Source organism: Sphaeramia orbicularis, chromosome 5 (genome assembly GCF_902148855.1).
Source record: "Sphaeramia orbicularis chromosome 5, fSphaOr1.1, whole genome shotgun sequence".
Taxonomy (NCBI): Eukaryota; Metazoa; Chordata; class Actinopteri; order Kurtiformes; family Apogonidae; genus Sphaeramia; species Sphaeramia orbicularis.
The window spans coordinates 51,897,068-51,969,156 of NC_043961.1; the positions used below are offsets into that span (position 1 = coordinate 51,897,068).

The following is a 72,089-nucleotide window of genomic DNA, read 5'->3' on the forward strand; positions in this document are numbered from 1 at the left end:
AACATGTAATGGCACTCTGGGGGCTATTCATAAAGTTCACTCTTCTGGATCAAGTCTCTGTGTGCAGGGCTTTCAGTGAGACAAAGGAAAGGCCAGAAAACATGTCAGAGGAAGCATACATCCCTTTCCCCAGAGGGCGGACATACTCAAAAGCTTACTGTGAAACCTTATAGGCAGTTGGACCATATGCTTCCAAGACACGTCCCAGATGTAAAACTGCAGAAAAAGGAGGAAAACTATTTCCTGTAAAAATAATAGTCCATATTTTTTTTACTTTTCTTAACGACTAATTCATCTTTAACTAATGCAGCTGACTGCGGGGAAATGAAAAGTGCTTTGTCATCTTGCTGTAACTTTACCTGAAATATCCCAGAGGCATCAGAGATGCTGTAGGCGTGATGTCACCACCCAGCCTCCTCCCACTGCTGGCTCAACTGCCCCTAGAGATGGTCTCCGTAGCAACTGACTGAGTCTGAGCAAAAGATATTCCCATCTACTGTGACAATGCTGACTTTTGATAATTCATCGTGTTGCTCTGGTTCTTCCAGGCAACAGTGTGTTTGTCTTAAATTCGGGGCAGGGTTAAAATTATTGGTACAAAACGCCTGAGTGTGTGGGTTTAGGTCAGAAGGCCGTGATGACCCTGGAAACTGTTCAACCCTGTTTCATCCCTCAGGTGTCCTGTTAGTCAGAGTAGTTGTCGGGTCCAGCAGCAACAGCAGCAGCAGCAGCAGCAGTGTTGTTGAATGCAGATAAGACTACTGCACAAGGCTGAGGCAAATATTTTGGTTCCTTGAGTCACTCACAAGCAAAAACCCGAGGATTGCATCACCACAGTGACACAGTAGCTGTCACTGTAAATCCCACAAGTCCCATAATGTGCATCTGTGCTGCAGCAAACAAACACTGCGGCTTATTTTTGCTCAAATGTTATAAAACGGACTTTAATATGCACGGCGTTCATCCTTTTATACTCGTTTGCAGATTATTTCAAACACTTTCTACCATGCCGAAGTGCTGCTTGGATACTTAACGGTGGAGCATTGTGTTGCATTGTTATCCTGCTGCGTGCAGAGTGTTCCACTGTCTGAGCCTTACCATGCATTTAAACAGCCAGTCAGCCTGTTGTATTTTTGTTTTCCCCGTGCTTGTACAAAAGGTTTCTCATTTCTACGATGACCTTAGTCATATGTAACCTGGTGTTCATAAAGACACTTACCTTGACTTCAGTTTCACTTACTCATACAGACACATTGTATAATGCAGCATAAGGGTATCCCTGCAACAGTGACACTGACTCACTCACTCACTGACTCATAGTCCTTCCCTTCAGCATCAGGATAGCTCGCTGAATTGAATGTAGTCGTGATTTTTTTTTTTTTTTTTTTTTTGTTCACTGTCATTTTGCTGCTGTCTGTACAAATGACAAGTGAAGGGGCTGTACTGAAGTAAATATACTGAAATATTGCAGTTTTGGGATGCAAAATAGCATCATATGAAGAACAGCTCAGAGGTTGTGAGTGGTGTTTTGTCTTTGTATTCTATGTTGGGTGTGTGTAGATCTTAGCAAGGTAATCAGGGGAAGTGAGATGCAGTTGGCAGTATACCGCAGTGGGCCGGTGTCCTTGTGTCTCTCCTGGTGTCTGGCTCCTTTCCAACGTCTGCGCCCATCCTGCCGAGCCCCAATCTGACGTGCACGACTCTCCCATCCCTCCCTTTTTCATCTCTTCACACAAAGCTGCCTTTCTACAGTATTTCCCTCTGTCTTCACTCTTCATTTCATTCTCTCTTGGTTTCTTCCTCTGATGTACACTGCATACAATGAGGTCTGGGGGTTGGACATAGAGAAGGGCATACGGAAGCTGCATTGCTGATATCTGTGCACCAAAGCTGCTCTTTTTAATTTTTTATCTACCACTATCTGAGACCGGTCCCATAGTTGTATGTACTGTATAACCTGGCCTCTTTTTCAGGCCACCTCAGTTTTCTCTTTCCAGAGTAGTGATGCTGGAATGACTCATTTCCCAGAGGGTTAAATAAATTGAGTCCCAGTGAAGATGCACTGGGGAAAAAAATGTGTTTAGGAGAATGGTTGTGGGATTTGTAGATACCTTGATCAGTGAAAAAAATATGGTGTACAATTTTTTTTTTTTTTTTTTGATATGTAACATAAGACTTTCGTTCCATATTGCCATGATTTTGCATGCGAGAATAGTCTAATGCGGAATTATACACAAGAGAGTATTGCGTCATCATGTCTAGAAGCAGACAATCTGGTTTTATATGGCAGTGAATTGAACAATAATGATCACCTTTGAAGTTCATCTGCTCCATTTTATTGTATAATATTTCCCACTGAGCTAATAATAAAATGTCCCTGGAACTTGAAGTTGAATTATGGTGGAATTTAGACCTTTGTTTCCACCATTTTCAGACAACGTATGTGTGTGTGTTTGAAACCTGTAGCTGCTGCAATGCAGTGTCAGAGAGCAAGGAACTCCAACAGACCTCCAGTGTCCATTAAAACACATTTACACTCCAGAGACAAGGAAAAAACAGTAGCAGCAACAACTGGCAACTTTTAGACTTGGTAAAAACCACATGTACAAGTAATTTTGTTAAGATGCTCACAGACAAAAAAAAAATTGCACAAAGCCAAAACTAAAACAGGTTGCATTGTATATGTTCATGTATTTAAATTGGTGGTCTATTTAGATTAGACTAGACAAGAGTAGATTCAACTTTATTGCCGTTACACATGTACAAATGCAAGGTAACAAAATGCATTTTAGCATTTAACCAGAAGTGCAATCATATGTACATAAAAACAGGGATAGATTTCTGGGGTGCTATAAATATACTGTATGGATTATTATATACAATATATGATATTAATGTCCAATGAATATGGTAATAGACATAATAATGGATATTTAGTGGATATTTAGTACTGGTGTCTCATTGTAACATCAAAATTATTCAGTGGTTTTAATGGACCTGTGATAAAGGTGCAAGGTTAATAAATTAAATAATACTAAGCTTAACAGCAGCAAATAGTATTAACATCAGTATCAATATCAGTGGTTTTTGTGAAAAGATTTGAAATTTAAGACAGATTTTTGCATTCAGCCTGGTTTCATATCCTTTAAAACACATTTTTCATTTTCAGAATTTATGTATTTCACTTTACAGCGTTCTCACCTGGTTACTTCAGGGAGCAGGTAACTGCATGTTTTTAATTGAATTAATGTAACCCAAGTCATTCAGAAAAGTGTTTTGGTATTAGTACTATCAGTATGGATGTTAAATATAATTAAATACATATTAATCTCTGTTGTATTCCCCTGAAACTAGAGAGTTGACAAACCAAGTAAACTCAAAACATGTCAGCCTCTTTATTTCATTGGATTGGATGAAAATGTGAGTAATATTTATCTTGAAAGAATTCACATTTAACATGTCGAATCAGCAAAATATGCAGAAACTCCCGCCCATCAATTGTTAATAGTCCTTAATAATGAATATTCAGGTTCTAAGTCCTTCGGTTCACTTGCTTTTTGTCCTTGTTCTTTTGCCAAAAACCACTTCAGATGGAGACGAGACAAGTCATGTAATCAATACCTCTTGGAAACGAATTCATGGTTGACACCCAGCATCTGCCAATGTACACAATCGTCCATTTCACATCCACTAATGACTGGAACATGCACAGCCTTGACAATTCATGGACCCTTTGCTTTTAATTAAAACAAACCAACTAATGCAAAGTGAATTGAGCTTTAGAGCTTGCATTAACAGTCTTTGTAATGGGCCCCTGGTTCATAAATAATGGCTGTGCTGTCATGAGGAACCTGGGAAAGCCATTAAGAGATAGTGAGAGGTATCTGTATGTGTGACAGCAGGCTGGCAGGCAGGCGTGCAGACAGACAGAAGGGACCAGGCTGGGAGTCTTGCCGGTCTCTAGTTTGCCAGGAGTAACCTTGGCAAACACATCATCTGCGCTCCCATCCCCCCCTTTTCACCTCCTTTCCTCCCCAACCGGGGGATTCCCACTGACCTTTGGCTTCTCTGGAGGTCACTTCTGGCCACGGCGCCTCCATTCCCAGCTCCAGTATTGATAACAAGCAAAGGTTTTTTTATTGATCAGTCTGTTCTTTGTTCTCAATATAGCCTGGTACAATGAAGAAGGTTGTGCTCTATTTTTGTCACATTCCTATCTATTATTAATGAAGCTTGTTGCCAGGAAAGATTAAAATATATCTACTGTGACCAGAAACCAGTAACCAAAAACTGAGTGTGTATTTCTTTTGCTTTTGTACATCCTCAAAAATCCTGCAAACCAACAATATACCTACAAAGAAGATAAAAAAACAAAACAAAAACAAAACACCGGAATGGGGAGTCAAACTCAAGATTGTGTTACTGAAGGAACATGCTGAAATGAAACCATAGGCAATAGTCTGATCTACTGTCACTGTAATACATCCCCTACTTATCTGTTAACCCTTTCATGCATAGTGGTCACTACAGTGGACAGCTATTCTACAGCTGTTATCTGATATATTCATGGGGTTTGTTGTTTTAGTTCCATATCAGCCAACACAGTGGACACGTATGCACCATCCCATTCATTGCAATTCACACTATTACAATAACTTTGCTGTTCTTGATAAACCTAATCTGCAGTAACATGTTCAAGGTTCAAGGTTACTTTATTTTTACCCATAGGTAGATTTGTTTTGCAGTCTAGGTGATTGCTTTGATATTACAATAAGACACACATTGAACATGTAAGACAGGTACTTGATTGAGTTTACAGACAGAACAAAAAGACAGGATGTTTGAGTGTAAATCAATTGCTTGTCATTATTATTAAACAGTTTGTTTTTTTGTTTTTTTTACATAAAGGTTTTTTTTTGTTTTTTTTGCATATTATCTCCATGACGTGAGTAATGACTAGTATTAGAGTACGTTAAAATGTGAGGAAAACATCAGATTAGCTGCATTAAAAGTGTTTTTATTTCATAGTTTTCACATGATCTATCAGTAAATACATGCTTCTTTGCTTCAAAAATTAAATGCATGGTGTCAAACTGAGTGGACATTTTTTGAACTCCATGAAAAATAGATTCATAACAAAATTTTCAATCGCATTGTTTTTTTTCATGCCTAAAGAGGAATAAAACAAGAAAATAAATTTTGGTTAAGGTTCTCATAATTAACCCTTTCATGCACGAATTATGAGAACCTTTTTTCCTAAGTGTTTTTATTCCTCTTTAGGCATGAAAAAAAGAATGCAATTGAAAATTTTCTTCTGAAAAATAAATTTAAAAATAAATAAATTAATTAATAAAAATAATTAAAAAAAAAAAAAAAAAAAAAAAAAAAACATTAAAAAAAAAGAAAAAAAAATCTTATTAACCTATTTTTCATGAAGTTGCAAAAATGTCCACACAGCTGGACACCACACATTTAATTTTTGACACACAGAAACATGTATTTACTGATAAATTGTGTGAAAACTATGGGGAAGGCTTGTGATTCTGGGGGTTTATGCTCAGGAGAGATCTACATAATGTTACCAATTCATGTCAGAAAAGATATGTAGTGTCTTAAAACTTTAATAAAGATATGTGTAACAAAAAAAAAACGAAAAAAAACGAAAAGAACAACAAAATCCATCCATCCAAGAGAACAGCTGTAGAATAGCTGTCCACTGTAGTGACCAGTATGCATGAAAGGGTTAAATACCTCTCAATCATAGCAGTCAGCCTCAGGTTAATGCAATCTCACAAAAGTACAAGAAAACGCATGAACTGTATTGCAACGAATGATTTTTTTTGCCCTTTGATTTCACATTTGGGTTACCTGCTGATCAGCAGCAGTCAGTGTTGTGTGCCTTCCTGGAGATGTGTTCCCCTTTAAATTGCTCCCACTGCAGATAAGGTAAGGAGTGGTAGCTCCAGTGCAGATGGAGGGCGCGTTTTTCGCCCTTGCCTTCTCCAGCACCAGCACGTCTCTTGGTATGCATAGCAATGCCCGACTGCAGGTTTGACTAAGCTTTATATACCAGCCCACTGCTGACTGCACAAGTATTTCATCCAGAAATCTGTCCTTCACCAAACAAACAAAAAAAAAAGGCAGAGTCCCCCCCTCTCTCTCTCTCTCACCGAGATGAAACCATGCAGGTCCAATAAGGGCCGCTTATATGTGTAGATGTGTGCTTGGGGCTGTGGCTCTGTGAAATTGCATAATCTTCTAGCCCACTACGTAGGGCGGCGATTCTTTCATGCATGTCGTTTCAAGTCAGTGTCTGAAGACGCTGTTGTGCTCACCATGTAGGCTATTAGGAGACTCCAGGACTCTGAAGTGTCTCTGAATGTGGGGCTGTGCCTGGCTTTATCTGCATCTCAGACATCCTTCCACAGTTTTCTGTATGTGTTGACTGTCTAAATAAGACTTAAAAATGGAAATTGGCTGGATGACGCGCACACACATGAGATGTTCTGAGCGGCTGATTTGTTCTCATATTGAAATGAAAAAGCTGCTCTAGTTGCTGCTTATTACTGATGCAAATATCCGTAATTATTAAATCTAAATAACAAGATGATCTTTTAAGGGGAGTGTGCATGGTCCCTCCTCCCTGTCTTGCTGCAGATGTTGCCTCTCTGAACACCTTATTGGGACTATTTACCTTTGCGGCTGTCTGTCTGTCTGCAGCCGGAGCTCGTCACAGTCACGCTGGTGTGGAGGGGAACAGAGGAGGCAGATCATTCTGCTGATCCCAGCACCTTTGGTTATTAAGAGAAGCACCAGCACCTCCTTGATCGGTTCCCTCCTCCCTTTTTTTTTGCCAATCGCCATCCCACGACAGCCTACCCGGAGGAAAGGATACGGGGAGGGGAAAGCGAGGACACACCCGCACATACTGTACCCGGTGTACACGGAGAAGATGCTGCAGACAACATGAGGTGAATAGCATCGACTGTCCCAAATTGGAAATTGTTTTTTCTCCTTGACTGAAGACTGAAGACCTGATTGTCGCAGCGGGTTATTCACCTTCGTGGTACCAGTGTCCAATCGGATCATCAACCCACATCCAGATATGAATAATATGTCTGCAGGTATGTATGAAATACAGATATAGCAGCATGCGTTTATCTACCACTGGCGATTCTGGTGAGATGTTATCTCAGTCCTCGCTTCATGTAGGAAATGCACTGATTTGTACAGAAACGTGACAATTAGCACTAGAACTGCAGGTAGAAATTTGTTGTACAATTTATAAGGATTTTATTCTGTAAAACTGGGCTCCCACTCTGTGTGTAGAGATGATGCAGACAAGAGATACAGTTTTTCTCTTGGAACCTATTTCCTTCTATGGATAAATTATTTATAGATGTTTTTGAATATTTTAGAGTCAGGCACCATTTCAAGACTAAAATGCTCCAACAAAACTAAACTGAAGTCAGTCACTATGAGGCATTATTGTGTTTGTCTGGTACAGCAGCAAATCTTAAAGCATCTCGTACATTTGTTTTTAGACTGCAGTGGTTTTCTATGATATTCTAGACAGGATGCTGTCTGTATGAATTTGGTGCCTGCTGCATTGCCATATTCATGCATGGCTTCACTGCGAAAGGTAGTCCCATTCATCTCTGTGGATACTGTCCATTGCAGCAGATCAGTGTCCTAATTTAGGATCTTCGGAACATGTTAACGTTACTTAGCCCCTGAGTTTACCTGCATTGAAGTGATTTATATGCAAGGTGGATTGCTCATTTGCATATTAATTTGTCAGGAGTACTAGTGTCAGCCTCAAGTTTTCATGAGCTGATTCATTTTGGTGTCTTCTGCCTTCTCACGACAGTATAACTTTACGTAACACATATCAAATCTTCTGACATTGTGTTCAAGGGTGGCTACAGTTTCATCTATTTTGAGTTTTGTGCTCTTCAAGTTGAAGCTAATTCCTGCAATATCTGACTAAATGACAGATTAAATGTTGAAATGTGTCTCAGGTGTACCTGACCTTGCTGTGTCTGTCTTTGCTTTATCTGTCCTACATGCAGCCAGATCCTAGGTTTCATCCTGTGGCCGTCAGGTCTTTACGGTGTTGAGCCCCCTCCCTTTCCTGGCCCCTGCCTGCAGTTCTCCAAGCTGCAGGACCCAGACTCACTGAAAGGTGCAGGCCTCCTCTCCCTGCAGAATGACTGTTGCCACAGGCGACCCCTCTGACGAGGCTGCTGCACACCCAGGGCACCCCCAGGACTACGACCCGGAGGCTGACCATGAGTGTTGTGAGAGGGTGGTCATCAACATCTCAGGGCTGCGCTTTGAGACACAACTTAAAACCCTCTCCCAGTTCCCAGAGACTCTGCTGGGGGACCCCAAAAAGAGGATGCGTTACTTTGACCCGCTGAGGAACGAGTACTTTTTTGACAGGAACCGACCCAGCTTTGATGCCATATTGTATTATTACCAGTCAGGAGGTCGGCTAAGAAGGCCGGTCAATGTCACCCTCGACATTTTCTCAGAGGAGATTCGGTTCTATGAGCTGGGTGAGGAGGCCATCGAAATGTTCAGAGAAGATGAGGGCTTCATCAAAGAAGAGGAGCGGCCTCTTCCCGATAATGAGTTTCAAAGACAGGTGTGGCTGCTGTTCGAATACCCAGAGAGCTCAGGTCCTGCTAGGATTATTGCCATAATCTCCGTCATGGTCATTCTGATATCTATAGTCAGTTTCTGTTTGGAGACCCTTCCCATTTTCCGCAATGATGAGGAGGAAATGCACAAGTCTCACGCTGAAGTCTTTTCACCTGAGACCAACACCACAATCATCAGCTACACATCTACCTACTTCACTGACCCCTTCTTCATCCTGGAAACTCTTTGCATTATATGGTTCTCCTTTGAATTTCTAGTACGTTTCTTTGCCTGCCCCAGCAAAGCAGGGTTTTTTGGTAATATAATGAACATTATTGATATAGTTGCTATCATCCCTTATTTCATCACTCTTGGCACAGAGCTGGCAGACAGGCCCGAGGATGGTCAAGCGGGTCAGCAAGCCATGTCTTTAGCCATTCTCAGGGTCATCCGGTTAGTACGAGTCTTCAGAATTTTTAAGCTCTCACGTCACTCTAAGGGGCTTCAGATCCTGGGCCAGACCCTGAAAGCCAGTATGAGAGAGCTCGGCCTCCTCATTTTCTTCCTCTTTATTGGGGTCATCCTGTTCTCCAGTGCAGTATACTTTGCTGAAGCAGATGAGCCTGAATCACAGTTCGAAAGCATCCCTGATGCATTTTGGTGGGCTGTAGTGTCCATGACAACAGTTGGCTATGGTGACATGGTCCCGACTACAATTGGTGGCAAGATTGTGGGCTCCCTCTGTGCCATTGCAGGTGTGCTGACCATTGCCTTGCCTGTGCCTGTCATAGTATCCAACTTCAACTACTTCTACCACCGCGAGACCGAGGGTGAAGAACAAGCCCAGTATCTGCAGGTCAACGTGCCCAAAGCGGACTCAGCCGAGGAGCTAAAGAAGAGCCGGAGTGGCTCCACCATCAGTAAATCAGACTACATGGAGATCCAAGAGGCTGTCAACAACAGCAATGAGGACTTTCAGGAGGAGAATCTTAAGACAGCTAACTGTACACTGGCCAACACAAACTATGTAAACATCACCAAAATGCTCACAGACGTGTAGTCATTGGCTACTTTTCCCCCCGTCACAGCGGGAAATGCGGAGCTAAGCAACTGGATGGGACAGGTGTAGAGCCTCCTGCCTCATGTGTGCTGGAAAAATCAAGGCAATAGAATTCAGGATGATGATGGTGATGAAGATGATGGTGATAGACAGTGAAAAAATATTACAAAGACTATTTGCTCACTTTGCGCTCATCCTGTCTTCACTCCTCACAACCTGTCCTTAAACACTTCAGACAATATGACTGTCAAACAGAGTGGATTTTCAAATTTTGCATTTCTGCATGGAGTTGGCTTTGTCTGTGTGGTTGCTTAAAAATTATACCTTAAAATGTCCCGCTCACAACAGTAGCCAACAGTAGTGCACAAAAGAAAAGATAAAGGGAGAAAAACAGCAAGGAAAAAAATTATCGCTTTCCAAAAAGAAAAACAATACAACACAAGCCCTGCTTTAGTCCTCTGTCCCTTGGTCCCTCATTTCCCAAGGCACACTGCTCTGCCATGCGCTTTTTGAAGAGCCCTATTCGCACGCTACATATGCTGCTTCCTGGAGCCAATGAAACTGTCTTATGCTACACCATTTACAGATAAAAGGATGTGTGAGCATAAAGCCAGCCCACTCCAGCGCTGCTATGGCCTGTGGGTGACTTGTGACGAGGTTGGTGGTTAAGTACACCATGTTATTTCAAGGATGAATGACAGCCATCAGCACTAAGCTTATGGTTCGACACCTTTTTTTCCCAGTAGACATCAGTATCTGATGAATGACTGAGAATGGCCTTGACTTTTCACTGCTTTGGTCTAACATGTACTGTATGTATTGCAATGCAAGCTTCCCCCCTTCCATTCACCGAAACTGGTCTTACTGCAGAGCTTTGAGGACAGCTTGAATGTTTCTTCTTGTTTTGTTTGTTTTTCACAGTTTCACACGTAACAGTACTTATTCATATAGATAGGTAGATAACTGTGACTTAACTGATAGCCGGTAGGTAGATAGGTACTGTCAGTAGTAAACTTAGTCAGTAGAAATATTGCATGACATTTTTATCTGAATGAGAATTTCCACTTGTTTCTCAACTGCCACTTGCTTCATCATCACTGTATATTTGTCTGTACACTGCCTTCTATACAAATACACACTTTTTAAAGGATACCTGCAGGTAGCTGTTACAAGAACCTAAAGCTGTTACAGGATTTCTTAAGGTATAATTATACGGCCAAATCCAATCAGGATGCGGTGTCCTTGTTAATATCAACATTCCATGTAGAAGTCATTGCTGTTAACTTTTGCCAGGTTGCTGTTAAAGTTTTGCAGCTTAGCTGCAATGTGAAGCAAATGTGTAAACTCACACTCTAGTTTTCGACATTAATTCCAGTTGCAGAGGTGATAGACTTGCAGTTCTGTCTTTTTCACAAGTTTGTCACATGATCACGTCCTCATGATCAAAATAGCAACTTTTAAGGACTCGTGTATAGAAAAACGCTTCCCCTAAACTGCCTTTATCTGGGTTTACGCTACTCTCCTAGTGTTGCATGACCTCAAAAACATTCCTAGAAGCATGCATTTAAGCTCAAAGAAGAAGCCTCTGAGACAAAAAGTATAATTATTAAAATAGATATCTTTATTTCTTATATATAAAATATATAAAGACAGTACACATATACAATACACATATACTTTTATCAGAGAGAATTTTAAAAAAGTTTAACTATTAATGTTTAATATATAAGAGAAAGCAAGAGCCTTTCCACAATGCAGATCATTGCCATGATTTCTTTAGTCTTATTTGAATAATAATATTGTTCTGAGCACTGTTACTATGTTCTCCTGTTGCAGAGCCTGTTCAGAGTGCCAAAGACACACTCTTACTAGCCATTACAGAAGCATTTTCTCTACTTGGAGTTTTTTCCAGCAAATCTAAAAGTCATCCTGGATTTAATTTTAAAAGTCTGCTTCATTTAAACTGCCTTCGGCGACATGGTTGTTAAAGGCCCTGTTCAGAACTGTATTATCCCAAATCAGAACTTTGAGTCGAAAAGCTTTTTATTGCCATTTAATTGGTCGGACTAAAAATTGACTCTGGCTGTCCTGTAAAAATCTGATGCCAGAAGACAGATACCATCTGTATTTAAAAGTTGGCATCAGATGTGAAATAGGTTTTGATTCCAGGATTGAGTCCAGCTGAGATTTTCCACCAAATGCTTAACACTGCCAAGGTAACAGTCAAAGGCAGTAACGTCAATATGGGAAGTGATAATTAGCAGCAGTGTAGCAGATATTGGCTAACCTATAGGTCCTCTGACTTCACTCCTCAGTCTCTTGCCTTTCTCCATCTTTTCGAAGGTGTCTTGTGTAATTAGAAAGGTGATGGATGGGGAGTGGATCTGTAGCAAGAAGTATCTAAATGAATTTACTCATGCCAGGATGTACATCTTTATTCTTAGGGTTTCATTTTGCTCACTACAGTCTTTAACCTGCAGTTGCAAAATGTTTTACGCCATCGCTGCCAATATGTGCTCAGGACGCCTCGTCCAACTGCCTGTAATGAGGCTTCTGAAGTTTGTCCAAATCTGTGTTTGCTTTCATGTATGTTGAGAGGAAGGAACACATACATTTATTGCTTTCCCCAGGGTTACTGAGAGGTGGATCAGATGTAAAATGGGCAGTAACTCGAGGCGTGGACAGATTAAATAGTTGTTTAGCAATATTTCCATAATCCTTTAGTGGAGGATGCTGTGTTGAGGACATAGATGTAGAAGTATTGGGTTTTTTTAGAAAGAAGAATTACCCTTTATGGACCGATTACAACAAGATCTCTGCAGTCCAACCAAGATCTTATTGATCATCAGTTGAGTATTGATGTGGGGGTGTTGACGCACAGCTATGTAGGAGTTTACAATGTGTGCATATGTGTGTATGTGTGTGTGTGTGGAGAGGAAGAGCAAACCACTGAATGTCAGTGTCTTAGCCTGGTTGTGCAGCTGCATTTATGCAACAGCCATTTGCATATCTGTATATTTAAAAAAAACACTCACAGTCTGACCAAAAATATTTGTCTATGCATGTAAATGCATTGTATTTTGTTGTATTCATTTCATAACACATGTTTGTGATAAATGTGACATACACATGTTACATTTATTATTTTGTTAAAATTGGACATATTACCTAAGCCAAATTCACTGTAGCATCTCATTCTGGATACACACGGTTGAGGCTGAATATTGACAGTTATTTCTGCTTAAAGCACAAAGACGAGTAGAATCATCCTCATCTGTATACCTGCAGATTTAATCTGTAAAATGTTTTTATTCAGTGGAACAAAGTTGATGAAAATGATCTTGTATTGCTTTATAAGGAGCACCACCGCCTCTAAAATATCATCTCTCACTTGCTGAGGGACCCACCAGCAAAATCCACACCACAAGAAGGGTGCCCAGCAGTGAATACACTGAGTAATCTATGCAGAGAACGATTATTAGCTAGTCTGGAGAAGGTTTAGGTACTGAATTTTGACTTTTATCCCACACCAATTACATGTTGATTCTGAGAGCTGACAGTGCTTTTTAAGCAAACATTTAAGCTAAAGTGAAACACTGCAATATTCTGCTGCTGTACGTCCAAGTCCTGCATGTTAGCTGAATGTGAATATAAGCTTTGTGAACTTTGTTTGAAATGCAGTGTCAGCTCTTTGAGACAAGGCTCCTTTAAAAAAAAAAAAAAAAAAGAGGCAAACTCATACATACGGGAAACAAGATGATCAATATGCAATCTGTATGCATGTGTGTGTTTGAGAAAGAACGTTTATTTTCCCCAGAGCCTGATCGTGTGGCATCCACTGAAACAATATGTACAGTTGTTCACCTCACCCCCTGTCCTCCCTGTATCATTGAGGCCTGAAAACATCCATCAACATGGGTACAGTGGATAATGGATTTTCTTTCTATGAAATGAAATATAAGAGAATAATGTAAATAATAACAAATGGATGATTGAGCAAGAACCATGTACTATATACTGTATGTGAAGTCTGGATTTCAAAGTAGTATTATCTGCACTTTACAAGACAAAAAGGACAATCTATGGACAAGTAAAATGAGAAATTAAAATGCATTTAATCCTTCCAAATGATCATAACCCTGACAAATAATAACAATAATGAAGCCAATAATAATTCAACTGAAATCTTGTTTAGTGTGTTTATTGTGTGCCATGTTCTTGATCTTTCCCAAAATTCTGTGTTTTTGTTGGCATTCACTATGGAAATATGCGAGAGGTGTTGTTTGAATGTTTATCCAGCCTTTTCCTTCACATTGCTCTGTTCGCAAGGTATAAAGTCTACAAATGTTTGAGGGCTAATTTTAGCTGAGGAGCGTCTGCGCTGATACAAAATGCCATGAATCGATCAAAGGCCGCTTTGTTGTTATTCTTAGGACATCCAGCATCTTTGTAGCCACGGGCAGTGTGGAGGACATTTTCAAGCACCTCCTGGTATCTTCAGCTTCTCCCTCCTTTAAGTGCACGGTATATGCTCCCAGCAGTTTAAAGAGAGAGCAGGGTGTTCTAATAATAGCCTTTTTCTTTTTTTTTTGGTAGAGAAAAAAAGATAAGAGGAGGAGATGTAGAGGAGGGTGGAAAGGAGATGGCACAGGAGAAGGCAAAATTTTTAAAGAAATCCTTCACTGTGAACTTTTGGCATTACATTCCTGGCATCAGTCGTCTTCATGTGCGGTCACAAACATATCTGATTTTCTCCTGCTAATGTTATCAATCATTTCATTATCGGCTAATTTGTTGATCATATCATCTATGAAAAAGCACAAAATAGGAAGGAAAAAAATTCAGTTCACAATCAGATGTGACAGAAAACAACAAACTAGAAAAGCACTTAGAGAGCGCAGACCTCCGCCAAGGCAGATCAGTGCCTGTCTGCCCCCCCCCCCAATCAGCACCAAAATTTAATCATCTGTTCCTAGGTAACTATACCATTTGAGAAGACACACAATGAAATTTGGATATGTGTCCTTGGGAATCAAAAGGGGATTGCTTCAGCTCTACTTTGGAAAATAGGGAGGGAGTTTTTTTTTTTGTTTGTTTTTATAGACTCATAACGTCTGCTGGTACAATTTAGATAACACAAGCTAATTTAATGTGTCCTGTCTTTGAGGTCATCCTTCACTGTCGTCCTTTTTATGTCTGTGCACTTCAAGGTGCTTTCTTCCCTCACATTGATTCACCTTAACTGTCATATCTACACCTGCTAACACATTTTTAGGGCTAGCTGCCATCTAGTCTTCTGCTCTCTGCTATCTTTAGCCCGCTTGTGGCTTAACTACAGTTCTGCATTGGGAGCGAGAACACTTGGGGCCTCAGTACTGTAGCTACATCTCTGCTGTAGTCATTAGTCTTGCTTTGATCCAGCGATGCAGTGCAGCACTCTGCAGCTCGCTCTGCTGAAACCAGGGCAAACAGGGAGAGGGAAAGCAGGATGGAGCAGCATGGCTGAGTCCGACCGAGTGTACGCACAGTGGGAGTGCAGGCCGGCTGCAGGTGGCCGCTGATGCCCCATTGTTGTTGTGAGGGAGGAGTGAGTGTGAGTGTGGGGGGGTATGTGTTGTTTGTCAGGGAAGGTAGCATGCCCACAGGAGCACGGTTGAGCAGTCATACAAGCTTGCACCATGCTTACCAGCTTGTAATTAGGAGACGAGCGCTGTGGGACTTAGCACTGCTAATCCAACAGGGCAGCCCTGGCACTAGACCACACCCCACTATTAGGAGGTGTTCAGCCTTACACTCATTAACTCCTGCCCTGATAACAGGTACTGAAAGTGAGTGTCCCCATCTGAGACGCCCTGAGGTGATTTAAGATGTTTAGAGCATTTTAAAGGTTCGGTTCAGACTGTTTTTTTTTTTGGTTTTTTTTCTATTAAATGATCCCTATGAGTTAGCCTTTTGACTTAAAAAACAGATTAATATGATTAGGATAGATGTTCAGTTTTACTTTGTTTGTTCTGTGATGGAGAAAATAAAGAGGAAAGCATTACTGCCCTCTAGAGGTGCTGTTGCAGAAATGACTGATTTTCTGAAACCAGTCATTTTTTATTATAAGAATGTATTCGAAATAAGTGACAAAAGCAAGGCCTTCAAAGTGCATAAATGCCCTTGGGTTTATTAGTTTTATTTTTTGAAGTGGCAAGATAAATTGCAGCAGCATTGTGTTTGCAGACACAATAGGACACATGTTCTCTCCAGAGTCATATGGAGGATCAATACACTCATATTGTGTCATAGGTGCATTGAATATCCACCAGCACATGCCCGCCCCCCTCCACCCCTCTAGGGTTGATAAATGGGCTTGGTTAAGGTCAGCCAACCATGCATCCCATCTAGCAGAGGACAGTGAACCTGTCACACAGCACAACCACACCGGCAGACAGATGCTTCAAAGCTCCTAAGCCTGAACTAACCAGGCAACATGAAGTAATATGAAAGACAAAACAGTATGGAAGAGGGGAGAAAATCCTCTTTTACATAATGATGATGTGAGTTGAATAAATAATGAGGGGAGAGGTCACAGTGAAACAGTGCTTATCAGGCTGTGAGATAAGCTTCACTACCAGGTGTCAGTGTGTTGTGAGCCCAGGACAGCCCCCTGACCCGGGATGTGGAGGGTCTGATAAACACAGTGGGCCATCATTGGAGCAAAAGTGGCTTTAATCTGAATAATGTGAATAAGTTGCGCAATCCTGTGTCATCTAGAGTGAGAGGATATGAAATTTAAATTAAGCCAGTTTCTGACTTTTTTCACCCTAAGGTTTCAGTAATAATCTGAAGTGTATGAAGCTTTATGAGTGAAAGGACAACAACTAAAACCTCTGTTGGATTCATGTGAAGCAGAGTGTTCAGCACCACTTTCTCACAGGTCACAGAGCTTAATTGTTAATCTTCCCTTTGTATGTCACTTTGGAAAAAAGCATCTGCCAAATACATAAATGTTAATTATAATTATATAGTGTAAGTTGTAATTGTAATGCTTTTTTATGGGTCATAACTCATATACTAGTGCATTTAAGAAAAAAATCTTTGATCAGTCTCCATATTATGAAATGTATTATTATGTGTAATTAATATTGTATAGACACTCCATCTTGGAGAGGAGTTGAATTTTTAAATCAAGGTTCACTTTATTGTCATTACATGTAGTGTGTACATGAAACAAAATCAGAACTTAGGTCCAGCAATGTACATGGTAAAAATCCTATAAAATGAATCCTGTATTAAAAATAGTAACAATAAAATCTGATAATAACAGTAAAACCTAATAAATAATGAATAAATATGCATAAATACTACAGTGCAAGATTAAAAATGAGCAGCACATTAAACAAGGATAAAAACAGCAGTGTTTTCAGTAGCAGCATGTTCATGAAAAGATATATATTCAATAAATATAGAATAAATATATTCTAACATCTTGGGGGTAAAGGCCCTTTCTCTTTCTTTCACTTAAAAATTAAGAATGCAGTGTTTAGGATTCAGTGCCACCTAATGATGATATTATAAACTGCAACTAAATTAATACCCCTTGCTTCACCCTCCCTTTTCATACTGTATGTATCAGAGAATGTAATGAATACAGTATATTCTGATCTTTCAGCTGCAACCACAAACAAGATCAGTTGCAGAGTCCTGCACTGAAATAGATGTAAAACTAAACTCTGTTCAATCTCCAGTTTTCTGAAAGTTTTTGTGAAAAAGGACAAGCTTCATGGAAAAACTAAGACAACTGCATACAGCGCCACCAGTCACAATTGTTGCTAATTCTCCCAATTGACGATAAAAGTATTGCAGCAAAAAAATAATAAATCCCCCTTGGTCTGAAATGTATTTTCATCATAGCATACAATCATACAAGAGATATCTTTAAAACTGCTGACTGGACACATACAACTGCAAAAAAGGTTTGAAATTACTCTTTTTTTTTTTATTGTCGTTTAGCACATGGAGATTTTATATGTTTTAAATCAACTAAATGCCCATAAAATAGGATTTAAAATCTGTTAATATGGAAAGAACTTATTTGACTCATATGCAGCTTTGTTAATATGTAGATTAATATGCAGATTAGAAATAGGAGGGGCCATTTTGGGGTCTGGAATCCAATCCTTACAGTGCACCCATGACCTGCTCCGTCTGTTGCCCTCATTCTGCGGTAACAAAACACAACTATTTTTACTTTCAGGTGACAATACACCAATGAAAACATAAATATGGATATTATATTCAATTTTGACAACAGAGCTTCCTAAATTTACACTCTGTACCCTTTGAAAATGTTTGTATTCATGGCCTATAATTCTTTGTAAAGGCATGAATACCTTTCTTTTTTTAAAACCAATCAATAGAGAAAGTAATAGTAATAACTTAAAAATCATTTTAACCCTTTACAGGAGATTCATAGAAATACTCTGAAATTCAAAATATCAACCTTAGTGTGTTATTCAATGACCTAAAAAGACTTGATTACTTTTGTGAAATTTAAAAAAAAAAATTTTGTATTGTCATGGAGAAAATCAAGGTCAATGAAGTTACCGTATTTGGTTCCAGGAAAATCCAGGAAGTATTTTTTTTTTTTTTAAATGCAAGAAAAACACATGTTAGGTGAAAGGAACATGTATTTTGGAACATTAGAAGATGACTTTCATAACATTAGACCAACATAAATGCTGATCCAGACCCCTGTCCACATCCACATTATCCCTTTTAAACATCATTCCTTACATTAGTACCATGACTTCATGGTACCTAACAAAGCAGGTACACTCACTGTTCATGCAGAGGTGGACCTTACAGACCCTGTAGACCACATTAGATCTGAGATTGTTGCCTCACTGTCCTCACTGGAACTGGTGCTGTCATTGTCTTGTAGTGTGTGTTGAAATGACCAGAAATAGTCACTTGGCCGATAAAGGGTTAAAAGGTGTTTTATGGCCCGAGAACAAACATGTCTTGATTTGACCCAGATGCATTGTTACATGCACTTATTTACATTTTAAGTTCTAGATCGACTTCTGTTACTGAAGTGAAGCCTGGCCAAGAATGCAGAGCCCACAAAAAAAAAAACCACATCATAAATATAAAACATTCATGAATAGGAGCAGTTCAGTCAATGTTCATGAAACCTGAAAAGACAGACAAAAAAGCCCCTGAAAGCATTAACAAATACACTGTTTTTTTTTTTTTTAATGTATGTCTTATATGGAGGTGTAACGATATTTGTAGTTTTGATCTATTAAAACAACAAAATATTTGATTAGCATGTCAAATTGTACAAAGCCCAACATCACAATCACATTAAATGCAGAATTAAAGTGGTGAAAACGAGCGCCGTGAGGTCTGAATAAGGATCTTTACTCTTATCTCGATCACTTGAAACTGCATCCTTGCCGTTGGCCACATACACATCTTGTGGAAGCCATTTCCAACACGACAAACCAGGGAAAGAATGTCAGAGGCTTTAAATATCCTGTGTGAGTTAATATTTCATCAACATCTCAGTCCCAAGGCCTCTTCCCCCTTTTACATCCCACTTCCAGCTCTGAGTCTGTGCACAGAGCAGGAACAGGAAATTTGTAATGCCTCAACACCACTGCATTTAGTCCAACCAGTTCCTTTTGCCTTCCTCAACCTTTTCCCATCGTGTCATCTACAAATAAATTCCCTTCTTGCCTTTTTGCAGATAGAAATGCATATTCGTTCATTGCTTTTATCATGCCCGATATGACAGATGATATCAGAACACGGAGGAATCATTAAGTCTTGATGAAATGCAGATATTTAAAAAACGCTGTGCAGTCAAAGTTACAGTGACAAAGAGAAAATTAGCTGCGTGGTGTCTCGCTGTGTGGAGCCTATGGTGAATTTGTCCCACTGCGCTCACATATCCTCTTCATTTTGTACGAAGACAGGCCTCTTAGCTGAAATAAAGCCTCGTCATCACCTGGTGCATGGACACTACATGTATTCCTTTATCCAAACACTAGTTCTTTAATAGCGTCTTAACAGATGTGTGAATTTCTACAAAAATGTATTGTGAGTTATAAAAAAAATGTATCATAGCAGAGACTTGTTCAGTGTGTAATCCAGTTACAGAAAATGGAATATTATGTTTATTATTATGTTTTCAATTGTGTATAATCACCTGAAAATGAGATGTGTTGAAGCAGGTCACAACATGTCACTCTGCTATATTTCTACACAAACCCATAATGTTTTTTTTTTTTTCTTTTTTCCTGCTTTACAGTGGATACCATCCAACATTAAGGTGCATTACTGTCACCCAAATATCCCAGAATGAACAAACCAAACACTCACTCTCAGTGGTGTAGTGGTCCCTGGAGAAGTGGGTATACTCTCAATTTTTGCCCTTTTTTTTTGTTTTGTTTTAAGTAGTCCAGAAAAAATGTCCTGTTTTAGAAACAGTGACATGTAAGACTACTCTGTTTAGTTTAGCCAAATATCTGTCAGTAATATTTGCTCACTATTATAAAATTATCATGACTTGATCAGGAGCAGTTTGTAGGTATTACTGGTCACACAACCAGCTGCATGAATGTACAGGGGTTGGACAAAATAATGGAAACACCTTAAAAAATCAACAAAATATAATTTAATATGGTGTAGGTCCGCCTTTTGCGGCAATTACAGCCTCAATTCTCCGAGGTATTGATTCATACAACTTGTGAATTGTTTCCAAAGGAATTTTAAGCCATTCTTCAGTTAGAATACCCTCCAACTCTTTTAGAGACGATGGCGGTGGAAATCGACGTCTTACTTGAATCTCTAAAACTGACCATAAATGCTCAATAATGTTGAGGTCTGGGGACTGTGCCGGCCATACGAGATGCTCAACTTCATTAGAATGTTCCTCATGCCATTCTTTAACAATTCTAGCTGTATGGATTGGGGCATTATCATCTTGAGGTGAAAGTATTTCCATTATTTTGTCCAACCCCTGTAAATGTATTCAGCATGAGGCAAACATGGGATAATTAGCCTTTCATAGCGTTAGCCTACTCACACAGTTTAACTAATGACGACAAAATCTCTTCTCTAAATGTGCAGTTATATGGCCAGTAGTTTAACAGCGACTCATTTGGAAAACACCTTAAAACTTACCTCAGAATTATGTATTCCATGAAAGTAGGTTCTCTTAATGCATACCACTCACTTGAAATATATTTATTCTGGCTTTCTCGTCCACATTTCCAATAATCGCGTATCTTTTAATGAGACGTGCAGTGACCTGTCAATCAACTGGAGTGGAACTGGCACCTGGGGTGTCTATTCAGGTTTCAGAGGTGGCCGGCGCTAGTTAGCAATATTTTCGTCGACATGACCCACCCTACTCTGCCTCTGATTGGCTCATCAGTCCTCATGCCTAAAGTTAACCAATCTAATCAGTGAAGGCACCGAGTCCTAGCCAATTAGAGGCAGAGTAGGGCGGGTCATGGCTTCACTATTCTAGGAGAAAAAATGACCAATTTGACTCAGATACTACTGAATGGTGCACATCAGGGGTGATTTAGAAGTGGGTATACGCAATGCTGACTGAAAGATAAGTAGGTATATGCCGTATACCACCGTATACCCTGGACTACACCACTGCTCACTCTGGGCCTTGTGCGTTTTCTGTGGCCGCTGTAAAGGAGAGTGAGACAAGGAGAATCCATTTCACTCTGTAGTTTTACCACCAGATGTCATAACGTCTCACCCAGTGAAATTTCAAAGTGTCTAGAAGCAATATTTTATTTATATAACAAAGGTTCAGATGATGGTATCACAAGACCAAGGGAATGAGGGGAATTTTTCACTGACTTCCATCCATGCTGCATTTGCACAAACCATTTAAAAGACATTCAACTTACATAAAGGACATGGGCAAATTATGAGTAAAAAGAATCACTGGGGAAAAAAATATATATATTGGACCAAAGGTGCATTTAGTCATTTAGTTCAGATTCAGATATTTTTTTATTCATGCACACAGAAAGAAAAATATACTATATATGAGCAGTTTACAACAGATGTACATGAAAGGAGTGCTTATAGATAGGGGATGCAAGTTGCTATAAATACACAAATGGGGAAAAAATTGGTCACATTTCCAATTAACCAATAGATAATTATCAAATAGCTCCATGGTATTTTGCTGATAATAAATAAATAGAAATATAAAACCCTGTTGTAGTGGAGAATGGGCCAATCATGAAATTCACTAACTTAGCTACAACAATTAAACATGATACTGAGACTGTTTTGCAAATTAGTGACAGTTTATAACAAAACAATTATGTGATTCTAAATAAATCATTAAAACAAACGATCAATCTATTGAAAATTATTTGGTTAAGTGAATCATTTCTAATATTCTTTGTTATTCTGTCATATTGAGACAAACAATGGTTATTGCTATAATGTGAATGCTAAAGTTGAAGTCAGATGTCAGGTCTCTATGTTGCATTTACATAAAGATGTACACTGGCCCATCTTAACCTCATGTTATTGCTCTCAGCTGTACTTTTTAGCATTTGCCTCCAACTTCATTGTTTTTTGTCATATCATTACTACTCTAGTGTCTAATACCCAACAATCTTCAACATGAAACAAGTTAATTTCCTGCTGTGTGACAGAAAAAACTAGTGTGTTGACACGTGGGGCTCCATGGGTTCTAGATGTGGTAGTTTTTTTGCTGTTGTGTATTCATGCATACTGTACCGCATGTGTCCAACAGTCACCGCCAAAACGTTCTGGACATAGCAACATGACTGTATTTCAAAATAACTAATATCTCCCAAAATACTGGTCCTATCAATTTGCCGTTTTCACCACTGTCTTCCTGGACCAAAAATACATAAGTATGAGAAACTGCAGCAGACAGCTCTTTCCAGATTTTGTGTGAATCCCCGAGCACACGCACACAGAGGCCACTTGGCTTTTATAGTATAAATACTCCAGATCAGCTAATGTTAATTAAAACAGAAAATGATTTTATTTTGAAGATCTTAAAAATGTAGATGGGCAACAATTTAAAGGGAAAAACCAACATAATGCGTCTTAGTAAAATGTTGGACGATGATATACCTCCAGAATACCTTCACTGTGATTTTGTATTTGTGCTTCAACTGTGTGATCTCTACTGGAGGAATGAACACCATTTATCCAAAAGATATTCCATCATTTGGTGATGTTGGTGGAGAACACTGTCTAACTCATTTGCTCAAGATGTTAGCATGTGATTAATGCATTTTTCAATCACATTAAACCATTCAGTGTGTGTGAACTGAGACATAGACCCCTCCTCTCACATCAGCTTTTTCCTTTAATTTGTCACTTGGTATAAACTCAACATCATTACTTTCAACTTGCCTTCCTGGCTTAACTTTTACCTGTATTTGTTGTAGTTTTACACACAGTTTTTCCACTGTAAAGTGAAAGTAAAAGTATATAATAACCAGCAATATGTGTTTCAAGTATGAGAAACAAAACCAGTCACTAGAGAGTAAACTGGCCCATGTCAGAATTTTGCTAATATATATGTTTTTGTATTCATTTTTCTGTTGTAGATTTCAACAAACTTACAGACTGTTGGCGGTTTAATCTATAGCACTGCATAATATTCTAGAAGATCATCATATAATTATAGTGTCTGTATCTTTAAAAAGTCAACTTTTCATAAGATGAGAGAAACAAACCTGTGTTTTGTGCTGTGACAATGCATTTTTATAGAATCCACAAGGGTTTTTTTAGTTTAAGAATGAAGATAATTTTTTAAGCCATTAAGGAGTATTTAATTTTATTAAATACTCCTAAATTTTATTTTCCTTGGTCAGGATATGTACAGTCAATCCAGTTTGCATTTACAAGGCTGACAATTAATACTCAACAAACAAGAACTCAAACTATGAATTATGAAAGAGCTGCAGCATCTGAAACCGACCATAATGAACATTTGAAAGCTAAACAGTACCACAGTGCTTCAGTTTCAGCTTCACAGTAAGTCATGTCTTTTATGGATTGGGATTGTCTCTCTCAACTCACCATATATTTTTTATTAGTAAGTTTTTATTTTTATTTTTATCAATTACTAGAAATTTCAAGTGACCCCATTTGAATTCCAGGCGACCCCATGTGGGGTCCCGACCCCAGGTTGAAAACCACTGGACTATGGTGTTGGTTCAGTCTGGTTCAGTCCTGCATCTTCATGAGGTGAGTCTTTCACTGTAGCTATTTCTCTGGTCTGTAAAATGAAAATGAAGAGGATGATCTGGATTGTCCAAGATGTCCCCCACTTTACCCAGAGTGCATCTCTCCACTACAGTCCCCAGTGAGTCCAGCTTCTCTCCGAGCACTGAGTTATCTTCCTCTCCCAGTTTGTCCACCTGTCTTGCATCCTTTTACAGTATGTGATGCTACCTCCCCAGCAGACTGCAGCAAAGAACAGCACATTCATCACCACCGACTTAAGTATGTGCAGCATCTTTGTGCAGACGTCAGAGCACCTGAGCCCATCCCATCCCTTTTTATTGGAGTGTATATGTCTTCAAGGACCAGTCCATGTTGTCCAGCTGCACACCAAGATATTAGTATATTGACATAACATTTACCTGAGATGCATCACAAAAGCATAAAGTGTCAGGAAATGGAAATTGTATAGCACTTCAGTAGTACAATAAAATCACATAATTACATTCCTCCCCTGGTCATTACTGTACTGTAGACCCTTAAAACATAGGAGAGGATACTGTCACCCAAGAAACTGGAGCTGTTTCCTGAGTGAAGTGGTCGTGTCAGGTGCAAGTAATGAAGAGGAGAGACAGTGAGGGAGGCTTAGTGGCTTGCCTTTATTTATTATTCATGACTGATCAAAGAGACAGATCCACAAGAAATCAGGAGGAGGAGAAGAAAGCCTTAGTACAGTGGAAAATGGTTTTATCGTGTGTGTTATTCCTGCTTACATGCTGCTATCTTGTGGTAAGATATGGTAAAATATTACACTGCAAAAAAGGAATATCTGACTTAGATAAACTGACTTGAATTTTGAATATTTATCTTGAAAGATAATTTTTTTTAGATTTATTTACTTATTGAGTGTTAATCTTGTTAAGATTATTTAGCTTGTTCCAAGCATTTTCATCTTCAGCTATCCCACTTAGATATTACAACTAATTTTAAGCAATATTTATAACAAAAGAAGTTACATTGTTTGGGGATGAGTATGGTGGACACAGTAACTGTTTGCCCTCAAAAAATTTTTACTTGTTCTATGCAGTTTTGCGTATAAATACAGTATGTGCTGAGTCATTACATCTTCATACAACCATCTATCTATCTATATACATATATATATATATATATATATATATATATATATATATATATATATTAGTGGTGGGCAGCGATTAAAATTTTAATCACGATTAATCGCATGGCTTTCTGCGATTAATCACGATTAATCGCATAGTTGTTGGGGGGGGGGGGGGGGGGGGGACGCATCAACAGCATGTATTGCCTTTCAGTGATATTCCAGACTGGAAGTACTCCGGTGATAAAAAATAATTGCACGTCAGTGCTTCCAAACAACTGTGTCCTTCTCAACCCCACCATCTGAAGACATTTAAAATGAAAATGTCCATGTAAAAAACCACTACTTTTACACGTTTATGTCCCCACCAGTGTATTTACAGTTGTGAGTGACTGACAGGAGTCTTAAGCCCACTAATCAGTACTAATACTAATAAGCCCATTAATATGTGATGTTCAGTTGTTCAAAGCAAGCAAAAGGGGCCCTGAAGTGGTCAGAATAAGTTGCACTAACGTATGTTTTGTCCTTTCCGTGTTACCGTAGTCAGTTCGGACATAGAACTAACAGACATGTTTCTTTCACTCTTTTTTTATGGCCCCAAAAACGTTTGCCTGTGAGTATTTTATGTTCAGTTGTAAGAATGAATAGTATCAAATATCTCTGATGTGAGCCTTTGTTGCTGAATAAAAAGACGCTGTAAATCTTTAATTAACCTGTAAATGCTAATCGTTAGCGTGTCTATGGATTTTCCCATTCAAGTTAGCATCGAGATAAAATGACTGCTAATACAACATTCACATCGTAAATGAGTAAAGGTTAGTTCAAAGGCTGACGTATTAGACCAAAACACAACCAATGAATTTACATTAACTTAGCATGAGCCTGCATAAAGAATTAGCAACCCATCTCCGACTGCTTGCTTAAACAAATTAGCTTAAACATCAGCATTACTTGTAAAGTTCGACGGTTTTCTCCTCTCAGCTGCACATACACACAGCACCGGTGTGTGGACCGGCAAAATAAAAGCATGAGTTTCAAAATAAGAGTCCGTTTGTATAAATCAACTAAGACTTGCTTGAAAGGCAGAACAATAATAAAACGGCGTTAACGTGAGATAAAAAAAATTGTCGGCGTTATTACCTCCGCCAAGGAGGTTATGTTTTTGCCAGGGTTTGTTTGTTTGTTTGTCTGTCCGTTAGTGTGCAACATAACTCAAAAAGTTATGGACAGATTTTGATGAAATTTTCAGGGTTTGTTGGAAATGGGATAAGGAAGAAATGATTAAATTTTGGTGGTGATCGGGGATGGGGGGGCCCATTTCCAACAAACCCTGAAAATTTCATCAAAATCTGTCCATAACTTTTTGAGTTATGTTGCACACTAACGGACAGACAAACAGACAGACAAACAAACCCTGGCAAAAACATAACCTCCTTGGCGTGGGGGGGCCCACGGGGGGGGGCCACTGATCAGCCTTGGCGGAGGTCTGCGCTCTCCGAGTGCTTCTAGTATTTTAACTGAATTTACCTGAAAAACAAATATTCTATTCGTTTAGATTCCCCAATTTTTCTTACAAGATTATATACTACATATCGCATGTTTTATTTCTAGAGGTTGCAATATGGAGTATGGTGCTGATCCATCCTGCTTATGTTACGCCAATACATACATTAAGAATGTCACACGTCACTTTTTAAACAGTTTTCTAATAATAAGCATTTTTATAAAGAAATAACAATTCTGTATTGTTATTTACTCTTTAGTATGATGATAAACTATACAATAAATAATTGTGAAACTAGTTTTTCCACAGGGATCATTTGTGGAAATGGTGACATGGCTGCCGAGCATCAGTATGATGGGATCTGTAACAACCATGTCACATCCGTCCACTGTCACGTCTGTCCACCAGCAAAAGTTTTCATATACATGTGCTACTCAAAATCCAGTATTTTTGAAAATATAGCTTCCAGTGTCTAATAATATCAGTAGTCTGTGCACAAATGTATTAGCATTATTTCAACACAGTTCTATGCATTTCTTACAACTTTTTTTGTTTGTTTGTTTTGGCAAAAATGGCCACTCATTTAACCCCCTAAGTAAATTTTAGACGATATATATACACCTGATCAAAATGTTAAGACCAGTTGAAAAATTGCATGAATTTACATTTTGGACTGTTGGATCTTAAGAAGGTTCTAAGCAGAGTTTGAAAATGCAAAATGAAGAAATGGGAGTGAGACAAAAAAAAATTTGAGCAAGCAGTTTATTGAAAACAACAGTTAAACTGAAACAGGCTGTTCATCAGCTGATCAAAAGTTGAAAACCACAGCCTTTAAAAGCCAAAATCTGTGCAAAAATGTGGATTCAGTGTCATTTTCTGACAGGTATTCACACTGTCATAACCTCCTGATGGAAAAGGCAAAAAAGCTTTCTCTCTTTGAATGTGGTCGGATTGTTGAGCTGCATAAGCAAGACCTCTGGTAATGTACCATCGCTGCTGAGGTTGGACGCAGTAAGACAGTCGTTTTGAATTTCTTAAAAGATCCTGAGGGTATGGAACAAAAAAGTCCAGTGGTAGACCCAAACAAATTTCACAGGCACTGAGATAGATTAAATAGATTGCTTTATTTGTAATTTCTCACATGGTATTTACAGAAATACGCAGGCGGAAACGAAATACTGTTTCTCAGTAGTACCTGACAGTTCAAACAGGTGAAAAGACAGTTTAAAAAAGTGAGTAATAAAAATATATATAAAGATAATTTCCAATTGGCTGTCCATCAAGACATGGGATGATCCTTGACCCAAATTAAGGCAGTTACTGGTACCAACTGCAGCCCAATAACCATCAGATGGCATCTGCCGGAGAACGGCTTTAAGAGCAAACTAGAAGCACTCGGAGAGCGCAGACCTCCGCCAAGGCTGATCAGTGCCCCCCCCCGTGGGCCCCCCCACGCCAAGGAGGTTATGTTTTTGCCAGGGTTTGTTTGTCTGTCTGTCTGTTTGTCTGTCCGTTAGTGTGCAGCATAACTCAAAAAGTTATGGACAGATTTTGATGAAATTTTGTGGTCTGCCCCCCCCCCCCCCCCCCGTGCCCCCCCCCCCCCCCCCCCCCCCCCCCCGATCACCACCAAAAGTTAATCATTTCTTCCTTATCCCATTTCCAACAAACCCTGACAATTTCATCAAAATCTGTCCATAACTTTTTGAGTTATGTTGCACACTAACGGACAGACAAACAGACAGACAGACAGAAAAAAAACAAACCCTGGCAAAAACATAACCTCCTTGGCGAAGGTAAAAACGTCATCAAAGGCCTCGTCTCCTTCAATGCCACAAAATTACCCATTTGGACTTTGCAAAAGAACACCAAACATGAGACACTGAAAGGTGGAAGAAAGCTTTATTGTCTGATGAGAACAAATTTAACCTTGAAGGTCCTGATGGCTTCTAACGTTACTGGCATGACAAGGAGATCCCACTAGAGATGTTGTCTACATGATCATGATCTGGGGTGCTTTTTCCTTCAGTGGAACAATGGAGCTTCAGGTTGTGCTAGGGCGTCAAAGGTGTCATAGCAGCTGGCTGTGTGCAAATGTTGCAGGGGTCATCCCTCATAACTGAGAGCCCCTGTCTGTGGTAATGACTGGGTTTAAAAACAGGACAACGCTGCAGTTCACAATGTCTACCTGACAACGGACTGAGAACAGAGGAAGAACGTCAGTCTTTTGGACCATCCTGTGTGTTCCCCTGATCCAAATCCAATTGAGAACATTTGGGGATGGATAGTAAGGGAAGTGAACAAAAATGGACATCAGTTCCAGATAGTGGATTCAAAATGACTGTCTTACTGCGTCCAATCTCAGCAACAATGGTGCTTTGCCAGAGGCCTTGCTTATGCAGCTCAACAATCCGACCACTTTCAAAGACAGAAAGCTTTTTAGCCTTTGCCATCAGGAGGTCATGACAGTGTGAATACCTGACAGAAAATGACATGGAATCCACATTTTTGTGCAGATTTTGGCAATGTAGCTTGTTTATATATATATATATATATACAAGGGGTGTTAGAAAATATTGGTTCTGCACTATATCGCGATATTTCATTTCACAATACTGTATCAATATTAAAAAGTACTGTATCAATATTTTTAGGTATTTATTCAAATGCAGATATGGCGGAGGTTCATTTTTGTTTTTTGTTTTTCTTTATTGTTTATATCTTATTTATTATTATTTAACACTGTTTTATTAAATAATGGTTATTTTACGCATCCTAAAAGCACTTTTTACTGTCTGAGAGGCAGATGGTAGTTCCTTTGGAAACTAGGAAATTTGAAAAAATTTGTGATATAGCATTAGATCCTGTTCTGAAATAAAAATGTGTTTAGTACTTGTACATATTTCTGGTGTAATTCAATCCTTCCAGGAAACAATCATTTTTAAAAAAAGAGAAACAAACAAAAGAATTGCCTTTTTAACAGTATCATGATATATCATGATATATTGTATTGTGATCCTAGTATTGTGATTTGTATCGTATCGCCAGATTATTGCCGATACACAGCCCATAGTTTAAAAAATCTTACTAAAGCCTATAATCCTTTGATAATATTGTCTTATTTTAAGAAAACTTGATAATTGCAATTTTCTTATTGCACTGGCAGATAAATCTACTTGGAATAAGACATTTTAACCCAAAAATTAGTTTAATTTTCTAATTTTGTACACGTCTTTTTTGCAATGTATCTTAATCACAGAAAAATAAAGGTTGTTAAGGGGTTGAAATTAGACCACAGGCAGCTGTACATGTCTGCTGTAAACCCATTGGTGTTTTACTAAAGTGTGATAAAACTGGTTTCGTTGCTTGGTCTTAAAGATTCATAGGTGATCTGTTGTCCGGAGGCAGCAGCCCATGAAGCCACGCCGTGACAACAGTGTCCCATGTATAAGATAGCCCGTGTTCAGAGCTGTATACCTGTCCTTCTGTCCCCTGTAACGTGGTAGCGACGAGGCCTTTTCAGCACATTTGAGATACATACGGGGGTATCTAATTTCTGCACATACCAATACATGGAGCCTGAACAAGGGAACCAGAGCCCTTAAGGTGAATCAACACAAAGCTTTGCAAGAAATATTTTATAAGCCAGAAAGAAATTGTGCTCCAGGAGGATATATTAGCAACAAGGATTTGAATGATGGGTATTGTGTGGGTTTTAGAGCTGCACTCTGGTGATAAGGCCTGTTTTGGCCTCCAATGACAAGCATTGACTGCATTTATGTGGGAGACGGATTCTGTATTAGACTTACTCACCTTTATTAGTGATAAAGAGATTAATTAGTTATGTATATATTAAAATTAACACTTTTTATATACTGTGTAGAGCTCTGCAATAAACTACATGCATATTACATTAGAATCTTTTGATTGCTGTTTAATGTTATTCGTTTCTTCGTTTAAATGGGTATGTGATGGGATAGGTGGGATGTCTTCAACTGACCTTGTTGAGCTCTTCAGTATTTTTTTTTAAAGCTGCATGAAAACATTCTAGGCTCTGGAGGGACAGTGACTCAATCTGTGAAAACATATAATTTTACAGGTTTGGATGAACTTTTGTGTAAATTGTTTAAAAAGACAGAAAGATTAAGTGATTAATCTGTTAAACCTTTGAATCTATCAATCAAACCAATGCTTGATTTCACAGGTTGCAAGTTTACAACACCCCTTTCTGCAATTGTCACTTTGTTTTATTATTTTTATTCATTCACTCAGTTAATATTTAAACCTTAAAAACACTGAAGGTGTGCTAACATTTGTATTTACCTTGATAGAACTCTTAATACAGTATACACAGAAATTATTTTGAAAAAACTAATACATTAGAATACAAACAGCTGTGACATCATCGACTTTATCAGGGTCCACTTCCATTCATTCCTCTGTATTCAATCTGCTGCATTACTGTGTCCCTGAGTCCATAAAACACATCCACAAAGGGAGGTGATGAAGTTAATAAGAAAAGTTTTTAAAGAAACTGGAAAAAACAAAGCTGGGAAAGTCCGCTCTCACTTTATCTGCCAAACCAGATCTTTATAGACTCCCCTGATAAAGAATAATACTTTTATGAGGCATTTCATAACTTTACACTTTTTTTATTTAATTTATTTGCCCTTTATCTGTTCTGTCCAGTTGAAGAGAAGGTAAATAAAGTTATGATTTAAGTTAACACGCAGCTGAGTGCAAAGTGAAGCAATTACTACTGCTGTAAACACACCAGGAGCTTTAACAGTAAAACATACTGATTATGAACAAGTGCACTAATTATTGTATTTGCATTAAATGAATAAACCCTAACTGGTGTCTCGCTGAAGACAGATGTTAAGGTAAATGATCATATAGGTGCAGCCATGGTTGACTTGACCCAGAAATTAGTTTTGTAGGATGGTGATGTCAGACAAAGCAAGTGAATTAAAAACAAAAATTAAAAACATGAACTAGTGGAAAAGTTTGTTGTCATCATTTAAATTACCTTATCACATGACCTGTACGTAGTCTTTGATAGATATGATAAGAAAATTGTATTTCAATCAAACAGCAAGCCTAATTATCCAAATCTACAGTTTATCTAATGTCCACTTGATGCCCAAAAAAATGAAACTGGGGTTAGTTTTTGTAAATCACCTGTATAAATTTAGGTTTAAAGTTGCATAACTCACATAAAATGGTGTAGCTACTTTAAGTGACAGCTGCATGAGTGCTGGTTTTGATTGGCCACTTTCACATTGAACAGCTCCAGGGATCTTTAGATTAGAATTATTCAAGACGGACGGGCCCTAAGACACTCTGAAATTCAAGGGCCTTGGTTCTGTTCACATTCACACCACTATGAACCATGAAGTGGCATAATGTGGTGCCACTAATTATATTCTTACTCCAAATATAATGCATTGATGTAGATTAAAGAATCAACTAAAAAAGCACTCAGAGAGTGCAGACCTCCGCCAAGGTAGACCAGTCCCGTCCCACCCCCCATCACCACCAAAATTTAATCATTTGTTCCTTGCGCCAATATCAACATTTCCTGAAAATTTCATCAAAATCCGCCCATAACTTTTTGAGTTATCTTGCTAACAGACTAACAAACGAAAAAAAACTACCCCCCTACCCTCCCACCCCCCAGTCACCACCAAAATTGTATTATTTGTTCCTTGCACCAATATCAACATTTCCTGAAAATTTAATGAAAATCCATCCATAACTTTTTGAGTTATCTTGCCAACAGATAAACAGGCAGACAGACAGACAGACAGACAGACAAACCCCAATGAAAACACTAGAAAAGCACTTGGACAGTGCAGACCTCCGCCAAGGCAGATATGCCCCCCTACCCCCATCCCGATCATCACCAAACTTTAATCATTTGTTCCTTGTGCCAGTATCAACATTTCCTGAAACTTTCATGAAAATCTGTCCTTAACTTTTTGAGTTATCTTGTTAACTAATCAACCAACAAACAAACAAACAAACCCTTGCAAACATAAGGTAACAAGATATTGTTATAAGGTACGGGTGTATCAAATTGGAGGCTAATCGGAGTCGTCTTGAATTTTTTATGAATTTTCGAAAATTGCTCAATGATGAGAGAGAGGAAAAGATTTCGTGACCTTGCTGAGACCTTGAACTTTGGCCAGTTGGCCCAAAATTTAATGGGTTCATCCCAGGGCCTAGGCCTATCTGTGGGTAAAATTTGGTAAAGTTGGTTGTAATAGTTTTCCTGTAAAGTTGCTAACAAACAAACAAACAAACACACAAAGCAAAGTGATCACAATACCTCCCTCCGCCATTACACTTGGTGGAAGTAAAAATTATGAAGTCATTCAAAGAGCTTAACATTGTACTTCCACAGCTGTCAGTTAATGTTTTTTATGTTTGATTCAGGAACCTGTCTGTAGGGGTGAACTGGACATAGTGACTCTGCCCAGATGCTCAGTCCTTCATCACCAGTACATGCCAGCCATACATTTGCTTGTTTTCCATTCTGATCCACTTTAGTTGTTGTGATCCCTTATTTTTTATAATCGTGTTTCCGTTCCTTCATCTTTTCTGAGTTGCTTAGTGGTGTGGTGGGAGCATAATCTTATTAAGTTGAAAGGGAAGCCAGATTTTAATATATTACTTTAAAGTGTCTAAATCCAGTTGTAAATCCTCATCCATATAGAGGCTCAATAAAGCCTGTACTTCACTGTGTGCTCATTCCTCTGTATTTGGCACCAAAGTAAGGAACATTTCAGGGTTTTTTTAGGATTGTTGTTTGCATACCATTATATTATTTAGTACAATGTTAGTTAAACATAGCACTCAGTCAATAGATGTTTCTATCTTGAGCAGTCACTGGACTAAACTTCCCCTTTTGAGGAAAGCTCCTTATTCCCTGAAACGGGAGCTCCAAAGAACCTTAATGCAGTTTTTCGAAGTACAAAAATAGTCCCTAGTTCCAGTACTTTGAACACTGACAAAAGAGGTGTCTCTATAGGTCAAAGAGCTATGAAAAGGTTGTTGCAGTGCGAAAACACCTATTGACAGCTACATAATCAGGCTAACTAGTGTTGGTTAGTGTACCTACACAACGGATTGTGCTGGTAATATTGACATTTATCAAGTATGGTCAAAGTTTGACTCATCCATAGGGAAATTCAGTTACTGCAATTTCTCCCTCCTAACACATGCACCTAGCATTAGCATTAGCATTGGCACATATGGAGTAGTGAGCTGCCATTGAGGGCTCTCGAGGATCAACTCCCAATTTCCATCAGTAACCTCAAGTGTCAAGGCCCCTGACAGGAGAATTAACTTGCGTATAGCTGTTTTTTTTGATGGCGAGGCAAACCGGTGGGGCACATGTCAGAAACAGGCAAATTCAGCATTTTGAGAACAGGCAGACTCAACACAGAAAAGCCCCTTCCTGACTGGGAACTGGACAGTAACTCTGAGACAGAAGCGTTAACCCCTACACCACCACCCCACCTAGTACCGAAAATTACTTAAATGGGTTTAACATGACACTGAGAGAATGTGGTCTGTATTATCAGTAAGACAGCATTATCTTCAGCTCTCACTCTTGTCCCTTATCCAAATATGAACATTCATTCTATTTTCCATTCATAGAACTCAAAAGGGTCACTGTGTCCTGGAGCCTATGGACGAAGCAGGGCTGACATATACAGACCCACAACCATTCATTAGATTTAGACTGACCAGTTAATCCAGTGTTTTTCAACCTTGGGGTCGGGACTCTACGTGGGGTTGCCTGGAATTCAAATGGGGTTGCCTGAAATTTCTCGTAATTGATAAAAATAAAAAAAAAATAAAAAAAATCAACTTACTAATAAAAAATGTATGGTGAGTTGATAGAGACAATCCCAATCCATAAAAGACATGACATACTCTGAAGTTGAAACTGACGCACTGCGGTACTGTTTATCTGTCAAATGTTCATTGTGGTCAGTTTCAGATGCTGCAGCTCTTTTATAATTCCTAGTTTGAGTTATTGTTTGTTGAGTATTAACTGTCAGCCTTGTAAATCCAAGCTGGACTGACTGTACATATCTTGACCAAGGAAAATAAAATTCTTACTTTGTGCAGTAATCTACACCTGGCTTTTCTTCCTCGGTCCATAATAATATACATTATACAGCCTAAATTTCGTCAAAAATTAACCTTTATTTGCAACATAGTATAGCAAACTATTACATGATCAAAAACAAATTAATTTAGCAAAAAAAAAAAAAAATCTCAGTTTTGAATGTCTGGGGTCGCCAGAAATTTGTGATGTTAAAATTGGGTCAGGAACCAAAAAGGTTGGGAACCACTGAGTTAACCTATTGAGGCACATGTCTTTGGAACACACACCTCAATAGGCCATGTCATAAGAAGAACCTATAAACCTGTAAAGCCAGCACTAGAATCAAACACACTAATATTTGATTCCAAAAAACTAACACATGATGGCTAAAATGTCAGACTTGAAGCTTCAAAGCTGCTGTCCATACTCCAGTGGATAACCTCACAAAGGCTTCATCCATTATTTATGTACAGTCTATGGTTAACATGTGTTGTCTATGTGTCGAGTTTAGTAAGGAAGTGATATATGGTGGCCTGTTTCCATTGAGGGCTTTATGAATAAATAAACCCCAATGTCTGTCAGGTCTCACTGTTAAATATGCTCAGCCAACCTTTATATAAGATGCAGCGATGAGTGGAATGACTGTCAGCAGTAATGAATCTGAGGGTGGAGTGATAAACTGGATCTGGGGGTTTAAGAGTCGAGGCAGAGGCATGGCAGTAGATAATGCCACCATAATCCAAGACAGATAAGGAGACTACCTCAATTATCCACTTCCTACTTGAACATTAGAAAATTAGCTCTGTTTTTTGGTGTAAACATCCAATATTTAGTGTGTCAACGTGAAAGTTGAATCTAAGTTTAAGTGTATCCATTTATAGTGATAATGTGTCGAAGCGTTGTCCACAATGTCTGCGTCTGACTTAGTTCATTCAGTCACCCCCCTCTAACTTTCAACAAAGAGTAAATGGACACGAGGGAGGGCAAGAAGGTGAAGACAAGCAGAAAACCTGGCGTGTGACCAGTGAATCCTACGCACCAGTGTGAAATATGATCGAGAGCCAAGCAAGAGCACCTGGCAGACAGACGGGCAGGTTCAGGACTCTACCAGCAGTGGGAAAAATGAGCCTCATGTTTCTGTCAAGTTTCTGGCTTGTTACATCTTAAGGTGGACAGATGTAGACACACACAAATTCAGGAAACAGAACTGTACTCAGAATTTACAGAGAGCTTTCAAGTGCAATCTGTAGACCCTGACTCAAGGCCTGTTTACTATTAACCCTCTGATATCCCATCCAGCAAGGCCCTTACTAAGCACCAAGTGTGCCTTTTTCGCACACTTGTGGAATAACACACTTGTGTGGTTTGTTTTAATTCTTTTACACTTTTTTCTATTTCATCAACTTGAGCTGTAAATAAAAATACCAAATACTCAATAATTGTCACATTTTTAACCCTTTAAATGCCATGTTTGTAATGTAAACAAACCATTTTTTTGGATGCAAAAACACAAAAGATTAATTTTTTTTCAATATACTACATAAAAAGTGGATCACATATTATTTGATTTTTGCAGCCTGGCATATGTCAATGATTAACTCCAACATTGGTTAATTTGCATTATTATTTTTGGCGCTAGGTCAAATGCTCAAAAATACTTGCATCTGTCACCAAGTGTGCGTAAAATGCACACCTATACATCAAACTATTAAACATTATATATTGATTTATTTTTGTGCTCTAATTTGATTTTATTTTTGTAATTCAAGGTCAGCCCTAATCATACATATCAAATGGAAGAAACAGTGCATTTTAGGCAGACTTGGGAGACAGATGCTAGTCTTGTAATTTTCTTTTGTTTACAATGTACAAATTTTAGTTGGTGGCCAGAATTTTAAAGATCATGCAAAAATGAACAACTTTTGAATTCTAACCTTATTCAAATTGTGAAAAATAATATGAAGTCTTTTAAAACGAAGTGCAAAGTGTGCCTAAAAGGCGCACCCAGATACCACAGGTTTAAAAACACGCCTTTGTGTAGTTATTTAACACAAAATGTAGCACGTGTTTCCTGGTCAAAAACCAAAACAACATGATGTGAGCAGGATCTGCTGGTGTGCGTGTTGTTCCGGCGGACTGAATCCATTCAAACTGTGTTGTTGTTTTAAACATCTGTCCTGTTTATGGAGTATTTAACTGTAACTACCCTGCCTTCTGTCAAAACCTCACGCTTTAAAGAGATTTATAACTGCGCCTTAAGACTGACGCCATGGACACTTAATCTCAAAAGATACAGGAGGGAGTGAATTTAGACAAGCTTTCGCCGCTGGATAACAAGGTACATGTAATTTAAGGCTCATACTGAAGAATGATACAAGATTTTTAATACACCTTTCAACAAGCCAAAAGTAGGATTACTTATGAAGGATAAATAAATAGGTATGAATGTTTTTAGAGGAGGCTGGTAAGATAAGAAGTAGAATCGTGTTATTAATTTGACTGCTTTTTTTTAGTATTTACCATCACAGAGGTAAATATGTTATTTTAAGCAGTAGTGGTCATAGTTGTATTTCATTTTATTTTTACTCAATCCCTTACAGTGACTGATTTATGGGCTCGTTGTGGTTTGATCACAGCTGATATGTACTAACACGAATTGTTTTTTGTTTTCTGAACACTACACCAGGCCATATGGGAATGTGAGGAGGAGGTTCGGTGTAACTCAGGAGGCTTTGGATGAGCTTAAAGCGCCTGCGGCTGTGGAACCTCCCCGTCCAATGGTGAGCAATGTTGTCAAAACAGTGGGAGGTGATGGCATTCGTTCTTCCACTATGGCTGTTGTTGGATGTAAAATATTCACCCCATTATGTGTGCTTTCATTACGTTAGCAGGGAACCTATGGTATTATGAATCCATATCAACAATCGGTTGCAATAAAGAATTGTTTTGTGTTTTAATAACGGCTGTGGAGACAAAATGAAGTGTAATCAGCGGCAGGGGATTGTGTTCATTGTGACTGTGACCGGTTTGTTATGAGCATTCGCCCCTCCCCTCCTATCACGATTGCTCCAAAGATCCAAGATTAGCATTTGTCTTTTGATTAGTGGTGCTGGAACAAATCCAAACATTTCAATTAAGTTTGTCGTACTTACTCCACGCTGATCATCTATGAGGGTGATTCTCAGAGCTGATCTCTGTTGCGTAATCTCCTTAGTGGAGCATCCGTCCTCAGTCAGCATGAGTGAAAGTATCAGCCATAGGCCAAAAGTGCACACACATCTAAGGACCTGTACTGAACAATAATGTGTAAGGTTCTGGACAAGGTTATTTACTGTATGCAACTGTAGTCAAGCATTTATAATAAAATATTAAGTGTGGTGTTGGGTAGAAAAATTGAGGATAGAAGGAATATTTTAAAATCCCTTACTTCTGAATTTGGTAAGTTACATAAGATTATTTAACACTAACATTAAAGTCAGGACAGGAAATGGGGAAAAGACATGAGGATGACAAGCAAGGATACTAGTGTTGTTTTACCTGGGAATCACTTTTGGAAAATAACAGGAGGCCAGTAAATAATTTAAACATACAGTCCTGTCCAAAAATCCCAGGTTCTAAGTTCTAATGTCCACATATAAATATTTCTCAGTCTCTGTATTAAGATCCTTTCTGGATATATGTGAAGTATGTACAATAGGAAAAACAAAGGTTTCTGGGAAAAAAAACAAAAAACAAAACAGCTTCTAGAAACCAAAGTGATAAGGTTTAGTGTGACCTGCCTTTGCACTAAACATGTCTTTGACCCTTTTGTTCAGACGATATGAGATTTTTTTGCATTAATGTTCTGATATTTTATACCAGGTTTCATTCAACACATGTCAGATGTTTTCTAATTGTGCTGTTTCATGTCATGGTTTCATGTCAGAGGTCACACTTAATAGTGACTTTAACTTTCAGAACCCATCTAATTCTGTTTTTGTGTGTCTTTAAAGGCTGTGTATATATACGAGGGCCGTTCAATAAGTTCATGGCCTCACCCAGAACAGAACAACACAGACTGATAATTTATATTTTATTTTTCAACATAATCTCCATTTACAGCAATGCACTTGGTCCATCAATGTTCAAGCATCACTATCCCATCACGAAAGAATGTAAAATCCTGTATTATAACAACCAGTATTTCTGGGTGAGGCCATGAACTTCTTGAACAGCCCTCGTATCCTGTATTTTCTTATTTTATCTGAAGAAATAAGAATGAGAATTAAATATGCTTACACATTTCAACCCTGCAAAACAACAAGGCTTAAGATGGCCCAAGACTTGGGTACAGTACTGTAGATAAAATGAATGGTTAAAGCCCTGTAAATCCTCCAATTTCAATTTATATATACAGAGGATTTAACTTAAAACAAGTATACAGTATCCTACTATATAGTACACGTTCTGTGTCCCATCGATGTTGCAACGCAGGAGGGCGTTCGTACAGATTTTCCTCAGCCTTCACAGGCCCGATCGCCGCCAAACTCGCCAAATGAATAGAAACATTACCTGACTATCTACTAGGTACAATTTTATGTTCGTATTCAAAATTTGTGAGGTATGCTGGGCGATGTTAGCCTCTCTCTACTTTGAATTCTTTATCCCTGCCGCCATACTCCATTTTCAGAAGCGGTTATGCTGCCGTTCATGAAATTTCTACTGCTAGCAGACGATGCTACAATGTGAAGGCTGCAGTTCACTAGTGCTGTATGAATTTAATCATGCTTGACAGGCCAAACAAATACATGCTCCTCCCTTCATGCCTCACATGTTGGCTCAAATTATTACCTGCACAATTCATGATTAAATAGTAGTTTACAATGGATAGTGGTGGCAGACAAGTTCTACTTATCATGCTATCGTACAATGGCACCATGGGTACAATGCCGCTAGTGTATATATATGTAACCGGGTGAACAGGGGGCTAACAGAGAATTTGGAGGTTCTTGTTTCCTCTTTGATTATTGGCGTGTCTTTGGGATGCATTCTGGTTTGTAGCCTGCCACGGACGGGCTCGGCGGTGATGTCATATTGGGCGACACGGAAGTGAATCGATCACAACGAGGCAAACCGACTGACCGGACTAGAGAGAGACCTGACTCCAGATCACGCTGCACTGGGCGGCTATACGTAGTAGCATCACAGCAGGGGAGCGGATCTGCAGGGCAGTTTTTGTTCGTGAATTGGGCTAGCCACTGTGACAAAGACAGACAAAAAAGTGCCTTGCCACTGCTGTTGCCTATTTTCTGTAGTTCTTTTGTGAACAAACTACTATACATAAAAAGAGAAAGCCACTGATCTTTCAGTTTCTCTGGGGAATAAAAGATAGCCACTAGAAATTTTAGAATTGTGTCCTGTCTCCTCACTTTTACCAGGCCACAAATACATATATATATATATATATATATATATATATATATATATATATATATATATATTTGAAGGAATTAACAATTGCAATAAACAGTGAATTACTTTATTTTTTTGTGTAAATTAATAAATGGTCAGAGGACCACTCAGCATTGCATCACTTCCCTGATCTGGCTAAAGTTGAACCAGTGAACTGACAAAAATTCCTACATGTATTCTTGTTTTGCATTGTTTTGTACATTTGTAGCCACGGTTGGAGCTCAAAAAAGATTCTATTAATATTATTATAAATTTCAAATTTTAAGTGATCATTTTCTCGACTACCTGGACCTTTATGTGTATAAAATGTTATACTATAGTGAGAAAAGCTCATGCCAAAAACCAAAGTCTAGTCAAGAAAACTAATTCGAAATATTGTCTTTTTTTTAATCATGAGGAATAACAATGAATAATCCACCTACTTATCTTATATTAGCCTTTAAGAAAAACTCTTTAGACGCTCCTGTAGATGTAAGTGAACCCAAAATTAAACCTGATACTGAGAAGCATTTTAAAGAAGGTTATGGATGACTCACCTAAGACTGCATTTCAAGATGCATGGGCAGAGGATAACTGCAGCTGTTATGTCCTTGTATGTTCCTGACCCAACCTTGTATGTTATTTGCAAAGAGAAGAACCTCTTCTACAATATATAGGATTACTAGACTGGAATAACCAGCTGGCTCTACAACCACTATAAGATTACTAGGCTGGAATATTTAATCCTTGCTACCTGACATGCACTTTGATATCCTGTCACCCTTAATGGATGAGCATATGGGCTTTTAAGATAGAATTACTTAGATCATGTGCACAACACAAGTAGCCCACAGCTTTTGTTACTTACTTACTAATTTTTGACTGAACCAGTATACACAGACAGTAGGGCGATAAAATAAATCCCTTTTGGCATTCGTTTAGTCATATTTCTTTAGCTCTTGAGACAAATTCAAGCAAAAAATTGGAACAAAACAAAATGAGTGCAATCTGCACCTCCACTGTTAATGCTGATTCAGTTCAGAATCAGCCCAGTGTTTTAACTCTTTGCAGCCCAGAGCATTAAGATCAGCTGATCAAAAACATTTAGCTGTTCCAGACTGAAAACCAAAAGTGACAATGTCCTTTCAATTAGGTTTGTCTTACTCACTCTACACCCATCATCAATGAGGGTGATTCTCAGGGCTGATCTGTGTTGCGTAATCTCCTTAGTGGAGTAACAGTCCTGGGTCAGCACAGGTGAAAGTATCAACCACAAGTCAAAGGTGCACACACAATACGTGGCATTGTGTTTTAGTAGCACGTATATTAAGTATGTGGTAGAAAAGTTTGGTGTACAGGGGGAGACTTGAATGATCTCTGAGTTTTGAGGTTGACAAATGAGCAACACATCTCTTTTTTTTCATGTATTTATTTAAAGGTAGGAAAGGAAATGTGGGTGAAAACATAGGGAGGCAAAATTCCAAACAAAGCAGCAAAGATCTACAGCAGGGATTCACTGAATAAACTGGTTTCCCTTCCCTGCCCAATGGAAATGTTATATATTGAACCTTTTTCACAATTATATTCAAAGCCCTGTCAATCATTTCAATGAGGAAACAAATACACCATTAACATTAACACTCCTCAGACATCCCACACCCTCTTACAACAATGTCAACCTCTCAGCAAAAAAAACAGTCCTGACAGTCATGTTCTAATAATCTTTACAAATAAATAAATTTAATTAATTAATTAATGCAGAAAGGGTGCCCAGATCTTAGAAAAGACTTCAGTACCTTTTGCCAGATAAGTCAGGTTTTATTCAGCCATCAATTTAATCCTCTGAGAACTAGGTCAATGAATGTCCTTCCATTTTAACCCTCTCATGCATAGTGGTTACTACAGTGGACAGCTATTCAAAGCTGTTCTCTTGTATATTCATGGATTTTGATGTTTTAGTTCCGTATCATCTAACACATTGGGTGCTCGTGCATCATCCCATCCACTGCAATTGATACCATTACTGTACATTTGCTGTTCTTGATAAACCTGATCTGCAGTAACATCTTTGAGTGTAAAGAAATTGCTTGTTATTTTTATTTGACTGCAATTAACAACAAAAAGGTTTTTTTTTCATATTATCTCCATGAAGTGAGTAATGACCAGTATTAAATTATGTTAAAATGTGAGAAAACAACAGATTAGCAGCATTAAAAATGTTTTTATTTCATATATTTCACACTGTATATTAGTAAATACATGTTTCTTTGCTTCAAAAATGAAACGCATGGTGTCCAGCTGAGTGGACATTATTGCAACTCCATAAAAAATAGGTCCATAAAAAAATTTTCAATCGCATTGTTTTTTTTAATGCCTAAAGAGGAATAAAAACACTCAGGAAAAAAATCTTGAGTAAGGTTCTCATAATTCATGCATGAAAGGGTTAAGGCAATAACACATATTGTACCTTTAACTGTTATCACACCACTTTTATATGTGCTTTTTAATTTGTTATGGTATTTTATTGATTCTCTCTGTCTTTTTATTATTAAATGTCCAATTTTAAGTTCAATAGTTTGTTCCTCTATTGGCTGTTTCATAGGAGATCACTGTTCTTCAACTCTATGTCTTACAAGAATGAAGAGTCACATTTTCATTAGTATAAAATATTCTCTTTATCTCTCCATAACAACATAAATGGTCTCTATTATTATACCCAAAGGCCCCAATGTCAAACAGTATAAAGGTGTGCAGTAATTTAGACCTATGCAGCGTCAGTATAGTTCACACATAATCGTGCTGATGGAGAAACTGCTTTGTCAACACAGTCTTAACGGGTAAGGTGACAGTGTCATCTGGGGGAGGGCTGTACACAGGGAGAGAGGAGGACTGGATGATGGATCATGGGCTGCGTGGAAGGGCAGTGGGAGGGACGATATCATTGTGGTACCCTGACAGGACAGACAAGTGACACTGCAGTAGCCGCAGTTAGTCCCGCCTTATGCTGTAGCTCATATCTCACCCATTTTCCATCCCCTTCCTCACTTTTACTGACACACATCGTTCGCAGGGGAATGGATTGATTATTTACCCTCTCAGTCCGCCTCCCACAGTCGTATAGTCTCCCCATCGCTGTCCATCTTCCTGTCTGTCTTTACCCTGTAGTAAAATCTGTTATGAAGTGTTTAGGTGACAGGCCATGCCTCAGTTGACTGCGCTCTCAATGACATATCTGGGATATTATAGGGTCACACAAGAGAGAGATCCTCTACAGCAGGGGATGTTGAGTCAGCTGAGTGATGCTTTTGTGCACATACACACTCATGTCCCTTTTATACATGCATGGGCAGTCCAAAAAGCATATGTCAAGTGCAGACGCATAAAGTTTATATTTATGGATGCTCTTGCACATGATGTTCCCATGACGACTCATAATGTGATTCCTAGAGGTGACAGTGTTTGATGATGTATTGCTAAGCGTCGAGTGTAAAGTCTTAAAACTGTTTACTGTGACCTTGAAGCCATGTGCCTGCAGTGGTGCTGCTCCCACCGCAATGTTACAGAAAAACAGCAGACAGCCAACTCCTGTCTGCAGAGCAGATTGAGAATTAGATGAGGGAATGATGTCTGACTTTAGACAACTGGTACTCTATCAGGTAACACAATATTCAATCTACGCTGCCAAATTGGCTGCCCTTCTGAACAAGTATAAGATTAACTTTGATTAAAGTTTTTGCTCCTCGAGAGATTTCAGGCCAAATGAAATTGGAAATGTAGTCCTTTAATTTGAATGCAAAGCTTTAATTATGCTCTCATCACAGTTACTCAAAGCCACAGTGCTACTGTATTAATCTGACAAACCTTCAGTTGCTGGCAGACGTGATGTGCTCGAAGAGAGGAGCTAAAACTCAGATAGGTTTTTCTCTTTGTCTTAACCTTATTAACTCTCCTGAAAATCTATACATGACACCTCCTGGGAAAATGTACAGGCAGAATGAATTACCTCGTGAAAGATTTATGTAGTTATCAATAGAGCTGATTGTAAAGTGCTGCTTAATTCTTTTTTTCACAAAGTGGAAGTGACATATGCCTAATTGGTTGAGTCAGAAGGACAATTATGGGAAGAGATTAAAAGTTGGATTATACACATGTAGGCTCTCGTTTTCAGGAAAGTCTGGGCAAACATGTTTGTGGCATCAGTCGACTATAATAGGATGTTGACCAAAGATAAAATAAGTCACGTCAGCATGTGCTACTAAGGATGTAAACAAAAGAGAGCAGGACAGATGTGCACTAGTGCTGCTGCTGCTGCTGTTGGGAGCTGCTATCTCAAGTGCTGTGCCAAGGGAAGAGTACGGTATAATCCAAGGTGAGGGTGGATTGGATGATCCTGCATGTGGATGCTTACTCTGCAAGAAAAGCGGGGAAAAAGAGTGGGTCCCACTCTCCCTTTGCCACGTCAAACAGCGATTGGCTCCTGTGCAGTAAATCTCCTATCAGAGAGCTACCTTTACCTCCTCACTATCTCACTGACGGAGGAGGGAGCAGGGAGAACAAAGCCAGGTGACCCCCACGTTCAAAATACTGTAAGTTACCTGCGTGCATGTTTGTGTTTGTCTCTATTTGTGTGTACATGTTTGCAAGTGTGTGTGGGTACTTCTGGCATCTCTGGTTTCGTATAGGGTGTTAAATTACCCTATGGGAGCTTTAATAGAGCTACAGTCACTCTTGATTGTGAGCCTGGATGAGAGAGAGGTTGGAGGGAGGAAGGGGAAGCGGAACGGAGCTGCCAGGCGGGGTAGAGAGGGCACAACAACTTCTGCAGAGCCGGGGACATGGGTGAGTGCTGCAGGCATCTGCGTACACCCACTCTAGAACTTTTTAACACTATACTTTGTCGTTAAAGGTGTATTTGCATGTGTTTGAGGTCAAATGGATGTGAGAGTCAGATAAGGTTAATGATGTCAACTCTGTAGTGGTTTTGTTACTGTGACGTAAGTTTTTTTTGCGTTACACTTTAGCTGGAAAAACGTGGTAAATTAACTATATTTATTTCAAATGTGAGAATTAGAGTTGAGTAAAAGTGTGTCTGATTTAACCTCCTAAGACCCAGTAATGGGTTTTCTGTCCACATTTGTGTACAAGAGTTTCACAACTTTATACATAAAAAAGAAAAGAAAACTGTCCACCACAAAGGACATTCCATGAATTTTTTAAAAACTGCATCTGAAAAAACTGTTGCATCATGATGTTTCCAATATAGGCAATTATTTAATCAAAAACAAAAAAAACCTTGTTCTTTGCTGACATTTCCTGTGTCTTAGGAGGCTAAGAACAGAGTCTTTTAAGTACTTTTTTCTTTTCATCTTCATCTTCAGCTGCTCTTTCTCTTTGCCTCCGGTCTTGCTGATGTAGCACAATCAATATATTTATTTTTGAAGAAGCCCTATCACGATATCCTTACATAAGAAGATTCAATTCTACATCCTGGATTGTTATGCGACTATGCAAGTGGAAAGAAAACCAGATGAGTCTTTCGGAGTGCGCAGGGCCCTTGGTGTCAAGTGGACACAGAGGTTGAGGCTTAAAAGCGTGTGTCAGGATACGGTTACCTGTCTGAACCAGACAAATGGAATGATAAACAGCTGCTTAGAGATAAAGTAAACGTGATGCTGATAGTCTACGTAGAACAAGGAGGGGCCAAATTACCTCAGAGTGTAGTTAGAAACTGACTTTCAAACACGTAGGAAACAAACGATGAATTTCAATCTTATAATGAGACTCAGATGGTTTTTTCCATAAAGAAATGAAACATGTTGAGTTTCGTAGCACATTATCAGCAATACTGGTATCCATAGCTCGGTGTAAGCACTTTCACAGCCAAACTTGCAGACTTTGTATTTCATTTTGGTCATGGGAGAGATTTGAAAAAAAAAAAAAAAACTGTACAAGCACAGTATCAGATGGCGGCTTCTCTGCTGATGCAAACAGGAGCTGACAAAAAAATCTCTTTACCAACAAAACTGTAATGCACCATTTAACACAACTTTGCTTTTTTCTCCTCTTTAATAGAGTTCACACAGGGCTGACTCCAAAAGTAGCAGACAGCTGCCTGAATGAAAACCAGGAGGAAGGAGGCCCTGCCAGGATCCTCAGCATCTCCTGCACCCGAACCAGGCTGAAAGACAGAGCTGTGGCTAGCGACCAGATAGACGATGGAGGTGCCACTGGTTAATTTTGAAAACATGGATGATGTCGGCATTAACCTGGGCGACCCAAGTGACTCCGGGTACCCTACCTCGCCCACCTCAGAGGCCCCAGATCAGAATCTCCTCACCCATCGTCTGTCTTCTCCTCATCAGTCGCCACACAGAGGCCGACGTAGGCATCACTCTGGGCAGGAGGGCTTATCGCCTTCCTCTCCTCCTACTGTGACCACAAAGGCAAACTCCAGCAGCGGGAGTCTGATCTCCAACCTGAAGCTTCTGATCAACAGTGAGTCTCCCACGGACAGCGTCTTCAGTAAAATGGCGAAAGATTGCTACGAGAATGAAGATTTGTTTGAAAAGCATTGCATGGAAGAAAAAGATGAGAAAGTCGTCATCAATATTTCAGGCCTGATGTTTGAGACCCAGCTCAGTACGCTGAATAAGTTTCCAGAGACACTGCTGGGTGACCCCATGAAGAGGATAAGCTACTTTGACCCAATGAAAAACGAGTATTTTTTTGACAGAAACCGCCCTTCTTTGATGGTATTCTGTACTATTATCAGTCCGGGGGGAGAATCCGCAGACCAGCCAACGTTCCCTTAGATGTTTTTGCTAATGAAATAGTTTTCTACGAGCTGGGTCACGAAGCCATGGAGCAGTTTCGTGAAGATGAAGGGTTTATCAAAGAACCAGATGTCCTTTTGCCCACCAATGAACTCAAACGACAGTTCTGGCTCCTGTTCGAATACCCAGAGAGCTCCAGTGCAGCCAGATCAGTGGCTTTGGTTTCTGTATTTGTCATTGTCATTTCCATCTTTATCTTCTGCTTGGAGACTCTGCCAGAGTTCAGGGAGGACAGTGACTTTGTATCAGGTGTTGCCCAATTTATTAATGGGACGCAACAAAGTTCTCACCCTGCCACAAAAGACCTGGTGGCATACTTAACAGATCCCTTTTTCATAGTGGAGACTATTTGCATCATTTGGTTCTGCTTTGAGGTCGGCGTCCGTTTTGTGGTCTGCCCCAGCAAGAGTGATTTCTTCAACAACATCATGAATATCATTGACATAGTCTCGATTATTCCCTATTCGTGACCCTGGGAACCGAGCTGGCTACGACCCCCGACGACGATTCAAACTCTAGTCAGAACATGTCACTGGCCATCCTAAGAATAATCCGTCTAGTGAGAGTTTTCAGAATTTTTAAGCTTTCCCGACACTCAAAAGGGCTTCAGATATTGGGACAGACCTTGAAAGCCAGTATGAGGGAACTGGGGCTGCTCATCTTCTTTCTTTTTATAGGAGTCATCCTGTTTTCAAGTGCCATCTACTTTGCAGAAGTGGATGAACCCCAGACGCAGTTTGTAAGCATCCCTGATGGCTTCTGGTGGGCTGTGGTGACAATGACCACGGTGGGATACGGAGACATGTGCCCCATCACCATGGGAGGCAAAATGGTCGGCACTCTCTGTGCCATTGCTGGTGTCCTGACCATTGCCCTGCCCGTCCCTGTCATTGTCTCTAACTTTAACTATTTTTACCACCGGGAGACTGAGCAGGAAGAGAAACAGATTATGGATGCAGCTGCGGAGGCTGCCCAGAAAACGTCAGCAGCAAACAAGTATGGAAGCACACCTTCACTAAACAAGAGTAACGGTACCTGGCAGAATGAGAAAAATGGCATGCACTGATAGAGAACGCAAAGCATTTATATCAAGGGCATGAAAAACATGGACAAATTAAACATATCCAGTAGTGAGATGCACTGGGAGAAAGTAGTCTCTCACTATTTTGTACTCCAAACATAGCAGCATTTGTGCATATTATTACAGTATTAATAGGCACTGTGTGGTGGGACAGCCTTTACACAAGTTGTCTGTCTTCTTGTGGATGTGTCAAAGTGCAATTAACAGAACTCAGCAGCTACTAAGTCTGGAAATATCATTATTATCTTTGATCCAGTGCAATTCGAAGAAGGATGTAGAACCGTAGATTTGTTAAAGAGTATAATTATAAAAGGAAGTCTAAGTAAGGTGTGGACTCACTGCAAAAATTACAGTTTTACCAAGTGTATTTTTCTCATTTCTAGTCAAAATATCTCATTAAACTTAAAATAAGGCATAATTACTTAAAGAGTAAGTTTTCACTGAGATATAAGGACTTATTTTTAGACAATAGATCTTGAAAATCTTATTTCAAGAAATCTTACAAAGATAATTTTCACTTGTTCCACTGACAGATTTTTTTTTGCTTGAATTAAGCAAAAAAAATCTTGAATTAAGCAAAAAAAAAAAAAAAAAAAAATCTGCCAGTGGAGCAAGTGAAAATTATCTTGGTAAGATTTCTTGAAATAAGATTTTCAAGATCTATTGTCTAAAAATAAGTTCTTATATCTCACTGAAAAGTTACTCTATATGTGATTATGTCTTATTTTAAGTGTGATGAGATATTTTGACTAGAAATGAGAAAAATACACTTGGTAAGATTTAGATTTGTGCAGTGCTGGATTTAAATGGCCTTGTGGTATGTAAAAGTTTATCTTCCAGAGAAACAAAACTCAAACATGATTTTGATAAATGATAAATGTAGCATTTAAAGTGGAAGTATACTCATATTACATCACAGTCCCATGGTAGTCTTCTCTCCATCATATTCAGCAAAATCTAGATAGAACTTGGCATGGTTTTCAAGGACAGACGGATGTGTCCAGTGTAAGGCAACGCAACACATTGACTTATCAGCAGATCTATAGTTGTGGACGCTCAGCCAGCAGCACTTCTCCATATGACACAGCGTAACAATATCTGTGTGATAAATAGCTGGCACGTTAGCACATCTGCTATTAATCTTGTAGTGAGGCTGCAGAGTATAAATCAAACCACGAAACTGCTTAACATTCGCCGTGTAACGTATTATAATACATGCAGTATGTGCATGCAGCAGTCTGAGTTGTTAAAATCCCAAACCATTTTTATCAACAGTGTTTAATTTTTATCACTTGACATTTTATCAACGTAAATTAAATTAATGCATCAAATTATGCTTTAGCTCTATATGCACTCACCTTATTACATGCGATTACAATGTGAAATTACCCTTTAAAAGCATATCAATTCATTGCACTGAACTTTTTTTTTCCCCCACATATCTCTTAATAAGCACTTTGGAGCTTTATCTCATCTGCTGTTGTCAGGGAAAACATACCTATTATAGATTGTATAGAAATGTGAGATGATGTATATTTGTGATAAGACAGAAATAGAGAAGAGGGCAAAGATGAACCCAACTTTGCACTCGTACTTTCAAAAGTGTTTGCATTTACCTCCGTCCACTTATTCATCTTGCATGGCATTGTGTGCCGAAATGAGGTTTAACTCTTAGCAACTGAAAGTTTGACATATGTATTGTGGCGAAATAAAGTATATTATAGTATTGTAATCATCATTATATTCCATGAGAAAAGGAAAGCCAATAGTGGAGATATGAATTGATGAAAATACATATTTGTGTCTCATCATCAGGAAACTATGACTTGGTACTATATATGCATGCTACATTTCAATCTTGAGAATGTACTGTATGTGAGTTTATTAAACATATAAATACAGCTTATATACTGTAGAAAAGGTAACGGATGTAACTCAGTCAATGCCTTTCTAATTATCTTACAATATGCAATAATGATGGTGTGTGGGTGGAGAGTATTCACCTGTAGAAAGAGCAATAACTTTAACTAAAATGAAATGCAACAAGTTGTAAAGGTGACGCCTGTTAGTCACAAGGGTACTCAGCACTTTACTATGTAATGATGCACTTACTGTTTGAGGACTGTTACTGTATGTGTCAACATTGTACAGTATACAGTGTCATAATTTGCAATATTTAATTTATCCTGTAAAGAGTGCCTTTCATTAAACATGTATCCAAACTATTTGATGTGTCCTCCAGTTAAATTATTTCCCAATTGAGTTCCCAAGACAGATTGCACCTGCTAAAAGTTTCTGAAGTTTTTTTCATGGAAATAGTGATAAACAGAGGTATAAGTGTCTCCAGTGTATGACTTCAGGGCTGAATACTCATTATCACCTTACGTTAGCTGTTATTAACGGCTTCTCACTGCCAAATTTTTCCTGCACCGATATTATGACGGCATCCCTCTCTCTCCATCAGCCCCTCTACGTCTCTCAATCCATCTCTGTGTATTTTTAAAGCCTGAATTTTCCTCGGCGAGGCTTGCCTGAGAACGTGTCACTTCACAAGATGGAAAAAGAGCTGTGTCTGTTTTTATAAGTGTTGTCGTGGTGTAGATGGCAGACGTTTCTGCTGCGTGTTCTGTAACAAGCCTGTTATCTAATGAAAAAATGAGTAGGATACAGGCTGGCTATAAATAGGTGCAGAGATTAAAAAGGATCATCAAGTCATGTGGAAATGCAACAAATGCAAAACTGACACCGTGAGGACTTTTTTTGTTGTTGAATTGATATCAACTAATAACAAAATATCACCTCTGTCTTGAGTTGACACCACTGTGCTCTGCATGGGATGCTTACTTGTCTTTAATGAGCCTGTGATAGCGTCAAAAGCAAAAGCACCAAATTGAATATGCAGACTAAATGAATGATTTATAAGATTATCTTGGCATCTAAAACTAGAAGCTGACTGTTTCATTTGATGCTCTACTGTCCCATGTAGTCACGTCAAGGACACATTTTCAGAATGAACCAGGCACTTTGCTGAAACTATATATAAGGTTGATCTGTTTCCAGTGTGTACATGGTATACTTGAAATTAGAACTGGGCGATCTGGGCAAAAGATCATATGACGATCTTTAGAGGTAGAATCATAATCCACAGTGTGAATCAACATTTTTCCTCATCTCTTATAAAATATAGGTGAGTTACAACCAGGGCGGTACAAGTTTTCTCTTTTTCTGGAAGGTTTTGCCTGTTTTTTTGTTTTGTTTGTTATTCAACCAACACTTCCGGACTAATCTTACAACAGTGTTTAAAAAATAGCTGTATAGATTATTAAATTTTCCCTGTGTCCATGTAAAATAAGTGTAGGAGGAAGTTCAGTCGGAGCTGTTATTTTTTTTATTTGATGACACAAATTTAGATCATCTTCTACATAATATTGCCAGGTTGCTCGGCCCTGCTTCAAATTATATATGTTATCAGCTGATTTCCTCCTCGTTAATAAAAAGCTGTAAAAGGTTTCTGGGAAATGAGCCATTTTTTTTTTTCCCCTCTGAAAAATAAGGATCTTTGAAAGTATGTTTTTCATTGAAAAATAATGAAAATGCATTTAACTTAATAAGTCTGGTCTTAATAGGATATTCTGACTAATACTGAGCTACAGTTAACCAGAAACTGTAAAACAATGGGGTGCATAAAATCCCAGCAGAGGAATAAGATTTATTTCTTTATTTTAAAAGTGAAACCACTGACTCAACTTCCCATTCTGAGAAAATAAAGTCCGTATTGTTTCAGTTGCTTGTAATAAATTTAGTCCGTTGTTAGTTTTTTCTGTAATTTTTCAGTGACTAGATTTTTATTCTGGGTTAAAGAACATGGAGTAAATCAAATTTCCTTGCCTTTTTTTTTTTTTCTTAACACATGACAGTTATCTTCTCTTTAGCAGTACTTGACCTCCTTGTCAGTGGGCTGTTTAGTGTAAGTAGTGTGTCGTTGAGTGACTGGCTTTGTTTCTGAAGTCTGTTCAGGGGCCCGTTGGTCTTGTCACTAGTTAACAGTCAGGTCATCTGGCTGCCCTTCTGCCCTGCTGATCACTGATTGTATAGTGATATCTCAAAGACTAGGTCTGATGGCATTTTAGTATTCAACAGACAGGTGGCTCTCAGAAGGTCAAAGCCAATGTGAGGCCATCATTTATTATTCATCAGGTGTTCCACGAAGAGATCACATCCATCCTGTCTTTGATAAAGAATCACCCCAAGAAATCCATTCAAAGATCTGCAGATGGTCCAATCAGCGTGACACAGCATCGTGTACCGCAACCTCTAATGGATCTAAAAATATCCCAGTTGCATGACTCCGTTCTTCCCTTTACTCTCCGAGTCAATAACAAGCTGTGTCCCACTGCTTTAAGGGAAACAATGGGTGAGTCTCACACGAACACTCAGACAGTGAGGCTCATATCAGTATATTGGGTTACTGTTTTGTCAGCAGGCACGTTATAAGCCAAATTCAGAGCTGCACAGGCAGCAGCTCATGTACTGTAGTTGACGCCGTGCACAGGGCAAAGTCACTTGGAACTGGCCTGCTTTGCGTCTGTGGTAAAATCCTTCAAAAGTCTCCTGTTTCTTCCAGTGACGAGAACCGTTTTGGATGTGGGACAGAGTACACAGCGGCATCGGGCTGGTTTCACGGCTACAGTGACCTTGCCAAGGTTATTATCGTTCACAAAAACTAACAAAATGACGAAAACTAGAATTGTAAAAACATTTTTGTTAATTGAAATAAATAAAAACTATAATTAAAAGAAAAAAAATGATAACTAACTGAAACTGTATTGTGTGTTTACAAAACTAACTAAAACTTTTAAAAACTATGGATAAAATTCCCTTCGTTTTCATTTTTGTCAGTGTTGGATTGATACGAAAGCAATTCATTTTGCTCAAACAGTTTTAGCTAGCGGCACCATACGACACTTGATGGTCCGTCACTTGTGGTTTCCAGTCGTCTTCTGGTCCCCACTCTACCTGGAAACATGGAGACTAAAGTTGTGAGAAAGCACCAGAGTCCTGTCTGGGATTTATTTGAATACGACGGAGAAGAAGAGAAAAGATACAACAAAACTAAAACTAAACTAAAACTACCCAGATAGCAAAATCATTATGGCTTAAATCTGGCCCAAAACTGGCATGCCATTTTGGCAAAGTTCTGGGCGGATGTATGGGCCCTAAATGGCCCAAAATAGGCAAGCCAAAATCAAAGAGAAGGAAGCCAAAATTCACCCAAAACTAATTGTGGACTTCCAAAATATAGCCATAATTGTCCCAGAAAAGCCCCAAATCCCCAAAATCCAGCCAAAAAGTAGCCAAAACTGACCCAAAGAGAGGCCAAAAGGAGGCAAAAGGAGGCCAAAATTCACCCAAAATTTGTGTTGATCATGCTTTTAAAATGAAGTGGGGTTTTCTTCTGGGTAGAAATTCCCACTCTTGGCGCAGTGTTTTGGTTTTACAGAAATATACCAAAACACAACCAAAAAACATCCATACATGGAATAAGATGTTGCCGCTCTTTAGTCAATCTTCTGGCTTGCCATAAACATGCCATACCATCCCTATACTTGATCCCGCTCTTTACCCAGTCTTTTGGTTAACCATAACTCAGCCATATATTGCTGGTGCCTCCATATCCATTATGGATAACCTTAATCATACCACAGTTAAGTCTAAAGGTTTTCATAATGCCAAAAGAAAGCCAAAAATGCCAAATGTATGCCATAATACTGCCAAAATATTTGCTGTCTGGGTAAGCATTTAGAAAAAAATCAAAACTAATAAAAACTAGCAAACCTGCTCTAAAAACTAATTAAAACTAACTGAATTAGAGAAAAAAAAGTCAAAACTAAATAAAACTAAACTATAAAGAAAAATCCAAAACTATTATAACCTTGGACCTTGCCATTACATTTTGTATCAAAGTGCAGACATTTGTCCTGCACCGGAGCACACAGGGTCTAATATTGAACAGCAAAGCAGTCCTCGTGGATGCAATATTGATTTAAGTTCAGCCGTTCTCACCTACTGTATTAACTGAACCATGGATTCTGGGCCGTGACTTTGCTGATAAAGAACATTAAAACATGGGATCTGCATTACTTTTATAGCTTTTTATTGACCGTAGGCCGAATGTGATGTACTCATAAAAAAAAAAAAAAAAAATGGAAGGGTGTGTTATAATAAATGAGCTGCATATTTTTGGCATGAGGTAAACTAATCATGCGAGGTCTTCCATCTGCTCGCTCAGCATTGGACAGGGAGAAACAGGGACAGGTGGACACTCCCTGGTTCTTATTGGAAGTGACGGAGGCTCAGGCATCTCGACACAGTGTGATAAGGAGCTTGTTTTGGAAATTCTTTCAGAGCTTATTTTTGTTTTATTACTAGTTTAAAACTGTAAGTGCCTCATAAAATGTCTCAAATTCCAAGATATAGAAGAAATAAAGATACACAGTGTACTGGCTTCACCTTCAGAATAACATACAGGGTGGGGAAGGAAAATTTACAATATTTTGAGGCAGGGATTGAAAAACAGTGTATGACCAATTAGTTTATTGAAAGTCATGAGAATTTATTTGCCACAAGAAAACTGACATAATAGAAAATGTTTTTATTCTATGTGTCCTCCTTCTTTCTCAATAACTGCCTTCACACGCTTCCTGAAACTTGCGCAAGTGTTCCTCAAATATTCGGGTGACAGCTTCTCCCATTCTTCTTTAATAGTATCTTCCAGACTTTCTCATAATAGTTTTGCTCATAGTCATTCTCTTCTTTCCATTATAAACAGTCTTTATGGACACTCCAACTATTTTTGAAATCTCCTTTGGTGTGACGAGTGCATTCAGCAAATCACACACTCTTTGACGTTTACTTTCCTGATTACTCATATGGGCAAAGTTTCTGAAAAGGTATGGATAATAGTGTTAGGTATGATTATGACATCAATATATGTTTGGTTTCAAAACAACTGACGTAGTGCCTGCTGAGAAAAAACAACTAAATGTTCATTGTAAATTTTGCTTCCCCACCCTGTACACTGTTACTGTAGGATTGTGTGTTGCAGATTTTGTGAAGAAATACTCAACTCTGATGCACCGACAGTTTTTTTTTACTTCTTATGTTCAGTTTTTTGTGGCTTAACAAGAAAACTCAGTTAAAAAAATACTGAACTTATTCAAAGGGATATTTTGGTCATCTCTACTGTAGTAATTCAGTGTTGATTAAAAAAATGTGATGACTGGCCCTCAATATATATTTAAATAAGGCGTTTTGATTTATAGCTTAGCAAATCAATAGGGCATTAAGGTATATTGTATGCACAGGTAATTAATAATTTGGCTGTTGATGTTTAATAAAGCCACTGTATTCTCCAGTACGTGAATGTGCTTTGTTAGCTGGGTTCTGTTCTGCCTACGTACACTAATTCCCATCTATCATTTTAAGATTCCAAAGTGGAGTCCCGAGACAGAGAGGGCGCATAATGATTCAAGGAGATAAAGATTTATGACAGGTAACTGCACGGTGACTGCTCCGCTGCACTGCGTCAGCCCTGGAGGTCAATGGCCAGACCTTGTGGGACGAAATGTGAGTCCCACATTTGTCCTGCTTAGCACCCATGAAAAATGAAGAAGGTGACCTGAAGTATCACCCGGGATCAGACAGTAGGCTTGGCACTGCCTTCAGATGACCATGGGCTGTTTTTCACATCTGGGACAAAAGTCCTGATAAGAGAGGCGGGTGTACTTGTGTCCACGGTAATGGTCATCCAGTTGTTGTGCTACAGAAGACAAATTAGGATGACCAGACAGATAATTACCTTAATTTATTACACCTCTAACCGAAAGGCAACGTTGCCTGAGATAAAGTAACTGATCTAGGGTCTAAAATTCATAAATTAACCCCATTTCTTTGCAGCTTTATACAAATGTTCAGTGTCTTAGATGTGGGCGTTTCCTGTTTGGGTGGCTGCTCTTTGAAACCTCCATCTATTTGGTGAGTTTCCAGTGAAAGAACTGCCATTGAGCAGGGCACTACACTGCCAAGAATCATAAATGACCCATGTTTCATAGCTTACGGGCAAAGGACTGAATGTTTATCATTTTACTGTCAGGACTCAATGGGAGCAGGCAGAGGGAGTTCCACAGTGTTTAGTCTGACACCTTATGGCTGCTCTGTGATACTGCACAGCTGGTGAAAAACTGAAATCAATTGATATTATACATATTTATATTTTGTATGTATATGTGTTTTTGTTTGAGGGTTTTTGTTTGTTTTGTTTTTGTTTTGTTTTGTGCTTTTTAGTTTTTATTAATATCTGGTAGGAAAAGTTGTAAACGGGTATTATTACATTAGTGTACATAGGTAAAAGAATGTGTGATATTGCTATACTGTTATTATTATTATTATTATTATTATTATTATTATTATTATTATTATTATTATTATTATTATTATTATTATTCATACAGAATAATAATTGCTATATAATGATCAGAAGGAATAGAAATTGGGGGTAGGAGTACATAAGTTTTTACTTCTTCCTACTCCTTTTTGAGCATGTATAATTTCATTTCATCATTATTATTATTATTATTATTATTATTATTATTATTATTATTATTATTATTATTATTATTATTATTATTATTTATTTGGTTGTTTGTTTGCTTATCAGTCATTTATGTACCAGTAATTATATTTTGTGGGTTGATTTTTGTTTTGATTTCACTGTCTACATGTTCGAAATAAAGATTTCATTCATTCATTCATTCATTCATATTTTCATAAAACACATCCTTACAATGCATGTTCTGCAAATTATTTTGTTTAATCCTTTCATGCATACTGGTTACTATAGCGGACAGTTATTCTACAGCTGTTCTCTTGTATATTCATGGATTTTGTTGTTTTAGTTTCACATCAGCCAACACAGTGGACACTTATGCTTCATCCCATACACTGACATTGAAAACATTACTGTAACTTTGCTGTTCTTGATAAACCTGATCTAACATGTTCGAGTGTAAATCAATTCCTTATTATTGTTTTTAGACTGTAATTTACAACAAAAGTTTTTTTTTTTTTTTTTTGGCATATTATGTCCATGAAGTGAGTAATGACTAATATTAGAGTACACTACAAACAAAAAGTTAAGGATATTTCTTTCTTTTTTTTTTTTTTTTTTGTCATTTTTGCCATTTGTAAATAAAACTATGTCAGGTCATTTAAAAAAAAGTGTTTCTATTCAATTCACACACAAAAAAGTAAAAAGCGTTGTGCAAGAATCCCAACTGAAAAAAATAGCCCAAAAATTAAAAATATCCATAACTTTTTGTTTGTAGTGTATGTTAAAATGTGAGAAAACATCAAATTAGCAGCATTTAATGTTTTTATTTCCTAGTTTTCACACAGTACATCAATAAAATACATGTTTCTTTGGTTCAAAAATTAAACGAATGGTGTCCAGCTGACATTTTTGAAACTCCATGAAAAATAGCTTCATAAAAAAAAAAAATAATAATAATCGCATTGTTTTTTTAATGTCCAAAGAGGAATAAAAAAAAAAAAATCTGGATTAATGTTCTCATAATTCATGCATGAAAGGGTTAAAGAATTACAAGTCATAAAGTTATAATTATCTCCTTTACTATTCTTCTAGTTTTGCGGCTATTGTTATTTCTGGTAAATATAGGCTAGTTTTTACTCTAGTACAGTCATTTAATAGCTTGAATTACATTTCTTTTTAAGTTAATTTTGTCACCCAGTTTTCAGTTTAGTCTTAGTCTTAATCTTATGTCAACGTTGCTAATTAGTCTTAGTCATATTTAGTCATTCACATATCATTTTTTGTTAGTCATGTTTTAGTTGACTAAAAGTCTCAACAATTTAGTCTAGTTTTAGTCAAAACATCTTAGTTTTTTTTTTTTTTTTTTTCAGGGGTGCTTTTTGTTTATCATTCCAGTTGAATTGTGTTTTACACAGCTAAAAAATTTTGATTAAATGTCATAATAACCTGGAAAAACAAATATCTTGAATGAATTGAATTGAATGAATGAATCTTCAGTGCAACTTCGCTAAAAGTGTCTGGTTCGTAGAGTCAGTGCACATTTCCAAATGATGCACTTGTTCTGACAAAATTTTATTTAGAAACGCCAACCAAATTTTAAAAAAAACAACAACAAAACAACTGTTGTTAAATTGTACAACTCTTACAGCTACAGACTCTTATAGCTGAGCAGACACAGGTTAAAATAGAATAAAAACTTAAAAGGACAAAACAACTGTAGACCTAAAATACACTGTTTACATGTTGGGTTTGGTTCTGTGCATGACATTACAGTAGCACAAATGCAAGTTTGTTCTGAACAGAAATAATGACACAAAACTAGAATAGGCCCACCCATAGTTAAAAAAAAAAAAAAAAAAAAAAAAATCCATTGTGAGATGGAGGTTTGGAAAAAAAAAAGTCTTTGAATTAAGGGTTTTTAAAGTGAAAACATACACACAGCAAACACCTATAAACAAAACAGTCCCAGTTACATATCTCTCTCTCTCTCTCTCTCTCTCTCTCTCTCTCTCTCTCTCTCTCTCTCTCTCTCTCTCTCTCTCTCTCTCTAAAGCCATGCACAGCAAACTGAAACCATCTTCTGTACAGACTTTCTCTTGTGTAGATGAAAACGAGGAGGAAGTTTTTGTTTAGTTTTTATTTCATGCAAAACATCTTAGTCTTGTTTTTATTCACCGACAATAAAGCACCTTAACACAGTCTTAGTCAGCGTTTGTTGAACATCGGTGTAGTCTCGTCATCTTCTCATCATTGTCTCGTCTTCCTCATGTGAAAAAGAGTTGTTGGGTAACATATTTCATCTCATCTGATGAAATAAACACTAGCGACACTGCCAACTACTCTTTGACGTAAGAACTAAAATAGCCCACACACATGTGACGCTCCTACCAACGATTGCAAAACTAGTTCAGACTGCAGACATGTGACAATTTACAAAAGCAGTGTTCGCTCCTTGTTGTTATTTAGGTGTCAAATAGTTGTCGGTGCCTCGTTTCAACATTTGCAGGTGCTGTAATGTAACTGTTTAAGGCATAAAGAGGTGGAATTAACCACTATTTCCCTAAAAAAGCAAAGGCTATTATCTTTGAAACCTCATGAAAAGAGGTAGACCACTGGGTTTACTGTTAAAAAGAAGAAACACCTAGACTGGAAGTTCTCATGTGGGTTACTCTCATATGTCAGCTGAGGCTCACTTTAATGCAGAATTAGACTGCTCTCAAAAGAGGTGCTGACCCAGGCCGGATACCTGTTTAGAAAATCTAACTCAATTTCCCTCTATATGAGATTTTATTTTACATTTATTGCAGAGTGTCAGCTTGCCAGCCTCTCCTGGTAGAACACTGCATTGACTTTGGATTTGATAGAATACAACAGACCAACACTAGCAGACGACAAATCATTACTGACTGTGGAAACTTCACGCTGAACATGAAACAACTCCACTCTTCCACAGGCCTCTGGGGACCTTGATTTCTAAATGAAATATAAAATTTATGTAGCTGGGATAGGCTCCAAGCGACCCCCGTGACCCTAGTGAGGACAAAGCGGGTTCAGAAAATAAATGAATGAATATAAAATTTATTGTCATCTGAAAAGAAGAGTTTTGTGTTTTAGGTCTGTCTCTCCTTAGTGCTGGTGAGGGTCTTCTGATGTTGTTAGTTTCAGGAGCGTCCTGACACTAGGGCCCAGTCTCAATTCACCCCTTAGCCCTCCCCCTTACCCCTACCCTTTGGCCCTTGCACATGACACTACCCCTTGAAACGGAGCTCCAAGGGTTAGGGGTTGAAACATTCTCCTATGAAATGGGACTACTCTTCGCGACTTGTTACGTCATCAGCAGTCATGGACGCCGCTATAAGCAGATGCGAAAACTTTGTTTCCGAAAGCATTCATCATGCCGTCAGTAGCTGTAACCGTCTCTGTTGCATGGGCTTTGCTCATCTTTTTGCAGCTATCAACTATAAACCACAGACATGCGATCTATAACAGATTGAAATGGCATTAAACGGACGATCAAATGATTAAGTTGTTTACGAAGAAAGATTCAGATTTGGATTCAAATTTATTTGTCATTTCAGCATATAGAATTTAGAAAAGAAACAAAACATTGTACTCAGGTCCCCGACTGTCAGAAGCATTTAGTAAATAGTATAAATTACTGATAAAAATAATAAAATAATAAAATACTGATATAAAAAACAATAACAATACCCCCCCCTAAAAATTACCTATGAATAACTAAAACACAGCAGTAAAGTGCCATTTTAAAGTGGATTCCGGGGCTCAAGTTCCGCAACAGTTCATTATTCTAACTGCCTCTGGATAAAAGCTGTTTCTTAGTCTGGTGGTCCGTGCTTGGATGTGCCACAGTCTCCTGCCTGATGGGAGAAATGTAAAAAATCCATGTGCAAAATACGACCATTTGTGTGTTTCTTTCATCACACTGCTGCACTTTTTGGCTGTGTTTACCTCCATCTTGCCAATGATTCAAACAGAATTATGGGAAATTTCTCCTACCCCTCCATTCGAGGGCCAAACAGCCCTTCCCCTCCGTCTAATCGAGAATTGGAACAACACTACTCCTTCACGTGTACGCGCAAAACGGAGGGGTAGGGCTAAGGGGGAGGGCCAACGGGTGAAGCGGGATTCAGCCGAGAAATGGGACACTTAAAGTCCAACTCCTGGACATTATGAAGTTCCACCAAGTTCTTGAATCAGCTTTGTTTAATCCTCTCGAGGCTGTGGTCATCCCTGTTGCGTGTATTCCTTTTCCTTCTACGCTTTTCCTTTCCAGTCAACTTTCAATGAACATGAAAGACAAACATGCAAAAAAAGGACTGTTTCATCAGTGTTTAAAAAGTAAGAAGCACATAAATACAACAGCCAGAAACCAGTCTGAGGCCTTTTGATCCTTTATTACCACTAGGGACACCATCTCAGACATGATTCCACTACACATAGTCTTTGTCATGTGTTATTTTAAGCTATACTTGAAGGCAGTTGTTGTCGCATGACCAACGATTAACATCCCATGATGCACTGAGGTTTTAAAATTGAATACTTCTTCTGTATGATGCCTCCACAAAGACTCAACATAGTGGAAATGAATTAGTAATGATGTCCCTTTAAGGCACAGGTGTCAAACATGCGGCCCGGGGTCCAAATCCGGCCCGCCAAAGGGTCCAATCCCACCCCTGGGATGAATTTGTGAAATGGAAAAATTACACTGAAGATATTAATCATTTTAATTCAAGTTCTACACACAGACCAATTTAATCTCAAGTGGGTCGGATCAGTAAAATACTATCAGAATAACCTATAAATACTCACAACTCCAAATTTTTCCCTTCATAAATGTAAACATTTTCATGTCATTTTACTGTATTTACACTAAAACAAACTAACATTTCACAAATACACGAATAACCTCAACAAATATAAATATTTTGAAATGCCTGAAGTGTAATTTTAACAATATTCTGCCTGTTATTAAATGTTTTGTATGTTTGTTGATCCACTGTGATCTGTATGTTGTAATTTACATATTTAAATGATAAACTGGGACATAATATTGTTAAAATTGCTCTTAGTTTTCTTAAGAAATTTCAGTTTGTTCATGTTATTCACAGTGTTTTAAAGAATAGTTGGCAGATGTGAACATTTTCATTGCATAATTTTACTTTTTTCGCCCTAAAACATTGAGGAAAGTTTGGAGTTCACATTATTGATATATTATTATGTTATTTTTTTCACTGGTCCGGCCCACTGCAGATCAAATTTGGCTTAATGTGGCCCCTGAACTAAAATGAGTTTGACACCCCTGCTTTAAGGTAATAAAGGACTGATTTTTATTTTAGAGTATCAGTTCATAACTTGTATTTTTGCACTACTTACTTTTTGTACTCTGAGTATTGACTATTTGCAACAGCTCTTTTTGCTCTGCCTTCAGTGAGCATCTGATTCCTTAATACACATTCACATTTTGTAGTTTTTGACCCAGTGAATCACCTACTACTATTTTTCCCCCCCGATGAATACGCATTGATGCTGTGCTCTGTGGACATTTCATCAACTCACAGGCAGGTCATGGTCACATTGCTGCCAAGTTTGATCATCTTGGTTGTATTTGTTGGTGAGATACAGTGCTGGTATATAGTAATATGGGTGCTTTTACTGCGCTACATGTAGGATCATTGGTGCCAGGTTTTACAGTTTTTCTCAGTTGCTTTGGTACATTTCTCGAGTCATCCTTGACATTTACAAAACAGTAAGTGCATTTCTCAAAACAATTCACAATTGTACTGGCTTCCTGTCGCTCAGAGAATAGACTTTAAAACAGCTCTGCGGGTCTATAAGTCTGTCCATGGTCTAGCACCAAAGTACATCTGTGACATGCTGGTCTCATATGAACCACCTCGGACCCTGACAACCTCAGGGACTGGTCTTTTGCTGGTGCCCAGAGTCAGGACTAAACAGGGTGAAGCTGCGTTTCAGTTCCATGAGCTGAACTCTGGAACAGTCTTCCTGATGACGTGAGACAGGCTGAAAACAGCTCTGTTCAACTGTGCATAGAACAACTGAAAGGGTTCTATCTGCACTCTGACCTTTTGCTTTGTTGTAATTGATTATTATTTATGTTTTATTGATTATGTTTTCATTGTAAATGTGTTTTTAATCTGTCTCTTTTCCATTTTTGTAAAGGACTGTGAATTGCCTTGTGTATGAATTGTGCTATACAAATAAATCTGCCTTGCCTTCATACAAAGAGCAAAACACCATGGATTACCTGCAAAAGCCCGTCTCTTGCTCAAAATCGTTCATCTCTCAAAAGTAAACATCTGTGTCATTCAACATGTCAGTGCCATCAGAATGACAAGTCCTTGTGTCATTGTGTACGGATAAGACAGTCCAACTCCTTAGTCATGCTGTCAATATAACAGTGTACTCTGGAGGGATGTTCTGATGTAAACTATGTCTAAAGTTTGGATGAACATTATTGTAAATTGTAAGTTACACCTTAGTGTATGTGGGAGATTGATTGCAAGAGACTGGACTAGATTCACATTTACGCTCTTACTGTTTGTGTTGTAATTTGTTGACAGACCATGTCATTGTGATACCGAAAGGAAAAGACAGCACTGCACAAACAGAAAACGAAAAAACAAAAGTAGAAATGTGAACATAGGACACTCCCCTTAGGGAAAACTGTACATGCAGTGGTGTAGGAACTACAGTGTAGTCTTCCTACACCTCCTGATGTTCCTGTCTGTCGGGACACAAATTCTCATCCACATCACAACAAATGTCTTCTCTTTGTTAGAGAAAGTTAAGATTCACCCGGGAGCAATTTACCAATTCAGGAAAGATTCAGAAAAAAAGTCTAATGGAAATGTACACTGTAAAAAAAATCTGTAATGTATTTTACAGATTTTTTCTTTATTTTTAAGATACAGGAAAATATCAATGAAATTACAAAAATAGACTGTGATTTTATACGTTAAATGTAAAATAACATAAAAAAAAAAAAACTGTAACTGTGAATAACCATAAAATTTCCATTTTTTTAAAAGACAATTTTTCTTTTTTCACAGAAAAATACAGTTAAAGTACATTTGCAAATGTATCATAATTTCACAAATACTTCTTTTCTATTTATGAGATTAAACTGTTAATTTAAAGTTTAATACTGTAAAAAAATAAATAAATAAATAAATAAATAAATAAATAAAATGAAATAAAATTACTGACAATTAACCATAAAAGAAGTATTTGTTGTGTAAGTTTAACCAGACTTGTTTGTTAATTGACAAATATCTTGTGTAATTATGGGAGGTTTCACAACAAAAATGGTGAATAAATGTGTTTTTGTGAATGTATAAACCCTGACAAACTGTCAAAATACAGTTTTTATCAGTGGATTGTACAGCTTAGTCTCATTGAAAATTATTTGTATATTTATTTATAGGTAATTGGATTGTTTTAATACATGTAAATATTCTTCATTAAACATTAAAAAGTAAAAAAAAAAAAAAAGAAGCAAAATCTCATGTAAAGTTAGGGCAAAAAACTGTATTTTAATTATGAAAAATTACAGTATTTTTTATGAGATGGTTATTTTCCTTTATTTAACAGTATTTTTCAGCACCCCAGCTGCTGGAATATTACCGAGTTTGTTTTTTTTGTTTTTTACAGTATTAAAATATGCTTGACATATTATGACAACTTGTTTTGCATGTAAACACGCATGCGATGAAGTAATGCCTAAATGTTGTAGGGGTGAGACTATTCAACAGAGATCCTTTATAATACATTTTGATCAACATGACATAAGCAGCTGATAATGTAGGAAACAGCAGAGAACTGTAAATAGTTATTTGCATGGATGTACCAAAGCATTTGCAACTTGTTCAAAGAAATGAGAAACTGCTTTTTTTAATGTGCACAAGTGACACAGTGATGTGAAGTTTGAACAAGTAATTATGAGAATTTCAATTCTGATCTGAGAAATGAACCACAGCCACTGAAAAATACTGTACTCTAGAGCCTTCCTGACAACAGAAAAAGAATCAGTAGTATATGAAAAATATCTGGGTCGACAACGTTCACATACGTCAGTCACAGGTGGTAATTATTAAACTACTGCCTGTTGTGTATCTGCTGCTGGAGACAATTACACTGAAATAAATTGGGGGTGTCATTTACTTAGGAAAACTTAGGAGAGTATTTACACTTAGAATTGTAAGTAAATTCTACAAGGGCCATCATCAAGTAAACTTAACGTGCTGATGTATGTTAATTTTACTAGCAAACCTCAGGTAATTTACTGATGATTATTAATATGGTCATTGAATTTTACTTTCTCCTTCTTTGTAAGTTTTACTCAGACTGACTGCTTCAAAAATGAAAAATGCTAATGCACCAAGTGCTAATGGCTCTTCAAGGTAATTTTTTGAATATTATGATGCTTTGGTAGAGCAATGTTACGGGAGAGTGAACATTGGTTGCACTTCTTGGAACCCAATACACTATACACTCATGATAAGGAAATGGTATTTCCGCTCATTAATTAACATAAAACAGCCTAGACCAGGGGTGTCAAACATGTGGCCGAAATGCGGTCTGCCAAAGGGTCCAGTTCGGCCCTGTAGATATTTTTGCCAAGTGCAAGAATTCCACAGTCTTGAATTGAATTAGGAAAAAAAAGGAAAAAAAAATAGCTTGAATTAAAGAAAAAATCTTGAATTAAGCCATAAAAAAAATCTTCAATTAAGCAAAAAAAAAATTAAAAATCTTCAATTAAGCAAAAAAAAAAAAAAATCTTCAATTAAGTAAAAAAAAAAATCTTCAATTAAGCCAAAAAAAAATTTCAAATTTAGCAAAAAATCTTCAATTAAGAAAAAAAAAATCTTGAATTAAATTTTAAAAATCTTGAATTAAGCAAAAAAAAAAAAAAAATCTTCAATTCAGTAAAAAAAAAAAAAATCTTCAATTAAGCCCCCCCCCCCAAAAAAATCTTCAATTAAGTAAAAAAAAAATAATCTTCAATTAAGCCAAAAAAAAAAAAATCTTCAATTAAGCAAAAAAAAAATTAAAAATCTTCAATTAAGCAAAAAAAAAAATCTTCAATTAAGTAAAAAAAAAATCTTCAATTAAGCCAAAAAAAAATCTCAAATTTAGCAAAAAATCTTCAATTAAGGAAAAAAGAAATCTTGAATTAAATTTTAAAAATCTTGAATTAAGCAAAAAAAAAAAAAAAAAATCTTCAATTCAGTAAAAAAAAATAAATCTTCAATTAAGCCCCCCCCCAAAAAAAATCTTCAATTAAGTAAAAAAAAAAAAAAAATCTTCAATTAAGCCAAAAAAAAAAATCTTCAATTAAGTAAAAAAAAAAATTCTTGAATTAAGCCAAATAAATCTTCAATTAAGTAAAAAAAAAAAAAAAATCTTCAATTAAGCCCAAAAAAATCTCAAATTTAGCAAAAAATCTTGAATTAAGCCAAAAAAAATCTTCAATTGAGTAAAAAAAATTGTGAATTAAGCAAAAAAAAAAATAAAAACTTCATTTAAGTAAAATAAAAACCTTGAATTAGGCCCAAAAAAAACCTTCAGTTAAGTAAAAAAAAATCTTGAATTAAGCCAAAAAAAAAAAAAAAATCTAGAATTAACAACTTAATTTTTTTTCTTTGTTTTAGTGCAAAAAATAACATTAAATTATGAAAGTATTTACATTTACAAACTATCCTGTAACAATAAAATGTGAATAACATGAACAAATATGAACAACCTGAAATGTCTAAAGAAAATTAAGCACAATTTTAACATTTTTTTCTGCCTGTTCCTCAGTGTTTAGTGTCTTTGTAGATCTGATCTATAATGCACATGGACAAATGAGAAGTTGAAGAATAATATTGTTAAAATTGCACTAAATTTTCTTACGTTTTTTTAGTTTAAATTTCAGTTTTTTCAGGGGTTTTTTTGTTGTTTTTTTTGATAGTTTATAAAAGTAAGTATTTTCATAATTTAATGGGGTTTTTTTACACTAAAACAAAGACAAAATTTGGAGTTGTCATTATTTATAGGTTATTATGTTATTATTTTTCTGGTCCGGCCCACTGCAGATCAAATTTAGCTGAATATGGCCCCTGAGCTAAAATGAGTTCGACACCCCTGGCCTAAACTGTATGACAGCAGCACAGACCGTTCAGTCATGTTGTCAAACTGAAATATTCTCTCTACCTAGTTAACTCAGATACTCTCCCCTATAGGCATAACATGAGTCATATAACTACATAACACATAACAGCAACTTGCTTTTAACAAATATTTACAAGTTGCAAGGTAGCGCACTGTCACATGACTCTGTGACACGGTAAACTACATGAGTCACATGACTCAGCACAAACTGCCCCCATTACCATCAGTGTGGCTTGTCACCATACTTTTTCTAACTTTTATGAATGGACAATATAAAAGTAACATTTACACAACATTTTACATATTTTTTCTGCAGTTTAAATTACCTGTTAAAACTTACTTGGTATTTATAGTTTCATGTGCAATGACAATAGCCTTTAAATATTATGTGAAAATACATAATACAACTTACTCTTCCCACACAGTTTATTTATAACACAAATGACATATTTAGTTTTACTTGAATAATTCCAGTTCTCACTGATACCTACAATTAGAAAATAAAAATTGTGATCTTTAACCTCATAAATATTACAATACCAAAAAATCTTTTTTTTTTTCACAGAAAGAGCATACTAAAAACAGTTGCACAACAAGCCTCACAGCTACACACTAATGTTGCTTTTGGTTTCAGATAACATATAAGGTTTCCAGTAAATAAGCCTAGAGAGAAGAGATTACTCACACTTAAAAGTCTACTGCACAGGTAATACAATTGTCTGTGTAATCCGCTGATAGCGTAGTCAATTAAAAGGCAAAGGGCACCCACACACACACTTCCTGTAAATCTTTGACAGCACTTTACATATTTCTTCGGGAATTGTTCTGATTATATCATGCAGGAATGAACAGGGAAAGTCGTAGTTGCAAAACCTGGGAAAACAGTTTGAGGTGAAGTCATAATAACTCTGGCATGTGGCATGTAAAGATGGATGTAATTCTAAGAGTTTAAATACAAGAAATATGATTCATGGGTAAAGTGAAGAAGAGGGAAGAAAAGGGATTAGAAAAGTGAAGTGAAATAAGGGAAGAATTAAATGTAGCTTCCTATCATTGTTGTGACTACAATAAAATACACAAATTATGAACAGTATATAGATTAGATAGTTTTCCTTTATTGTCATTGTATAAAAAATACAGCAAAATTCAAAGTCAAGGGTAAAACAGACCACATCTAATAATAAAGAAAATAACAAACAAGAAACAACGTCAGGGCTTCAGACAATTAAACTAAATTTAACTGAACTGAATGAATGAATGAATGAATGAATGACCTGAAGTAATTTTACATTAATCAATTGTTTCAGTTGACTGTCGTCTGTTGAAAGAGAAACTTACAAATGGGCAAAGGGGACTTTCCTGTCAGTGATAAGAATTTGGACACACACATGCTTCCTGGAAAACTTTACACATTGTTACTTATCACTGGTTGCTCTGCAGTGTGTCAGCTGAGCTCATAATGTTTACAGCAGCGGTGCAGCCAATGTAACAAAGTCAACAGGAAACTTTTATGGTATCAGAAACTCGAGATTGCTATTGTCACAGTGCAAGTGTTTATTGCAAGAATGATGTACAAGACTATTCTATCTATCTATCTATCTATCTATCTATCTATCTATCTATCTATCTATCTATCTATCTATCTATCTATCTATCTATCTATCTATCTATCTATCTATCTATCTATCTACCTATCTACCTTACCTACCTACCTATTTCATTTCATTTATTTCGTTCATGGTTGCGCATTTCATCAGCAAACATTCAATAATCATCCAGTTAACAAACATGTACACACCCATGCTTGAAAAGGAGCAGGATGAAGAAAATCTTATATTTCCTGCCCCCTTCTAAATAATAATAGCCTTAAAGGTTAGCCATACACACCTAGCTATAAAATCATACTGTATGAAGTCGGACAAACCAAACTAAATACATCCAAAGATAAAACAAAATGAATACCAAACCAAGTGCAAAACTACATGTCCAGAAAGTACAAAACACAGGTAAATATATACCTGACGAAATGATGCAAAAACATTATATCAGACCAAAATAAGCAAATAAATAGTTCACAATATGCAGTAAAAATACAAAGCAAAATGTAAAACTTATAACTGTTCATTTAATCTCATTGTCCTTTCTTTATACACTTTTTTCAGTTGGAATATGTTTTTTACAGTCCTTTAGCTCATTATAAAGAGAATTCCAGAGTTAAACACCCACCACTGGTACACACATCTGCTTCAAAGTTGTCCGTGCACGCTGGTGTTTGAAATGACCTTTCCTTCTATGCTCTTCATTCTCTGAAGTGAAGACAAACAGTTCTTGTAATTTAGCAGGTAGTACTTTACTTTTGGCCTTGAACATAACAAGTAATGTCTGTAGCTTAACTAGCTCCTTCCATTTCAATAATCCAGAATTAATAAATAATGTATTAATGTGTTCCTAAAAATCTGTTTTATGGATAATCCTGATAGCTCACTTCTGTAGGAGATACAATGGCGTTATGTTGCTCTTATATGTATTACCCCAGACTTTCACACAGTAGCTAATATATGGCAATATAAGTGCAGAATACAGTGTTCGCATTGCCCTATAATCTAACAAATACTTTACTTTATGTAGAATGAAAATACTCTTAGACATCTGTTTCCTCACATGTGCAATAAGGGATTTCCATGTCAGGCCTTCATCCAGTATTATTCCCAAAAAGCGAAGTTCAAGAGACCCTTTCAGTATTAATTCCATCAGTACTACATTTTCCTCCCTTCTGTTCTTACCAAAAATCATTAACTTTGTTTTTTTTTTTACATTTAGTGATAATTTATTGGCATCAAACCATCTCTTAAATTTAACCATTTCTTGTTCAATAATATTAACTAAAGCTTTTAAGTCATATCCCGAACTGTAAAAATGGGTATCGTCTGCAAATAATACAAATTTCAATAATTTTGACACTTCACAAATATCGTTAATATATATGATAAACAATTTAGGTCCCAGCACTGAACCTTGTGGAATTCCTCATTCAATCTGCATGTGTTCAGATGTATTGCCACAATAGTCCACAAACTCTTCTCTGTTATTCAAATAGCTCCTTAACCAGTCCAGAACTATTCTTCTCACACCAAGTGACTGTAACTTTGACAATAATATAGAATGATCTATCTATCTATCTATCTATCTATCTATCTATCTATCTATCTATCTATCTATCTATCTATCTATCTATCTATGAGGGTGGGCTGATTTTTTTCCTTCATCATAAATATTGAAACTCATTAAGCTAATAAAAATAAATAAATCATTATCATCATTATCATCATCGTAAGTGCCAAAAGTTCTTGGGTTTATTTTTATTTTTTTTATTTATTTATTTTTATTATAGGACCAACCCGCTGCGGGTTCAGAAAATGAATGAATATAGGACCAACATATTTTGTAGGCATGAAAACTAAACTTATTTCCATTTGCCCATTTATTGTCGTGTACATAGAACTTAAAAAATTAACAAAAAGCTGAATTAACCCTCCGGTATCCAGATGCACCTTTTAGGCACATTTTGCACTTCGTTTTAAAAAACTTCACATTATTTTTCACAATTTAAACAAGGTCTGAATTCAAAAGTTGTTCATTTTTGCATGATCTTTGAAATTCTGGCCACCGACTAAAATTTGCACATTGTAAACAAAAGAAAATTACAAGACTAGCATCTGTCTCCCAAGTGTACCTAAAACACACTATTTCTTCCATTTGATATGTATGATTAGGGCTGACCTTGATTTACAAAAATAAAATCAAATTAGAGCAGAAAAATAAATCAATATATAATAATTAATAGTTTGATTTATAGGTGTGCATTTTTGGCACACTTGGTGACAGATGCCACTATTTTTTAACATTTGACCTAGCGCCAAAAATAATAATGCAAATTAACCAATGTTGCTGCAAAAATCAAATAATATGTGATCCACTTTTTATGTAGTATATTGAAAAAAAAAATTTTGTGTGTTTTTTGCATCCAAAAAAATGGTTTGTTTACATTACAAACAAGGCATTTAAAGGGTTGAAAAATGGGACAGTTATTGAGTATTTGGTATTTTTATTTACAGCTCAAGTTGATGAAATAGAAAAAAGTGTAAATGAATTAAAAACAAACTGTATGAAAAATGTTTTGACATTATTCCACAAGTGTGCCAAAAAGGCACACTTGGTGCTTAGTAAGGGCCTTGTTGGACGGGATACCGGGGTTATGTTTTTTTTTTCCAACTTTATTAATCCAAATCTGGTTATACATTTCAACCATTTTCATACAAAAATACTTATTTTTTCCAGACTGAGCAACATTTTCAAACTTAAGAGAACAATACTAATAAAGAACATCATAAAATAAATTTAAATAAAATAAAATAATTATCAAACTAAAGTCAGAGATCTAATCAGGAATCAACAAATTTAAATTTTCATAGACAGTCAAGGTTTGTTTGGTTTTTACATGTCTTAGTGTCTTTTTGAAATTTGTCATTTCATTTTTGTAAATTAAGAACATTGGGGGGGTCTTTACAAATCTACATTTGTGTATAAATTGTTTGGCCATAATAATCAAAGTGTTATACATAATTTCTCTTTTCTGTTTTCCACTATAACTCCAAATTTAATGTCTTTGTATTCCAGTTTGAGCGACTGAGTGTCCTTCTCAGATGTCCATTCTTGAAATGTTGTCCAAAATGTCCTGGTGTATGGGCAGTCAAAAAAATAAATGTTCTAAAGATTAAATTTCAAATTCACAAAAAACACAATTATTTTTCTCAATATTAAATCTTTGTCTTGTAAAATCATTGCAAGGATAAATATCATTTAGTGTTTTAAAATGAGTTTCTTTCACTTTTATGGGTAGAGTCAGGTATTTGGTTCTAATCTTGATTATAATTTCTTTAGGAAAATCTTTTAATATATTTTTCCGTTTCAATGGTAAGGGGAAAAGTTTACATGTAAGGGCACCACGCAAGAATTTGTTTGTACATTTTTCTCCCATAAAATTAACATAATCTATAAAGAGTGACGAGATCCTGGGTATTCTGTTGTCATAAAATAACTTTCCTTTGACCTTGTTGGCCATGCCTTGTGGAATCGCTTTGATCACCACTGAGTAATGTTTTTTACTACACTTTATATTAAATTTGTGAACAAAACATCATACTCCAGAAAATTCCCTCTATGATCCATTAAATGCAGAATAGACCA

General features: G+C 37.4%; 2 protein-coding genes and 1 long non-coding RNA gene across 3 annotated transcripts; all 3 read left to right on the forward strand.

The window, feature by feature from the left end:
• Positions 1-8,181: 8,181 nt before the first annotated feature.
• LOC115419546 (potassium voltage-gated channel subfamily A member 2) lies at positions 8,182-12,734 on the forward strand. The gene has a single exon (XM_030134400.1). The coding sequence runs from the start codon at positions 8,210-8,212 to the stop codon at positions 9,704-9,706; it is 1,497 nt and encodes a 498-aa protein (XP_029990260.1). The 5' UTR covers positions 8,182-8,209; the 3' UTR covers positions 9,707-12,734.
• A 24,288-nt stretch (positions 12,735-37,022) lies between these two features.
• LOC115418819 (potassium voltage-gated channel subfamily A member 10-like) lies at positions 37,023-48,370 on the forward strand. Its single transcript, XM_030133308.1, is given in 6 exon segments — positions 37,023-37,034; positions 37,210-37,226; positions 37,383-37,476; positions 46,199-46,864; positions 46,867-47,421; positions 47,424-48,370. Coding segments are annotated over 3 exon segments (1,680 nt in total). The 5' UTR covers positions 37,023-37,034; positions 37,210-37,226; positions 37,383-37,476; positions 46,199-46,341; the 3' UTR covers positions 48,026-48,370.
• A 13,984-nt stretch (positions 48,371-62,354) lies between these two features.
• On the forward strand, positions 62,355-63,286 carry LOC115419997 (uncharacterized). Its single transcript, XR_003935489.1, has 2 exons — positions 62,355-62,446; positions 62,915-63,286. It is a non-coding gene; the product is annotated as an uncharacterized LOC115419997 (long non-coding RNA).
• Positions 63,287-72,089: the final 8,803 nt, after the last annotated feature.

Excerpts from the sequence above, each read along its gene's own strand:
- LOC115419546 (XM_030134400.1), top strand. The coding sequence starts at position 8,210 with ATGACTGTTGCCACAGGCGACCCCTCTGACGAGGCTGCTGCACACCCA.